Source organism: Scyliorhinus torazame, chromosome 20, assembly GCF_047496885.1.
Source record: "Scyliorhinus torazame isolate Kashiwa2021f chromosome 20, sScyTor2.1, whole genome shotgun sequence".
Classification (NCBI taxonomy): Eukaryota; Metazoa; Chordata; class Chondrichthyes; order Carcharhiniformes; family Scyliorhinidae; genus Scyliorhinus; species Scyliorhinus torazame.
This window is the reverse complement of record NC_092726.1, coordinates 123,753,541-123,825,629: the sequence shown is the minus strand read 5'-3', so window position 1 is coordinate 123,825,629 and position 72,089 is coordinate 123,753,541. Positions and strand designations below refer to the sequence as shown.

General features: G+C 51.0%; 2 non-coding genes and 2 pseudogenes across 2 annotated transcripts; all 4 read left to right on the top strand.

The window, feature by feature from the left end:
• Window positions 1-40,604: 40,604 nt before the first annotated feature.
• LOC140397399 (U2 spliceosomal RNA) lies at window positions 40,605-40,781 on the top strand (annotated as a pseudogene).
• Window positions 40,782-41,730: 949 nt separating this feature from the next.
• LOC140397320 (U2 spliceosomal RNA) lies at window positions 41,731-41,916 on the top strand. Its single transcript, XR_011936818.1, has one exon. It is a non-coding gene; the product is annotated as a U2 spliceosomal RNA (small nuclear RNA).
• A 6,136-nt stretch (window positions 41,917-48,052) lies between these two features.
• Window positions 48,053-48,240, top strand: LOC140397374 (U2 spliceosomal RNA). Its single transcript, XR_011936837.1, has one exon. It is a non-coding gene; the product is annotated as a U2 spliceosomal RNA (small nuclear RNA).
• A 1,446-nt stretch (window positions 48,241-49,686) lies between these two features.
• LOC140397360 (U2 spliceosomal RNA) lies at window positions 49,687-49,867 on the top strand (annotated as a pseudogene).
• Window positions 49,868-72,089: the final 22,222 nt, after the last annotated feature.

Below are 72,089 nucleotides of genomic sequence, written 5' to 3'. Positions count from 1 at the left end.
TCACCCAGCAAACCACACACCTTTCACATATGCAATGTACCAGAGTCGAATCAGTAACCCAGTAAACCACAGACCCCTCACATACGCATTGTACCATAGCCCAGTCAGTCACCCAGTAAACCACACACCCCTCACAGACGCAATGCACCATAGACCAGCAAGTCACACAGCAAACCACACACCCCTCATATACGCAGTGGACCATAGCGCAGTCAGTCACCCAGTAAACCATACACCCCTCAAATACGCAATTTACCAAAGCCCAGTTATCCACACAATACACCACACACCCCTCACAGACGCAATGCACCATAGTCCAGCAAGTCACACAGCAAACCACACACCCCTCACTTACGCAATGGACCATAGCCCAGTCAGTCACCCAGTAAACCACACACCTCTCACATACGCAATGTACCACAGCCCAGACAGTCACCCAGCAAACCACACACCCATCACATCTGCAATGTACCATAGTCGAGTCAGTAACCCAGTAAACCACACACCACTCACATACGCAATGTACCACAGTCCAGTCAGCCACCCAGTAAACCACACACCACTCACATACGCAATGTACCATAGCCCAGTCAGTCACCCAGCAAACCACACACCCCTCACATACGCAATGTGCCACAGCCCAGTCAGTCACCAAGCAAACCACACACCCCTCACATACTCAATGTACCATTCAACAGGCAGTCACCCAGCTAACCACACACCCCTCACATACGCATTGTACCATATCCCAGTCAGTCACCCAGTAATCCACACACCTCTCAGATACGCAAAGTACCATAGCCCAGTCAGTCACTCAATAAACCACACAACCCTCACATACGGACTGGACGATAGCCCAGCAAGTCACACAGCAAACCAAACACCCCTCACATACGCAGTGTACCATAGCCTAGGCAGTCACCCAGCAAACCCTTCACCTCTCACATACGCAATGTACCATAGCCCAGTGAGACACACAATACACCACACACCTGCCACAAACGCAATGTACCAAAGCCCAGACAGTCACCCAGCAAACCACCCCCCCCCTCATATATGCAGTGTACCACAGTCGAGTCAGTAACCCAGTACACCACACACCCCTCACATACGCAATGTACCACAGCCCAGTCAGTCACCCAGTATACCACACACCTTTCACATACGCAATGTACCATATCCCAGTCAGTCACTCAGTAAACTACACAACCCTCACATACGCAATGTACCATAGCCAAGTCAGTTACCCAGCAAACCACACATTCCTCACATACGCAATGTACCATAGCCCAGTCAGTCACACAGTAAACCACACACCCCTCACAGCCAAATGCACCATAGCCCAGTCAGTCACTTAGCAAACCACACACCCTTCACATACGCAATGTATCATAGTCGAATCAGTAACCCAGTAAACCACAGACCCCTCATAGACGCAATGTACCATAGCCCAGTCAGTCACCCAGTAAACCACACACCTCTCACAGACGCAATGCACCATAGTCCAGCAAGTCACCCAGCAAACAATACACCCATCACATCTGCAATGTACCATAGTCGAGTCAGTAACCCAGTAAACCACACACCACTCACATACGCATTATACCATCGCCCAGTCAGTCACCCAAGTAACAACACAACCCTCACATACGCAAAGTACCATAGCCCAGTCAGACACCCAGTACACCACACACCCCTCAGATACGAAATATGCCATTGCCCAGTCAGTCACCCAGTCAACCACACACTCTTCACAGACGCAAGTACCATGGGCCAATCAGTCACTCTGTAAACCACACACCCCTCACATACGCAATGTACCATAGCCCAGTCAGTCACCCAGCACACCACACACCCCTCACTTCCGCAATGTTTCTTAGCCCAGACAGTCACCCAGTAAACCGTACACCCCACACATGCGCAATGTACGACAGCCCAGTCAGTCACCCAGCAAACCACACACACCTCACTTCCGCAATGTACCACAGCCCCGTCAGTCTCCCAGAAAAGCACACACCCCTCACATACGCAATGTACCATAGCCCAGTCAGTCTCCCAGCAAACCTCTCACCCCTCACATACGCAATGTACCATAGACCAGTCAGTCACACAAGTAACCACACAACCCTCACATACGCAATGTACCATTGCCCAGTCAGACACCCAGTACACCACACAGCCCTCAGATACGAAATATGCCATTGCCCAGTCAGTCACCCAGTAAACCACACACTCTTCACAGACGCAATGTACCATGGGCCAGTCAGTCACTCTGTAAACCACACACCCCTCACATACGCAATGTACCATTACCCTGTCAGTCACTCAGTTAACCACACAACTCTCACATACGAAATATACTACAGCACAGTCAGTCACCCAGCAAACCACACACCCCTCACATACGCAATGGACCATAGCTAGGTCAGTTACCCAGCAAACCACTCAACCCTCACATTAGCAATGTACCATATCCCAGTCAGTCACCCATCAAACCACACACCCCTCACAGACGCAATGTACCATAGCCCAGTCAGTCACCCAACTATACAGCCCCCCTCACATACGAAATGTACCATAGCCCAGTCAGCCACACAATTCACAACATTCCCCTCATAAACGAAAAGCACCATAACCCAGTAGACACCCAGCAAAACACACACCCCTCCCTTACGAAATGGACGATAGCCCAGTCTGTCACACAGCAAACCACGCACCCGTCAGATACGCAATGTACCATAGCCCAGTTAGCCACACAATACACCACACCTCCCTCACATACGCAATGCACCAATATGCAGCCTTGCAGCGAATAAACCACACACACGTCACACACGCAATATACCACAGCCCAGTCAGTCACCAACAAACCACACACCTCTCACATACGAAACATACCATAGCCCAGTCAGTCACCCAGCAAAACACACACCCCTCACATACTCAATGTTTCATAGCCCAGCAAGTCACCCAGCCAACCACACACCCCTCACATACGCAATGTGCCATTGCCCAGTCTGTCATGCAGCAAACCACACACCCCTCACACACGAAATGTACCATAGACCAGTCAGTGACCCAGCAAACCACACACCCCTTACATACGCAATGTACCATAGCCCAGTCAGTGACCCAGCAGACCACACACCCCTCACATGCACAATGTACCATAGCCCAGTTAGCCAAACAATTCACCACACACCCATTACAGACGAAATGTAGCATCGCTCAGTTAGCCACACAATAGACCACGCACCCCTCACATACGCAATGTACCATAGCCTAGTCAGTCAACCAGTAAACCACACACCCCTTCCATTCGCAAGTTACCATAGCCCAGTCTGTCGCCCAGTAAACTACACACCCCTCACATACGCAATGTACCATAGCCCAGTCTGCCGCCCAGTAAACCACACACTCTACACAGACGCAATGTACCATAGCTCAGTCAGTCCCCCAGTAAAACACACACCCCTCACATATGCAATGAACCATCACTCAGTTAGCCACACAATACTCCACACACCTTACATACGCAATTTCCCAAATCCCAGTCAGCCACACAATACACCACACATCCCTCACATACTCAATGTACCATATTGCAGTCTTTTAGCGAGTAAACCACACATACCTCACACACGCAATGTACCATAGCCCAGTCAACCATCCAGTAAAACACACTCCCCTCACATACACAATGTACCACAGCCCAGTCAGTCACCCTGTACACCACCACCCCCCCTCACATACACTATGTACCCTATTCCTTAGCCACACAATTCAACACACACTCCTCGCAGAGGCAACGTTCCATAGCTCAGTAGACACCCAGTAAACCAAACACCCCTCACATACGCAATGTACCATAGCCCATTCAGTCACCCAGCAATCCCCACATACGCAATGTAGCATAGCCCAGTCAGTCACCCAGTAAACCACACACCCCTCACATACGCAATGAACCATAGCCCAGTCAGTCACCCAGTAAACCACACACCCCTCACATACGCAATGTAGCATAGCCCAGTCAGTCACCCAGTAAACCACACACCCCTCACATACGCAATGAACCACAGCCCAGTCAGTCACCCAGTAAACAACACACGCCTCACATACGCAATGTACCATAGCCCAGTCAGTCACCCAGTACACCACACACCCCTCACATACTCAGTGTACCATAACCCAGTTAGCCACATAATACACCACACGCCTCACAAATGGGTGTGTGAGGGGAATTTACTGTGCGTGTGTGAGTGGGTTGAGTGCGTGTGTGGGGTGGGGGATTCTGCGTTGGTAGTGGGGGGTGTATTGTGTGTGGGAGGTTAGTATGTGTGAGAGGGGGGTTAGTGAGTGTTGGGGTTGTTAGTGTGTGTGTGTGAGGGGTGAGTTTGTGCGTCAGACGTTACTTTATGTGTGAGGGGTTAGTTTGTGTTTGATGGGTTAGTTTGTATGTGAGGGGTTAGGTTGTGTGTGACGTGTTAGATTGTTTGTGGGGGGTTTGTTTGTGTGGGTGTGGTTAGTGTACGTGTGACTGTGAGTGTATTACTGTCTCTGTATGTGTGTGTGTGTTAGTGTCTGTCTGAGTTTATTACTCTGTGTGTATTACTATGTGTGTGTGTTAGTGTCTGTATGAGTGTATTACTATCTCTGTCTGTGTGTGTGTATTAATGTATGTGTGAGTGTATTATTGTCTGTGTGTGTCTGTCAGTGTGTTAGTGTCAGTGCATGTGTGAGTGTATTACTGTCTCTGTATGTGTGTGTGAGTGTGTGTCAGTGTCTGTGTGTGTGAGTGTATTATTGTCTCTGTATGTGTGTCAGTGTGTTACTGTCTGTGTGTGTGTGTTAAAGTATGTGTGAGTGTATTACTGTATGTGTGTGTTAATGTATGTGTGTGTGTTACTGTGTGTGTGTTATTGCATGAGTGTGTTACTGTGTGTGTGTTCATGTATGCGTGAGCTCTGTGTATGTGTCAGTGTCTGTGTGTGTGAGAGTGTGTTATTGTCTGTGTGTGTGTGAGAGAGTGTGTTCGTGTCTGTGTGTGTGAGAGTGTGGTACTGTGTGTGTGTGTGTGTGTTACTGTCTCTGTGTATGTGTGAGTGTGTTACTGTCTCGGTATGTGTGTGAGTGTGTGTGTGTTAGTGTGTGTGTGTGAGTGTGTTAATGTCTGTGTGTGAGTGAGCGTGTTAGTGCCTGTGTGTCTGAAAGTGTGTTACTGACAGTGTGTGTGTGTGTTACTGTCTCTGTGTATGTGTGAGTGTGTTACTGTCTCAGTATGTGTGTGTGTTAGTGTCTGTGTGTATGTGAGTGTATTAATGTCTGTGTGAGAGTGTGTTAGTTTCTGCGTGTCTGAGAGTGTGTTACTGTCTGTGTGTGTGTGTTACTGTCTCTGTGTATGTGTGAGTGTGTTACTGTCTCTGTATGTGTGTGAGTGTGTGTGTGTTAGCGTCTGTGTGTGTGTGTTACTGTCTGTGTGTGTGTGTGAGTGTGTGTTAGTGCCTGTGTGTGTGAGTGTATTACTGTCTGTGTGTGAGTGTGAGTGTATTTGTGTATATTAATTTGACTTCCTCAACACCACACCGACCATACTTGTGATGTCTTTCCCAGGCTGATGTATAATTTCATTGTGAATTTCCCTTCCTCACAGTGAACCTCATCACAATTGTGATCCTGAAGAGAAGAAACTGTGGGCTGTCCAAATGTGTGACTTGTTACCTGGTGGCCATGGCAGTGGGGGATCTACTGGTCGTTATTCTCGACCTGATATTGAGACACATTCCCATTGTTTTTAAGGAACAGTTTAATTTCCTGCGGTCGATCCCCGTGTGTAATATCCACGCCGCCCTGCTTTTTGCAGCCACTGACTGTTCTGTCTGGTTCACCGTCACTTTCACCTTTGATCGATTTGTGGCCATTTGTTGCCCGAAGCTGAAAAATAAACATTGCAGCGAGAAAACGGCGGCTGTGGTTCTGGGAACAGTGGCTGTGCTGAGCTGTTTGAAGGACATTTCCTGGGGGTTTATGATGACCGGTGGGTATTGGCTGTGGAACGACCCCTGGTTTTGTGCTGTCACAGAGGATGTTCTGTTCTCTCCGGTCTGGGGACCAATCGAGTTCCTCCACCACATTCTAACCCCGTGTGTTCCATTCGCCCTGATTCTGCTGCTCAATGTTCTCACCGTCAGACACATTGTCCTGAGCAGCAGGGCCCGCAGGAGACTCCGGGCTCACAGCAGTGGGGACAGTCCCAGAGACCCAGAGATGGAGAGTCGGAGGAAATCCATCATTTTACTGTTTATTATCTCCGCCAATTTCATCTTGTTATGGTCAACGTTAATGGTGTATTCTATATGGAACCGGATGTGGTATCTTGGGTATGAATCTGTATGGTTACATTATTATGTTCAGAAATTGGGCTTCATGCTGCAGCTCCTGAGTTGCTGCACAAACACTGCGATTTACGCCGTGACACAGACTCAGTTCAGGCAGCAGTTGAAGAATCTGCTGGAAGTTCCCTTTAGTTCACTTCTTCAATTCATTAAATCCTGAGAGGAACCCCCCCCCCCCCCCCACGCGGCATCTCTCTCCTCTTACTGCCGGTAAAACTGACCATCCCCAGCCAGCCTCAACCTGATTTACCATTCTGCATTGCCAGGAGGGACTATCGGTGGGTGGGTGTGACTCCCCCCATGGCCAATCAGCTGGGTGTGCGGCTTCACACCTTTGCCGATCAGCTGGGTGTGTGCCTCCCCCATTGCCAAACAGCTGGGTGTGTCCTTCCCCGCATTGCGGATCAGCTGGGTGTGTGCTTACCCGCATTGCCGAGCAGCTGAGTGTGTCCTTCCCGCATTGCCGATCAGCTGGAGGTGTGCCTCCCCCCCCCATGGCCAATCAGCTGTGTGTGCTCCCCTCCCATGGCTGATCAGCTGTATGCGTGTCTCCGCCCATTGCCAATCAGCTGGTTGTGTGCCTCTCCCCATTGCCGATCAGCTGGGTGCGTGCTTCCCCCCATTGCCGATCAGCTGGGTGTCTACCTTCCCCCATTGCCGATCACCTGGGTCTGTTCTTCCCCGCATTGCCGATTAGCTGGGTGTGTGCTTCCCCGCATTGCTGATCAGCTGGGTGCGTGATTCTCCGCAATACCGATCAGCTGGGAGTGCGATTCCCCCAATTGCCGATCAGCTGGTTGTGTGCCTCCGCCATGGCAGATCAGCTGGGTGCGTGTCTCACACTCAAACACAGTCTGTGCAGGAGAATGTGCCCCAGACAGAGACACAGACAGAGACACAGACAGAGATACAGACAGAGACATAGACAGAGACACGGACAGAGACACAGCGACACAGAGACACAGAGACGCATACAGCCACAGATAGAGATACAAACACCGAAGCAGACAGAGACACAGACAGAGATACAGAGAGAGACACAGACAGAGGCAGAGGCACAGAGACACAAACACAGAAACAGACAGAGCCACAGACACAGACAGAGACAGAGGCAGTGACACAGACAGAGACACAGACAGAGACGGAATCACAGATAGAGACACAGACACAGACAGAGGCACAGAAACAGTCAGAGACACAGACAGAGATACACACACAGACGGAGACACAGACACAGAAGGAGACACAAACAGAGACAGAATCACAGTTATAGACACAGACACAGACAGAGACACAGACAAAGACACATACACAAACAGAGACTCAGACAGAGACACAGACGGAGACACAGACGGAGACACAGACAGAGACACAGACACAGAAACATACAGATCATACAGACAGAGTCACAGACAGAGTCACAGACACAGACAGACACAGACAGATACACAGGCAGAGACACAGACATAGACAGAGACACAGGCATAGAAACAGACAGAGGCACAGAAATAGACACAGGCACAGGCAGAGACACAGACAGAAACGCAGTCAGATTCAGAGACACAGACGGAGACCCAGACTGAGACACAGACAGGGACACAAGCAGACACAGAGACACATACACCGACACAGACAAAGACACAGACAGAGACACAGATAGGCACACAGACAGAGACAGAGAAACAGACAGAAACACAGACAGAATCACAGACTAGAGAGACAGACAGAGACACAAGAAACACAAAGATAGACACAGACAGAGACACATACACAGACAGGGACACAGATACAGACACCGACACAGACACAGATACAGAGAGAGACACAGACGGAGACACACACAGAGACACACAGAGACCCAGACAGAGACACAGACACAGACAGAGAAAAATACACTGACACTGACGCAGATACGGACACAGAGCGAAACACAGACAAAGATAGAAACAGAGACACAGACCCAGACACAGATGGCGACACAGATAGAGACAGAGACAGAGACACAGACACAGACACAGACACAGATACAGACACAGACACAGACACAGACAGAGACACAAATACTGACAAAGACACAGAGCCACAGAGATACAGCCTGAGACAGAGACACAGACAGAGACAGAGACACAGAGACAGAAACACAGAGAGAGACACAGCCTGAGACACAGACACAGACCGAGACACAGACAGAGACAGACAGCCCCACCCGCACTCACTGCTCACCAGTAGCTGTCCCCCTGCCGCCAGAGGCCGCTGTCCCCCCTTGCCAGATGCCGCTGTCCCCCCGCCGCCAGAGGCCGCTGTCCCCCCGCCTCCAGAGGCCACTGTCCTACTGCCACAAGAGGCAGCTGTCCCCCCGCTGCCAGAGGCCGCTGACCCCCCGCCGCCAGAGGCCGCTGACCCCCCGCCGCCAGATGCCAGTGTCCCCCTGCCGCGAGAGGACGGTGTCCCCCCGTCGCCAGAGGCCGCTGTCCCCCCGCCGCCAGAGGCTGCTGTGCTCCCCGCCTCCAGAGGCAAATGTCCTACCTCCACCAGTGGCTGCTGTCCCCCCCGCCGCCAGAGGCCACTGTCGCACTGCCGCCAGAGGCGGCTATCCCCCTACCGCCAGAGTCCGCTGTCCCCCTCCCTGTCGCTAGAGGCCGCTGTCCGCCTGACGCCAGAGGCCGCTGTCCCCCCGCCGCCAGAGGCCGCTGTCCCCCGCCGCCAAAGGCCGCTGTCCACCCGGCGCCAGAGGACACTGTCCCCTAGCTCCCAGAGGCCGCCGACCCCCTGCCGCCAGAGGCCGCTTTCACCACGCCGCCAGAGGCCGCTGTCCCCCTGCCGCCAGAGGCCGCTGTCACCACGCCGCCAGAGGCCGGTGTCCCCCCGCCGCCAGAGGCCGCTGTCCCCCCGCCGCTAGAGACCGCTGTCCCCCTGCCGCCAGAGGCCGCTGTCCCCCCGCCGCCAGAGGCAGCTGCCCCCCTGCCGCCAGAGGCCGCTGTCCCCCGCCGCTAGAGGCCGCTGTCCCCCTGCCGCCAGAGGCCGCTGTCCCCCCGCCCCCAGAGGCAGCTGTCACCCCGCCGCCAGGGGCCGCTGACCCTCCAAGGAAAGGGGAATAGGTGTTTCAGAACCGAGAGTGAAGCCGGAGTCTGAAAGCAGAGACGAGTTTGTCGTATGAGGAACGGTTGTGGACTCAGGGTCTTATGGCAGTAATAATGCTTCAGACAATGGAGGCTTCACGCAAAGCTGTCCGTGCGCATGTGCGGGAGAGTTACTATCCAAGTAGGCAGTGCGAGGGCTACCCACTGACTGGCATCGTCTCCCCTGGCAACACAAGATAGCTGCCGGGAGACTCCCCTGGCAACACAAGATGATCACGGGGAGTCTCCCCTGGCAACACAAGATGGCCACCGGCGGTCTCCCCTGGCAACACGGTAGCACAAGTGATTAGCACTGTGGCTTCACAGCGCCAGGGTCCCAGGTTCGATTCCCTGCTGGGTCACTGTCTGTGCGGAGTTTGCACGTTCTCCCCGTGTCCGCGTGGGTTTCCTCCGGGTGCTCCGGTTTCCTCCCACAGTCCAAAGACGTGCAGGTTAGGTGGATTGGCCATGCTAAATTACCCGTAGTGTCCATAAGGGTTGGGAGGGGTTATTGGGTTGCGGGGATAAGGTGGAAGTGAGGGATTAATGTGGGTCGGTGCAGACTCGATGGGCCGAATGGCCTCCTTCTGCACTGTATGTTCTATGTAATCTATGTAAACACAAGGTGGTCGCGGGGAATCTCCCCTGGCAACACAAGATGGCCACCGGCAGTTTCCCCTGGCAACACCAGATAGCCGCCGCTGGCACGCAGGGGATGCTGAGATGGGTGTGGCGCAGGCGCAGTTGCGGCTTCTGCTGCCCATTGGTCCCATTGGGGCTCTTCGGGATTGTTGTGTCTCAATAGACATCGCAGCACTGCCCCTCCCCCACCCCGGATATCCCCTCCCCAATATCACCCCCTCCCCGATATCACCCCTCCCCGATACCTCCCCCTCCACGATATCAACCCCTCCCCAATACCACTCCCTCCCCAACACCACCCTCACCCCGATATCAGCCTCTCCCCGATATCACCCCCTCCCCGATATCATCCCCTCCCCGATATCACACCCAACCCGATATCACCCCCACCCCGATATCACCCCACCCCGATATCACGCCCACACCGATATCACACCCGCTCTGATATCACTCCCTACCCGATATCACCCCCTCCACGATGTCACACCCAACCCGATATCACCCCCACTCCGATATCAACCCACCCCGATATCACGCCCACACCGATATCACTCCCGCTCTGATATCACTCCCTGCCCGATATCACCCCCTCCCAGACATCACCCCCACCCAGATATCACCCACTTCCCGATATAACCCACCCCGCTCTCACCCCCTTCCCGATATCACCCCTTCCCCGACATCACCCCTTCCCCAAAACCACCCCTTCCCCGATATCACCCCCACCTCGATATCACCCCCTCACTGATATCACCCCCTCACAAATATTACCCCCTGCCTGATATCAACCCCTCCCCGACATCATCCAATCCCCGACATCAACGCCTCGATATCACCCCCACTTCGATATCACGCCCCCGGATATCACCCCCTCCCCGATATCACCCCCACCCCGATATCACCCCTTCCCCAAAACCACCCCTTCCCCGATATCACCCCCTCCCCGACATCATCAAATCCCCGACATCACCCCTCGACATCACCCCCACCTCGATATCACTCCCACCCTGATATCACCCCCACCCCGATATCACCCCCTCCCTGACATCAACCCCTCCCCGATATCACTCCCTCCCCGATATCACCCCACCCTGATATCACCTCCTCCCCGATATCACCCCAACCCGATATCACCCCCACCCCGATATCACCCCACCCCGATATCACCCCCAAACCGATATCACCCCCTCTCTGATATCACTCCCTCCCCGATATCACCCCCTCCCCGATATCACCCCCAACCCGATATCATCACCTCCCCGATATCACCCCCATCCCGATATCACCCCCTGCCCGATATCACTCCCACCCCGCTATCACACTTCCCGATATCACCCCCTCCCCGATATCACCTCCTCCCCGATATTACCGCTGCCCGATATCACCCTCTCCACGACATCATCCAATTCCCGACATCACCTCGATATCCCCCCCACCTCGATATCACCCCCCCGGATATCATCCCCTCCCCGATATCACACCCACCCCGATATCACCCCCTCCACGATATCACCCCCCCGATATCATCCCCTCCCCGATATCATCCCCTCCCCGACATCACCCCCTCCCCGATATCACTCTCTCCCCGATATCACTCCCACCCCGATATCACCCCCTCCCCGACATCACCCCCTTACCGATATCACTCTCTCCCCGATATCAGCACCACCCTGATATCACCCCCTCCACGATATCACTCCCACCCTGATATCCCCCCCGATATCACCCCCTCCCTGACATCACCCCCTCCCCGATATCACTCCCTCCCCGATATCACCCCCACCCTGATATCACCCCCTCCCCGATATCACACCCTATCCGATATCACACTCTTCCCGATATCACCCCTAACCGATATCACCCCCTCCCCGATATCACCCCCTCCCCAATATCACCACCTAACCGATATCCCCCCAACACCGATATCACCCCCTCCCCGATATAACCCCTCCCCAATATCACCACCTCACCGGGTTGTAATCTCAGGATTACTCCCTGTGCCCCGTGACAGCGAGGCAAGGAACAAGAGGATGGTACAGCTAAACACGTGGCTAAACTGGTGGTGTAGGAGGGAGGATTTCAGATTTCTGGGCCATTGGGCTATCTTGCGGGACAGGTGGGACCTGGACAAGAAGGGCGGGTAGCTTCTAAACTGGAGGGGCATCACTATCCTCGCTGGGAGGATTGTTTGTGTCACCCGGGAGAATTGAAGCTAATATGAAAGGGCGTGGGAACCAGAGCGGTAGCTCAGCAGGTGTAATAACTGAATGGGAAATATAGAACAAAAATACCTGAACAACATCACCCTCAGGCAGAGCAAAAAAGATGACAAGTGTGAGAAGGGAGGTGCTCAATGTAGGATTGAGGGTGGTGTACCTAAATGTGCACAGTATACAGAACAAGGTAAAGTTGCATGTTGCGCACATTAATATTGGCTGGGACGATGTGGTGGGAATCACAGAAACGTGGCTGCAAGGTGATCAGGGCTGGGATCAAAATATGCAAGGATATGTGTTCTATCGAATGGACAGGCAGATGGGCAAAGGGTGAGGGGTTGTATTGTTCGTAAGGAATGAAGTTAAATCGATAGCAAGGAGCAATATAGGATCAGAAGGCATAGAATCTCTGTGGGTAGAGTTGAGGAATCGAATAGAGAAAAACACTCTGATCCGAGTTATTTGCAGGACCCGGAGCAGTAACCAAGATGTGGAGCAGAAAATAAATCAGGAGATAGAAAAGGCTGTAAAAAAGGCAATATTACAATAATCATGGGGGACTTCAATATGCAGGTGGACTGGGAAAATCAGGTTGGTCGTGGATCCCAAGAAAAGGCATTTGTGGAAAGTCTGAGAGATGTTTTTTTTTAGTAGCTTGTGACAGAGCCGACTAGGGAACAGGCAATTCCGGACTTGGTGATGTGTAATGAAGCAGACTTGATTAGTGAACATAAGGTGAAGGAACCCTGAGGGGGCAGTGACCACAATATGATAGAATTTACCCTGCAGTTTGAGAGGGAGAAGCTGCAATCAGATGTAACAGTATTACAATTAAATAAGGGTAACTACAAAGACATGAGGGATGAGCTGGCCAGAGTTGATTGGAAATAGAGCCTAGCAGGGAAGACCTTGGAACAGCAATGGCAGGAGTTGTGGGGGCTTATTCATGAGGAACAACAGAATTTCATCCCAAGTAGGGCGGCATGTGGCGCAGTGGATTGCACTGGGACTGCAGCACGGAGTACCCAGGTTCGAATCCCGGCCCTGGGTCACTGTCCCTGTGGAATTTGCATATTCTCCCCATGTCTGCGTATGTTTCACCCCCACAACCCAAAGATGTGCAGGTTAGGTGGATTGGCCACGCTAAATTGACCCTTAATTGGAAAAATAAATGATTGGATACTCTAAATGTATTTATGTTCTATAGTAGGGAACTCGCCAACATTGAGGGCATTTAAATGTTTATTGGATAAACATATGGATGATAATGGCATAGTCTAGGTTAGATGGCTTTTGTTTCGGTGCAACATCGTGGGCCGAAGGGCCTGTACTGCGCTGTATTGTTCTATGTTCTAGGAGGGAACATGCCAAGGGGAGGACAAGGCATCCATGGTTGACGAGGGAAGTCAAGGACAGCAGTAAAGCAAAATAAAAAACATACAATGTGGCGAGGAGCAGTGGGATGCCCAGAAGATTGGGAAGCATTTAATAGCGAGCAGAGGACAACTGAAAAAAACAATAAAGGAGGAGGAGATGAAATATGAGTGCAAGCTAGTTAGTAACGTAAAAGACGATAAGAAGATGTTCTTTTCAATATATAAAAGGTAAGAGAGAGACAAGAAAAAGACATTGGAACACTGTAAAATGTGATTGGGGAAGTAATAATAGGCAACAAAGAAATGGCAGGCCAACTGTATAGTTACTTTGCATCAGCCTTCACGGTGGAAGACACCAGTGGGATGCCAGAGCTCCAGGAGAACCAGGGGGCAGAGGGGAGTGCCGTGGCCATCACTAAGGTGAATGTTCTGCGGAAACTAAAAGGTCTGAAGGTGGATGAATGACCTGGACGGATGGACTACATCCCAGGGTTCTAAAAGAGATAGCTGAGGAGATTGTGGAGGCAGTGGCGGGAATCTTTCAGGAATCACTGAAGGCAAAAAGGGCCCCAGAGGACTGGAAAGTGGCTAATGTAGCACCGCTGTTTAAAAAGGGAGGGAGGAAGAAGACGTGAAATTATCGGCCGGTTAGCCTGACTTCGGTAATTGGTAAGATTTTAGATCCATTATTAAAGATGAGATTGCGGAGTACTTGGAAATGCATGGTAAAATAGGACTGAGTCAGCACGGCTTCGTCAAGGGGAGGTCATGCCTGACAAATCTGTTAGAGTTCTTTGAGGAAGAAACAAGCACGATAGACAAGGGAGAATCAGTGGACGTGATGTATTTAGATGTCCAGAGGGCCTTTGACACGGTGCCGCATTACAGTCTGTTAAATTGGGAAAGAGCCCATGGTGTTCAGGGTAAGATCCTGGGATGGAAAAAGAATTGGCTGACTGGGAGAAGGCAGAGAGTGGGGATAAAGGGATCTTTATCGGGATGGCAGCCGGTGACTCGTCGTGTGCCTCGCGGGTCTGTGCTGGGACCACAAATTCCCACATTATACATTAATGATCTGGAAGAAGGAACTGAAGGCATTGTCGCTCAGTTTGCCGATGATACAAAGATCTGTAGAGGGACAGGTAGTATTGAGGAAGCGGGGGGTGGGGGGGTGGGGGGGAGGCTGCAGAAGGATTTCGAGGCTCGGATATTGTGCAAGGAAGTGGCAGATGGAATACAATGTGAAAAGTGTGAGGTTATGCACTTTGGAAGGAGGAATGGAGGAATTGACTACACCCTAAATGGGGAAATGCTTCGGAAATCAGAAGCACAAAGGGACTTGGGAGGCCTTGTTCACGATTCTGTTGCGGTTAACGTGCAGCTTCAGTCGGCAGTTAGGAAGGCAATTGCAATGTTAGCATTCATGTCGAGAGGGCGAGAGTGCAAAAGCAGGGATGTATTTCTGAAGGTGTATAAGTCTCTGGTTAGACCCCATTTGGAGAATTGTGAGCAGGTTTGGGCCCCGTATCTGAAGAAGGATATGCTTCCCTTGGAAAGGGTCCAGAGGAGGTTCACTAGAACTAGAAAAAAATAAATAAATAAATAATCCCCCCTGAGAATAAAAAGGATACCTTTAAAAAAATGTTTATCTCTCTTCAATCCTATTTGTGCAGGAATGTACCTTAGTATTCCGATATTAAAGTCCAGCATGCTGCCAGATTTTCTTAAAATCCGAACTTTTGGCTTTGAGTGACTGAACGCTTCATACTCCTTGTAATTAATTGCCTCCAAATTTATTTTTCAGTACCTAGTATAAAATAAGAGCGATACATAACATGTTATTTTCATTATTATCTTCTTGCAACATGAAATTTAATTTGGGATTGCTATATAAATGATAAAGGTGCTGTCTATAATTATGTCAAAGTCTAATTTTTGAGACCAACTTTTTCGGCCAAAAGTCATGGTGGACTTTTACATGGCTAATTCTTCCAAGGGGTTGCCATGTGCTTGATTTGGACATATATTAAATCCAAAATAGACCATTATAAAAAAACATTTTAAAAAAATGGGCAGCACGGTAACATTGTGGATAGCACAATTGCTTCACAGCTCCAGGGTCCCAGGTTCGATTCCAGCTTGGGTCACTGTCGGTGTGGAGTCTGCACATCCTCCCCATGTGTGCGTGGGTTTCCTCCGGGTGCTCCGGTTTCCTCCCACAGTCCAAAGATGTGCAGGTTAGGTGGATTGGCCATGATAAAATGCCCTTAGTGTCCAAAATTGCCCTCAGTGTTGGGTGGGGTTACTGGGATATGGGGATAGGGTGGAGGTGTTGCCCTTGGGTAGGGTCCTCTTTCCAAGAGCCGGTGCAGACTCGATGGGCCAAATGGCCTCCTTCTGCACTGTAAATTCTATGATAATCTATGATATCCCTGGAATGAAGAGCTTGTCTTATGAGGAGTGGTTGCGGACGCTGGGTCTGTACTTGTTGGAGTTTAGAAGGAGGAGGGGGGGATCTTATTGAAAGCGTGATTTCGGCGTGAGAACAGCTGGTGAGTCAGTTTCAGCGGGAGCATTGCGGAAGTGGCTGCTGGGAGGTAAGTCTTGCCTTTAAAAGCACTTGTCTTTGCAGGGGCAGGCCAGTCGATTTCGGCGGGAGAACAGCTGGTGAGTCAGTTTCAGAGGGAGCAGTGCGGAAGTGGCTGCTGGGAGGTAAGTCTGGCCTTTAAAAGCACTTGTCTTTGCAGGGGCAGGCCAGTCGATTTCGGCGGGAGTGGAGCTGGCTGGTTAGTCAATTTCAGCAGGAGCTGAGAATTTTTATTTTCTTTTTTTTAAATTAGTTTTTTAGGCGGTAACAGGAAGTCGACCCGCGGATGTCTGGGAAGACCCTCACCAATAAATTCTGGTGGAGGATCATTCGGGAGGCAGAAGGGGTCATAGATAGCAGCTTCAGGGAATTAGTTACACGAAAGATTGGAGATAGGTGGGTAACTGTAAGAGGGACTGGGAAAAAGCAGTCAGTGCAGGGATCCCCTGCGGTCGTTCCCCTGAGAAACAAGTATACCGCTTTGGATACTTGTGGGGGGGGGGGACTTATCAGGGGTAAGCCATGGAGTACGGGCCTCTGGCACGGAGTCTGTCCCTGTTGCTCAGAAGGGAAGGGGGAGAGGAGCAGAGCATTAGTAATTGGGGAGTCTATAGTCAGGGGCACAGATAGGAGATTTTGCGGGAGCGTGAGAGACTCACGTTTGGTATGTTGCCTCCCAGGTGCAAGGGTACGTGATGTCTCGGATCTTGTTTTCCGGGTCCTTAGGGGGAGGGGGAGCAGCCCCAAGTGGTGGTCCACATTGGCACTAATGACATAGGTAGGAAAGGGGACAAGGATGTCAGGCAGGCTTTCAGGGAGCTAGGATGGAAGCTCATGACTAGAACAAACAGAGTTGTTATCTATGTGTTGTTGCCCGTGCCACGTGATAGTGAGATGAGGAATAGGGAGAGAGAGCATTTAAACACGTGGCTACAGGGATGGTGCAGGCGGGAGGGATTCAGATTTCTGGATAACTGGGGCTCTTTCTGGGGAAGGTGGACCTCTACAGACAGGATGGTCTACATCTGAACCTGAGGGGCACAAATATCCTGGGGGGTAGATTTGTTAGTGCTCTTTGGGGGGGTTTAAACTAATGCAGCAGGGGCATGGGAATCTGGATTGTAGTTTTAGGGTAAGGGAGAATGAGAGTATAGAGGTCAGGAGCACAGATTTGACGTCGCAGGAGGGGGCCAGTGTTCAGGTAGGTGGTTTGAAGTGTGTCTACTTCAATGCCAGGAGTATACGAAACAAGGTAGGGGAACTGGCAGCATGGCTTGGTACCTGGGACTTCGATGTTGTGGCCATTTCGGAGACATGGATAGAGCAGGGACAGGAATGGATGTTGCAGGTTCCGGGGTTTAGGTGTTTTAGTAAGCTCAGAGAAGGAGGCAAAAGAGAGGGAGGTGTGGCGCTGCTAGTCAAGAGCAGTATTACGGTGGCGGAGAGGATGCTAGATGGGGACTCTTCTTCCGAGGTAGTATGGGCTGAAGTTAGAAACAGGAAAGGAGAGGTCACCCTGTTGGGAGTTTTTTATAGGCCTCCTAATAGTTCTAGGGATGTAGAGGAAAGGATGGCGAAGATGATTCTGGATATGAGCGAAAGTAACAGGGTAGTTATTATGGGAGACTTTAACTTTCCAAATATTGACTGGAAAAGATATAGTTCGAGTACAATAGATGGGTCGTTTTTTGTACAGTGTGCGCAGGAGGGTTTCCTGAAACAATATGTTGACAGGCCAACAAGAGGCGAGGCCACGTTGGATTTGGTTTTGGGTAATGAACCAGGCCAGGTGTTGGATTTGGAGGTAGGAGAGCACTTTGGGGACAGTGACCACAATTCGGTGACGTTTACGTTAATGATGGAAAGTGATAAGTATACACCGCAGGGCAAGAGTTATAGCTGGGGGAAGGGCAATTATGATGCCGTTAGACGTGACTTGGGGGGGGGGGGATAAGGTGGAGAAGTAGGCTGCAAGTGTTTAAGTGGGGCTTGTTCAAGGATCAGCTACTGCGTGTTCTTGATAAGTGTGTACCAGTCAGACAGGGAGGAAGGCGTCGAGCGAGGGAACCGTGGTTTACCAAGGAAGTGGAATCTCTTGTTAAGAGGAAGAAGGAGGCCTATGTGAAGATGAAGTGTGAAGTTTCGGTTGGGGCGATGGATAGTTACAAGGTAGCGAGGAAGGATCTAAAGAGAGAGCTTAAGACGAGCAAGGAGGGGACATGAGAAGTATTTGGCAGGAAGGATCAAGGAAAACCCAAAAGCTTTCAATAGGTATGTCAGGAATAAGCGAATGACTAGGGAAAGAGTAGGACCAGTCAAGGACAGGGATGGGAAATTGTGTGTGGAGTCTGAAGAGATAGGCGAGATACTAAATGAATATTTTTCGTCAGTATTCACTCAGGAAAAAGATAATGTTGTGGATGAGAATGCTGAGCCCCAGGCTAATAGAATAGATGGCATTGAGGTACGTAGGGAAGAGGTGTTGGCAATTCTGGACAGGCTGAAAATAGATAAGTCCCCGGGACCTGATGGGATTTATCCTAGGATTCTCTGGGAGGCCAGGGAAGAGATTGCTGGACCTTTGGCTTTGATTTTTATGTCATCATTGGCTACAGGAATAGTGCCAGAGGACTGGAGGACAGCAAATGTGGTCCCTTTGTTCAAAAGGGGAGCAGAGATAACCCCGGCAACTATAGACCGGTGAGCCTCACGTCTGTAGTGAGTAAAGTCTTGGAAGGGATTATAAGAGACAAGATTTATAATCATCTAGTTGGAATAATATGATCAGGGATAGTCAGCACGGCTTTGTGAAGGGTAGGTCATGCCTCACGAACCTTATTGAGTTCTTTGAGAAGGTGACTGAACAGGTAGACAAGGGTAGAGCAGTTGATGTGGTGTATATGGATTTCAGCAAAGCGTTTGATAAGGTTCCCCACGGTAGGCTATAGCAAAAAATACGGAGGCTGGGGATTGAGGGTGATTTAGAGATGTGGATCAGAAATTGGCTAGCTGAAAGAAGACAGAGAGTGGTGGTTGATGGGAAATGTTCAGAATGGAGTACAGTCACAAGTGGAGTACCACAAAGATCTGTTCTGGGGCCGTTGCTGTTTGTCATTTTTATCAATGACCTAGAGGAAGGCGCAGAAGGGTGGGTGAGTAAATTTGCAGATGATTCTAAAGTCGGTGGTGTTGTCGATAGTGTGGAAGGATGTAGCAGGTTACAGAGGGATATACATAAGCTGCAGAGCTGGGCTGAGAGGTGGCAAATGGAGTTTAATGTAGAGAAGTGTGAGGTGATTCACTTTGCAAGGAATAACAGGAATGCGGAATATTTGGCTAATGGTAAAGTTCTTGAAAGTGTGGATGAGCAGAGGGATCTAGGTGTCCATGTACATAGATCCCTGAAAGTTGCCACCCAGGTTGATAGGGTTGTGAAGAAGGCCTATGGAGTGTTGGCCTTTATTGGTAGAGGGATTGAGTTCCGGAGTCGGGAGGTCATGTTGCAGCTGTACAGAACTCTGGTACGGCCGCATTTGGAGTATTGCGTACAGTTCTGGTCACCGCATTATAGGAAGGACGTGGAGGCTTTGGAGCGGGTGCAGAGGAGATTTACCAGGATGTTGCCTGGTATGGAGGGAAAATGTTATGAGGAAAGGCTGATGGACTTGAGGTTGTTTTCGTTGGAGAGAAGAAGGTTAAGAGGAGACTTAATAGAGGCATACAAAATGATCAGGGGGTTGGATAGGGTGGACAGTGAGAGCCTTCTCCCGCGGATGGATATGGCTGGCATGAGGGGACATAACTTTAAACTGAGGGGTAATAGATATAGGACAGAGGTCAGAGGTAGGTTCTTTACGCAAAGAGTAGTGAGGCCGTGGAATGCCCTACCTGCTACAGTAGTGAACTTGCCAACATTGAGGGCATTTAAAAGTTTATTGGATAAACATATGGATGATAATGGCATAGTGTAGGTTAGATAGCTTTTGTTTCGGTGCAACATCGTGGGCCGAAGGGCCTGTACTGCGTTGTATTGTTCTATGTTCTATGAAACTTCCAGGATACTGCGAGGCCTGGATAGAGTGGTTGTGGAGAGGGTGTTTCCATTTGAGTGAAAAACTGGAACCAGAGGACACAATCTCAGACTAACGGGACGATGCTTTTAAACAGAGATGTGGGGAATGTATTCAGCCAGAACGTAGAGAATTTGTGGAACTCTTTGCTGCAGAAGGCTGTGGAGGCCAAATCACTGAGTGTCTTTAAGACAGAGACAGATAGATTCTTGGCGAATAAGGAGATCAGGGGTTATGGGGAGAAGGAGAGAAATTAGGAGAATGAGGATGAGAAACATATCAGCCATGATAGAATGGCGGAGCAGAGCCGATGGGCCGAGTGACCAAGTTCAGCTCATTTGTCTTACTGAAATGAAATAAAGGAATGTTCACATTTAGATGCAGCTACTTCCCAGAGTGCAGTGGACCCACCCAGCGAAACACACTGACAATTGGAACTGAATCACTGAATGGTCACAGTTATAGAGACAGCTACACCCCAGAGTGCAGTGGAACCACCCAGAGAACACACTGACAATTGGAACTGAATCACTGAATGGTCACAGTTTCAGAGGCAGCAACATCCCAGAGTGCAGTGGAACCAACTAGAGAAACATACTGGCAATTGGAACTGAATCACTGAATGATTTGTTACAGAGGCAGCTACATCTCAGAGTGCAGTGGAACCACCCAGAGAAATACACTGACACCTGGAACTGAATCACTGAATGATCACAGTGGAGTGACGGATATCACTGGAACAATCTGAGAAGTATTGATGGGACTGATGGTGTCTGAGTGGACAGCATCCTTTCTGTTAATGTTAGCTGAAAAATGTGATCAACACAGTCCAGTGTTTGGAAAGAGGTCACTCACTCACAAAAATAATATTTGCTTTCACTGAACCAAATATCGGAATCTGTTTGTTCACATCTTTGAAAAATAAGTTAAACGATGTCACAACCTCAATATCCCTGAGGTGGCTCCACATGGTATTAATTAAAAGCTTGTGGGATATATAACCTCAGAGCTTCAGACAGAGAGATTGCCACATTTCTTCACAGTGAAAATGCTTGTCCCAGTTGAGACTGCTGAGAAAATATTCTACCCAATCGTTGCAATTGTTGGTGTTCCTAAGTGACTTTCACCAATGAAGTTGTGGAATTCTGTGTGAGCGGCTCTCTGATTTTACACTCTGACTGAAAATATTTAACACTGGTCTCGTGCTCACTGTTACACAGACACCTGGTCAATGATATAATTTACTTAATTCAAATCTCGTTAATAATGTGCATGGTTTGAATTCATTTCATGAACTAAAAATAAACCTGTTTGTAACTCACGGAATCTCTGATCAATCAAGTTGTTATATTGAGTGGAATCTTGTATAATGTTAGATTGGATCTCAGTGAAGGCAATCTCTCTGAAGGAAGGTTTAGTGGGAGTAAGAATGAAATCCCTCTGAGGGTGGATCACTAATCAGATTGAAATATCTGACAGCAGTGAACAAGGATTACTGGAAGTATCTGTCAGTCTGGAATTGTATTGAGTGTGGGTCTCTCACCAGACTGGAAGACCTGATCCAATTATCTACCTATTACTGGGACTACCTGTCCGTGTGGAATTGTATTGTGTGTGGGTCAGTAACTGGACTGAAATTAGTTGGTTCTGTTTTGAAATGCTGTATTTTATTGGGCAGTGGCCGCTCCATTCTGTGGAGTTCTCTCTGTGTGTTTTAACTTTGGAATAGCTTGAAAACAGGAAGAGTTTGGCTGTGTTTTGAAGATGTTTGATATTTATTGTCTGAAGTGAAATGTCTCTATCTCTGTTTTCTATTGATCTGCTCCAACAGGAACAGATATCACCCACACTCTAATATTTCATAAAACCCACAGCAGTGCAGCATTCCAATAGGTTTTGTGATATTTTCTCATTTCTATTCATCCTGAAATGAACTCACATGTTGACGAATGTTTATGGGTGTTTATAAACTGTGTTTCTGCTTCACACGATTTGTGAATCTATTCTCCTGAACCCAGAAACCCCTCCAGTCCATCCACACACTTGTTTTCCAAGGAGTGATTGGGGGACTTATTGTTCTGATCAAAGTGCAGAAGCGGACACTGATCTGTCGGAACATTAATTTCCCATTGAAATTCCCACTTTGCAAATTCAGAATTAATGATGATGTGCGCCTGTAATTAGTTGTATTCTTCCTCTGTATTCACTATCACTCCCAATTTGATTCTGTCTGTAAATTGTGTAATTATCATTCTGCTTCCCGATCCCATACTGTTGATGGGAATGGTGAAGGAGAGCGATCCCAGTGCTGATCCTTGAGGAACACCACTTCCCACCTTCTACCAATCAGCCTAAATCCCTTCAACTCCTCTCCCTGTTTTCTGTGTGTGTCGCCAGCATGTGTCCATTCTGCTGCTGTGTCCACTAACTCCACTGGCTCTGAGATTACCCATCAGTCTGTTATGTCGGATCTTACTGACGGCCTTTAGAAAATCCAATTGTTTAACATCTATCATACTACTCAGATCTATTATTTCTGGTAGTCATTGAAATAATTGGATGAAATGTGTCAGGAATAATGCTGACTTTGGAATATGTGCCGACTATTTAGAATACTCTGTGTTACTGGATTTATTTTAATTCATGCTTCTCATTCCATTTTTCCTACTGTTGACATTGGGACTGGAAGATTTGATTATATTCTGTTCTAAATTCAAGAATAACAGAGACCGACTTCTGCTTTTCAATTCTTTGGTCATTATTCCGATGATGATCAGTGAGTAGATAATATTGTCTCTGCTGTTTCTCACCGTCTATTTTATGAATATTTGTTGTTGAAATCCATCCGCCTCCAGTAATCTCCCTTTACCTGGACCCCACCCTCTGGCCTCCTATCAGCTCTTGATCTTTTCATTGAGATCTGTCAGTGCGACATCGACCGTCTCAATTTCTCGGTGCCTCTCACTAACTCTATCCTGACTCACTCAAAACTTGCTCCAATCATCTCTCTAATATACAACCCTGGCCTGATGATCTAAGCTGCTCACACGGGTGGTGCCACTATTGTCTCAGACCCATCCTGCTACCTCCCCCTGTACCAGCAGCACACCACCAAACGTCATGATATTGTATCCAAGACTTTCATCGACTCTGGATATCTTCTGTCCACAGCGTCGGACATCATAGTCCCACAACCCCACACATCCTGCATCAATCCCGCTTCTACCTCCTTCCCAACATCCACAAACAGGAAAGTCCCAGTACACCCATTATTTCGGCTGTTCCAGCCCCACCAAGATCATTTCTTCCGATCTTGATTCCATCCGCTTAACCCTGTTCTGCCCCTTCCCAAAGACATTGGTGGCACAGTGACACAGTGGTTTGCACTGCTGCCTCACAGCACCAGGGTCCCCTGATCAATTCCCACCTTGGGTGACTGTCTGTGTGGAGACTGAACTTTTTCTCCGTGACTGTGTGGGTTTCCTCCGGGTCTTCGGTTACCTCCCACAGTCCAGGTTAGATGGATTGGTCACGCTAAATTACTCCGCAGTGTCCAAAAAGATGTGTAGGTTAGATTAAGGGGTTAATAAGATAGGCGGGGGAGTGAGCTTGGTTGAGGTACTCTTTCAGAGGTTTGGTACAGACTTAATGGGCCGAATGACCTCCTTCTGCACTGTGGGGATCCTATGATTCCTGATTCCTCTGGTGCCGTAAACAAGGTCCATTTCCCTGGCCCTAACAGCCTAATCTTCCCAATGGATGTCCAATCCCTCTACAACTCCGTTCCCCAACACGAGGGTTGTGTAGGGATCCTCATTCCCTGCTTCCTGTAAAGACTGCATCTCAATCTCCCACTTTCTCCACCTCCATCGCCTCTGTTCTGATGGTGACGTGTTCGAACATAGCCCGCCTGGCATGTCTGTCTTTACCTTAACCGGGCTGTCTCTTGGCTGCCTACCTTTTGTTAACAGGCCTCTCAATCGTGTTCAATTCATTTCTCACACCTCTGTCCTCACACATCCCCCTCCCTCTCGGAAACAAGATAGTGTCTCCCTCTCCTCCCTTTCCACACCATCAGCCTCCCCATTGAAAGGAAAATCCTCCTCCATTTCTGCCAACTCCAGCATGATGTCACCACCAAACACATTTTCACCTCTCTCCAACCACCCCCTCAATTTCTGCATTCCTCAGGTACCGCTCCCTCCCCCTTGTCCACTTCCCCCTCACACCCCACACCCCTTTCCCTTCCCCCAGCACCTTCCCCTGCAATCACAGACAGTGCAACAACTGTCCCTTTACCTCCTCCCGCCTCATGCTTCTCAGCAGCAAACTCTCCTTTCTGGAGAAGCAGCGTTTCACTTCTGTGCCTTCAATTTGTTCTCCTGTAGACGCTGCTGCCAATACCGTCTCCTCTACATTGGGGAGACTAAACACAGACTGGGAGACTGCTTTGTGGAACACCTTCACTCAGCCCACAGCATGGCCCCCGCCTTCCTGTTGTGGCCATGTTAACTCAGCACCTTGCTCTCAGGCCCACATGTCTGTCCTTGGCCTACTGCAAGAATGCAGTGAAGCCCAACGCAAGCTGGAGGAGCAACATCTCACCGTCCAATTCGGATGTTGCATCGCGCAGGACGTAACTTTAATTTCAACAACTTTATTCTGGGAACTTTCTCCTCCATCTTAACGCTCTTGTTTTGAAATTTTCCTACTTTTGTGTCGAATGCAATGAGTCCGAATCTGGAAAGAGTCTATTCCGGCCAAGTGAACCCTGGGGAATGTCCAATGCCGGAGCGGGAATATTCCTGAGAAAAGCTTGGCAGGAATTGTTTTCAAACAGGGAGAGGATGGTTTCCTGGGAACAGTGATGTTGGGATATTCGAGACATGGCAATGGGGGATTCCTGGGAGAGGGTGCTTAACGAATGACTAAACCTGGGAGGGGTGCGTCCTCGGAATGTTCTGAAGACTGGACAGACCCTATTCTGGACAGGCTGGGCTGCACGGTAGCACAGTGGTTAGCACAGTTGATTCACAGCTCCAGGGTCCCAGGTTCGATTCCCGGTTTGGGTCACTGTCTGTGCGGAGTCTGCACTTTCTCCCCCGTGTGTGCGTGGGTTCCCTCCGTGTGCCCGGGTTTCCTCCCACAGTCCAAAGATGAACAGGTTAGGTGGATTGGCCAAGATATATTGTGTTTAGTTTCCAAACAATTTATATGGGGTCACTGGGTTATGGGGATGGGTGGGCTGAACTGGTTTTCGCTTTCCAAGGGCCGGCGCAGACTTGATGGGCCGAATGTCATCCTTTTGGACTGTACATTCTGTATTTCTATTCCTCCCATGATTATGAAGTGGGAAGGTCCTGCGTTTGTTTCATTTTTTTCCATTGATCGTGGAGTATTCAAATAAACCAGGAATGGTGTCCACCCCCTTCAGAAATCCAGTCCAGAGAACGGTCCAATCCGGGGAGTGGTCCAATAATTGAGCTGGAATGACAATCTCTGGTATGTTTGTATCCGGTTTGGGAAACCTGGCCGTCCTGAGTGAATCCTGTAAATCAGACTAAATGAGAAATGTAACCTCCCCCAAAGGTCTTTGAATTATAAACATTTTCCTACCACTGCCATCAAACTGACAGGGCTGCAATTCACACTTTCCCCCCATTCCCCACCTTTAACACTGGAGTTACATTTCCTACTTCCCTCTCTGCAATGTTAATCTCTGTGCCCACTGCTCTCCCAACACTGCCACTCACCCACTGCCCATTATATTGATGCTGAAATTATGTTCTGGTTCAGACAGCGAGATTCATTACCCATTAATTTCCCGCGTCACTCCTTTCTCTCCCTGACAGTTAATATACTGGGAATTGTGATTCTGTGTCGGGGAAGTGTGGCCTCTCTACCTGCACCACTCGCTACCTGGTAGCCATGGCAACGACGGGTCTGCTGTTTATTATCACTAAACCCATACTGAACAGGATCAATGGTTATTATTTCCCCTGGAATTTCCTGTCCATCACCCCTGTGTGTAGTCTTAAGGGTGCCCTGATCGCTGCAGCCAGGGACTGTTCTGTCTGGTTCACCCTCACTTTCTACTTTGATCGATTTGTGGCCATTCGCTGCCAGAAACTGAAAACTAAATATTGCACCGGGAAAACTGCGGCTGTGGTTCTGTCCACAAGCGGCCTCCTGCTCTGTGTGAAAAAAATCCCCCGGTACTTTACATATGAAACTTGGGAGATAATGGACAATGTCCAGTGGAGCTGCGTCACAAAGAGCAGCTTTGTCCCTGACCCGGGATGGGTTGGATATAAGTTGTTTGATCAGGTTTTAAGCCCATTGATGCCGTTCTTCTCAATCCTGTTGACCAACGCCATGACAGTCAGACACATTTTACTCAGCAGTCGGGTCCGGAAGGCACTGAGGGCTCAGAGTCAGGGAGACAATCGCACAGACCCAGAGATGGAGAGCAGAAGGAAGTCAATGATTTTACTCTTCAGCATCTACGGAACTTTCAAAATCCTCTGGACCGTGTCTATTATTAAATTTTTCTATATCGATGTGAGAGGATTACTTTATATCACCCTTCCTCAATATACTTTACAACAAGTCGGATTTATGCTGCAGGATTTAAATTGCTGCACAAACACACTTATTTATGTGGCGACTCAGTCCAGGTTCAGGGAGCAGATCAAGATCGCGGTGAAATATCCGGTTACATCAATTTTTAAATTAATGAGAAAAATAAACTGACTGACAGCCTCTCAGCCAATCAGGAGCTCCAGCCGCTGACTGACAGCCTCTCAGCCAATCAGGATCTTCAGCCGCTAACTCACAGACTCTCAGCCAATCAGGAGCTCCAGCCGCTGACTGACAGCCTTTCAGCCAATCATCAGCTCCAGCCGCTGCTGACAGTTGTGGGGTGTGGTGGGAGCACAGGCAGTGCTGGCTGTGTGGGGGAGCACTGACAGTGCTGGCTGTGTGGGGGGAAGCACTGACAGTGCTGGCTGTGTGGTGGGAGCACTGGCAGTGCTGGCTGTGTGGTGGGAGCACTGACAGTGCTGGCTGTGTGGGGGAGCACTGACAGTGCTGGCTGTGTGTGGGGGGGGGGGAGCACTGACAGTGCTGGCTGACTAGTTGGAGCACTGGTAGTGCTGGCTGTGTGTGGGAGCACTGAAAGTGCTGGCTGTGTGTTGGGAGCACTGACAGTGCTGTCTGTGGGGTGGGAGCACTGGCAGTGCTGGCTGTGTGGTGGGAGCACTGACAGTGCTGGCTGTGTGTGGGAGTACTGACAGTGCTGGCTGTGTGTTGGGAGCACTGACAGTGCTGGCTGTGGGGTGGGAGCACGGACAGTACCGGCTGTGTGGGGGAGCACTGACAGTGCTGGCTGTGTGGTGGGAGCACTGACAGTGCTGGCTGTTTGGGGGAGCACTGACAGTGCTGGCTGTGTGGGGGGAGCACTGACAGTGCTGGCTGTGTGGGGGAGCACTGACAGTGATGGTTGTGTGGTGAGAGCACTGACAGTGCTGGCGGTGTGTGGGGAGCACTGGCAGTGCTGGCTGTGTGGGGAGCACAGACAGTGCTGGCTGTGTGGTGGGGGCAGTGACAGTGCTGGCTGTGTGGTAGGAGCACTGACAGTGCTGGCTGTGTGGTGGAGCAGTGACAGTGCTAGCTGTGTGGGGGAGCACTGACAGTGCTGGCGGTGTGGGGGAGCGCTGGCAGTGCTGGCTGTGTGGGGGGAGCATTGACAGTGCTGGATGTGTGGTGGGAGCACTGACAGTGCTGGCTGAGTGGTGGGAGCACTGACAGTGCTGGCTGTGTGTGGGGAGCACTGATAGTGCTGGCTGTGTGGTGGGACCACTGCCAGTACTGGCTGTGTGGTGGCAGCACTAAAAGTGCTGGCTGTGTGGGGGAGCACTGACAGTGCTGGCTGTGTGGTGGGAGCACTGACTGTGCTGGCTGTGTGGTGGGAGCACTGACAGTGCTGGCTGTGTGAACATAAGAAATAAGAACTAGGAGCAGGAGTAGGCCATCTGGCCCCTCGAGCCTGCTCCACCATTCAATGAGATCATGGCTGATCTTTTGTGGACTCAGCTCCACTTTCCGGCCCGAACACCATCACCCTTAATCCCTTTATACTTCAAAAAACTATCTATCTTTATCTTAAAAACATTTAATGAAGGAGCTTCTACTGCTTCACTGGGCAAGGAATTCCATAGATTCGCAACCCTTTGGGTGAAGAAGTTCCTCCTAAACTCAGTCCTAAATCTACTTCCACTTATTTTAAGGCTATGCCCCGTAGTTCTGCTTTCACCCGCCAGTGGAAACAACCTGCCCGCATCTATCCTATCTATCCCCTTCATAATCTTATATGTTTCTATAAGATCCCCCCCCCCCTCATCCTTGTAAATTCCAACGAGTACAGTCCCAGTCTACTCAACCTCTCCTCGTAATCCAACCCCTTCAGCTCTGGGATTAACCGAGTGAATCTCCTCTGCACACCCTCTAGTGCCAGTAAGTCCTTGTCAAGTAAGGAGACCAAAACTGAACACAATACTCCAGGTGTGGCCTCACTAACACCTGATACAATTGCAGCAGCAGCTCCCTAGTCTTAAACTCCATCCCTCTAGCAATGAAGGACAAAATTCCATTTGCCTTCTTAATCACCTGTTGCACCTGAAAACCAACTTTGTGCGAATCATGCACTAGCACACCATGTCTCTCTGTACACGAGCATGTTTTAATATTTTATCATTTAAATAATAATCCCTTTTGCTGTTTTTCCTACCAAAAGGGATTACCTCACATTTGTCAACATTGTATTCCACCTGCAGGACCCTAGCCCATTCACTTAGCCCATCCAAATCCCGCTGCAGACTTCCAGTATCCTCTGCACGTTTTGCTTTACCACTTATCTTATTTTCGTCTGCAAACTTGGACACATTGCCCTTGGTCCCCAACTCCAAATCATCTATGTAAATTGTGAACAGTTGTGGGCCCAACACTGATCCCGGAGGGACACCACTAGCTACTGATTGCCAACCAGAGAAACACACATTAATCCCCACGTTTTGCTTTCTATTAATTAACCAATCCTCTATCTATGCTACTACTTTCCCCTTAATGCCATGCATCTTTATCTTATGCAACAGCCTTTTGTGTGGCACCTCGTCAAAGGCTTTCTGGAAATCCAGGTATACTACATCCAGTGGCTCCCCGTTATCTCCCACACTGTTTCTGTCCTCAAAGAATTCCACTAAATTAGTTAGACACGACCTGCCCTTTATGAACACATGCTGCGTCTGCCCAATGGGACAATTTCCATCCATATGCCTCGCTATTTCTTCCTTGATGATAGATTCCAGCATCTTCCCTCCTACCGAAGTTAAGCTCACTGGCCTATAATTACCCGCTTTCTGCCTACCTCCTTTTTTAAACAGTGGAGTCACGTTTGCTAATTTCCAATCCGCCGGGACCACCCCAGAGTCTAGTGAATTCTTGTAAATTATCACTAGTGCATTTGCAATTTCCCTAGCCATCTCTTTTAGCGCTCTGGGATGCATTCCATCAGGTCCAGGAGACTTGTCTACCTTTAGCCCCATTAGCTTGCCCATCACTAACTCCTTGGTGATAACAATACTCTCAAGGTCCTCACCTGTCATAGCCTCATTTCCATCAGTCACTGGCATGTTATTTGTGTCTTCCACTGTGAAGACCGACCCAAAAAACCTGTTCAGTTCCTCAGCCATGTCCTCATCTCCCATTATTAAATCTCCCTTCTCATCCTCTAAAGGACCAATATTTACCTTAGCCACTCTTTTTTGTTGTATGTATTTTATGTATTTGTGGAAACTTTTACTATCTGTTTTTATATTCTGAGCAAGTTTACTCTCATAATCTATCTTACTCATCTTTATAGCTTTTTTAGAAGCTTTCTGTTGCCCCTAAAGCTTTCCCAGTCCTCTAGTCTCCCACTGATCTTTACTTTGTATGTTTTTTCCTTCAATTTGATACTCTCCCTTATTTCCTTAGGTCGATTTTCCCTCTTTTTACCGTCCTTCCTTTTTGTTGGTATGGACCTTTGCTGAGCACTGTGAAAAATCACTTGGAAGGTTATCCACTGTTCCTCAACTGTTTCACTATAAAGTCTTTGCTCCCAGTCTACCTTAGCTAGTTCTTCTCTCATCCCATTGTAATCTCCTTTGTTTAAGCACAAGAACTAGTGCTTGATTTTACCTTCTCAACCGCCATCTGTATTTTAAATTCCAACATATTGTGATCGCTCCTTCCGAGAGGATCCCTAACTATGAGATCCTGAAACAATCCTGTCTCATTACACAGGACCAGGTCTAGGACCGCTTGTTCCCTCGTAGGTTCCATTACATACTGTTCTAGGAAAGTATTGAGGATACATTCTATAAACCCCTCCTCAAGGCTGCCTTGACCGACCTGGTTAAACCAATCAACATGTAGATTAAAATCCGCCATGATAACTGCTGTACCATTTCTTCATGCATCTGTTATTTCTTTGTTTATTGCCTGCTCCACCATAATGTTATTATTTGGTGGCCTATAGATTACTCCTATCAGTGACTTTTTCGCCTTACTATATCTGATTTCCACCCAAATGGATTCAATCTATTCCTCCATTGCACCAATGTCATCCCTTCCTGTTGCCCGGATGTCATCCTTAAATATCAGAGCTACACCACCTCCCTTACCATCCACTCTGTCCTTCCGAAAAGTTTGATTCTCTCGGATATTTAACTCCCAGTAGCAATCCTGAGATTATTACCTTTGAGGTCCTACTTTTTAGTTTAATTCCTCGCTCCCTAAATTCAGCTTGTAGGACCTCGTCCCGTTTTTCCCTCTATCGTTGGTGCCTATGTGCACCACGACAGTTGGCTGTTCACCCCTACGCCCCCAGAATGCCCTGCAGACGCTCCGAGACATCCTTGACCCTTGCACCAGGGAGGCAACACACCAAGTGACACAACATACTGAGGTTCTACCTGTCCCCCGTGTGATGAAGGATGGGCCTGGCCTCGTTGCCGCGGAACGCTCCAAGTACTTGGACCGTGCCGTACCACCTGTCCTTCGTGGAAACGTTTTTGAAGAAAAACACGTTTGACCACTAGGCAATGAAGCAGTGGTCAGCGCGTAATTTCCTCGCGGCCCTCAGGGAAAAGGAGACTGTGGAGGACGTTGGATGGTTCCCTGAGCAGACTGTCAGAGTCATCTGGCAGAACGCCTCCTCACCAGAACTTTCAAACAAGCACCAAGACCTAGCTTGGCTGGCGGTGAGATGGGCCCTCCCCGCTAGATACTTCATGTACACCCGAAGGCTCTGCGCCAATGCACGCTGCCCTCGCAGTGGCTGTGGGGGAAATGAGCCGGGCACCCACCTCCTTGTGGAATGTGCCTTTGCAAAGAAGGTCTGGAGAGAGATGCAGTGGTACTTGTCAAGTTTCATACCGAGCAGTTCTGTCACACAGGACTCTGTGCTCTACGGACTGTTTCCAGGGACACACACCGAGACAAACATAAACTGCTGTTGGAAGGTCATCAACTCGGTGAAAGTTCACTTTGGTCTGCCCGAAACATGCTGATCTTCCAGTGCAAATAATTGTCGGCGACCGAGTGTTGCAGACTGGCACATTCCAAGGTCCATAACTTCGAGATGAGGGACGCACTCTCGCTTGGGGCAGCTGGGGCCAAGGCGCAATGGGGAAAGACCACTGTGTAAAGTCTTACCAGCAAATGTAGACCGAGGGGCGGGTAACAGTGTAAACCCCCCTCGGTCTGGGCCACCAACACTCCAATGTAGAAGACAAACACGACAATGTAAATATTTAAGAAGGAATCGTAATGTAAAGAGTGATATGTGTATAATAATATCAAAATTGAATGGAAGAAAGTCAAGGCAATGTGTAACTCTGCCGGAAATATACAGTCAAGACAATTTGAAATGTTCTGTAATGCTTATGATAAATTTTATGAATAAAGTATATTTTTTGGGAAAAAAAAAATCTGTTCTTATCAGTTGAACTAGACGCTACGTCCAGACTCCTGATGGAAACGGTAAATGACGCCTAGATGCTCGACGTCTGCAGCGACCCTGCAGACGGAGCGCAGCGCAGATACACATGGTCACGGCCAGACGGGTCCGTCCGCTCCAGGATAGACTTCTTCTTTGTGTCCCGAGCTTTCACGGTCAGGTCCACCGACGTTAGGCCGGTGTTCTTTTCTGACCACTGCCTCCTACTGGCCGACTGCCACCTGCAAGAAGACCAGGAGGTAGGCAGGGGGACATGGAAGCTAAATGTAAAACTGCTGACCCCTGAGAACCTCGAGGAACTCAGGAGGGATTACAAAGGTTGGAGAACAGTGAAACCCCTCTTTCAGGCCCCACACCTCTGGTGGGAAGCAATCAAGGGGAATATCAAGAGGTTTTTCATCCTCAAGGGCGTTCAAAAGGTGAGAGAGGGACGAGGGGTCATGTCCAGGCTCCAGAAAAGTATGCAGAGTTTGCGCCAGCTGCAGTCGATGGGGGTGGATGTCAAGGACGATCTCCAAGAGGTGAAGAGCCAGCAAGCCTCGCTCTACACCTCGGAGGCCTCCAAGGTTATCTTCCGTTCCAGAGTCCGCTCCGTGGAGCAGGACGAAAAGTGCTCACGCTTCTTCTTCCAAAAGGTGCACAGAGAGACCTCTGTGATCAGCAGCCTGAAGGAAGAAGATGGCTCTGTAAAGTCATCGCAGTCTGACATCCTGAGGATCTGCCAATACTTTTATGCCAGACTGTATGACCTGAAGCCAACAGATAGCACTGTTTCCCAGACCTTCCTGTCGACTATCACGAAGGTCATAGGCGACAGCGAGCTGGAAAACCTGGACAAACCATTAACTCTGAATGAGCTGACAAAGGCTGTCAAGTCCTTCGAGACGAGTAAGACTCCCAGAAGCGACGGCTTACCGGTTGAGTTGTATTCGGCTCTGTGGGAGTGGATGGGCCCAGACCTGCTGGAAGTGTACGAGAGTATGCTCCTGGAAGGGAGCATGTCAGAGTCCATGAGGAAAGGCATCATCACCCTCATCTACAAGCAGAAGGGGGAAAGGGAATAAAGTCGAAATTGGCGACGCATTTAACTGTTGAATGTGGATTACAAAATTGTAGCCAAGGTCATCGCCAATCGGGTGAGGTCTGCTCTGGAGTCGGTGATCCACCCTGACCAGACCTGTGCTGTACCCGGCAGGAAGATCTCTGATAGCCTCGCGCTACTGAGGGATACGATCGTCTCCGTGCAGGACAGGAGGGTGGACACCTGCCTCATCAGCCTTGACCAGGAGATGGCTTTTGACAGAATATCGCGCACCTACATAGAACATAGAACAATACAGCGCAGTACAGGCCCTTTGCCCACGATGTTGCACCGAAAGAAAAGCCATCTAACCGACACTATGCCATTATCATCCATATGTTTATCCAATAAACTTTTAAATGCCCTCAATGTTGGCGAGTTCACTACTGTAGCAGGTAGGGCATTCCACGGCCTCACTACTCTTTGCGTAAAGAACCTACCTCTGACCTCTGTCATATATCTATTACCCCTCAGTTTTAAGCTATGTCCCCTCGTGCCAGCCATATCCATCCGCGGGAGAAGGCTCTCACTATCCACCCTATCCAACCCCCTGATCATTTTGTATGCCTCTATTAAGTCTCCTCTTAACCTTCTTCTCTCCAACGAAAACAACCTCAAGTTCATCAGCCTTTCCTCATAAGATTTTCCCTCCATACCAGGCAACATCCTGGTAAATCTCCTCTGCACCCGCTCCAAAGCCTCCACGTCCTTCTTATAATGCTGTGACCATAACTGTACGCAATACTCCAAATGCGGCCGTACCAGAGTTCTGTACAGCTGCAACATGACCTCCTGACTCCGGAACTCAATCCCTCTACCAATAAAGGCCAACACTCCATAGGCCTTCTTCACAACCCGATCAACCTGGGTCGCAACTTTTAGGGATCTACGTACATGGACACCCAGATCCCTCTGCTCATCCACACTTTCAAGAACTTTACCATTAGCCAAATATTCCGCATTCGTGTTATTCCTCCCAAAGTGAATCACCTCACTCTTCTCTACATTAAACTCCATTTGCCACCTCTCAGCCCAGCTCTGCAGCTTATCTATATCCCTCTGTAACCTGCTACATCCTTCCACACTATCGCCAACACCATTGACTTCAGTATCGTCTGCAAATTTACTCACCCACCCTTCTGCGCCTTCCTCTAGGTCATTGATAAAAATGACAAACAACAACGGCCCCATAACAGATCCTTGTGGTACTCCACTTTTGACTGAACTCCATTCTGAACATTTCCCATCAACCACCTTGTCTTCTTTCAGCTAGCCAATTTCTGGTCCACATCTCTAAATCACCCTCAATCCCCAGCCTCCGTATTTTCTGCAATAGCCTACCGTGGGGATCCTTATCAAACGCTTTGCTGAAATCCATATACACCATAGCAACTGCTCTACCCTCGTCTACCTGTTCAGTCGCCTTCTCAAATAACTCGATAAGGTTTGTGAGGCATGACCTACCCTTCACAAAGCCATGCTGACTATCCCTGATCATATTATTCCTATCTAGATGATTATAAATCTTGCCCCTTGTAATCCCCTCCAAGACTTTTCCCACTACAGACGTGAGGCTCACCGGTCTATAGTTGCCGGGGTTGTCTCTGCTCCCCGTTTTGAACAAAGGGACCACATTTGCTATCCTCCAGTCCTCTGGCACTATTCCTGTAGCCAATGATGACATAAAAATCAACGCCAAAGGTCCAGCAATCTCTTCCCTGGCCTCCCAGAGAATCCTAGGATAAATCCCATCAGGTCCCGGGGACTTATCTATTTTCAGCCTGTCCAGAATTGCCAACACCTCTTCCTTACGTACCTCAATGCCATCTAATCTATTAGCCTGGGTCTCAGCATTCTCCTCCACAACATTCTCTTTTTCCTGAGTGAATACAGACGAAAAATATTCATTTAGTATCTCGCTTATCTCTACAGACTCCACGCACAACTTCCCATCCCTGTCCTTGACTGGTCCTACTCTTTCCCGAGTCATTCGCTTATTCCTGACATACCTATAGAAAGCTTTTGGGTTTTCCTTGATTCTTCCAGCCAAATACTTCTCATGTCCCCTCCTTGCTCGTCTTAGCTCTCTCTTTAGATCCTTCCTCGCTACCTTGTAACTATCCATCGCCCCAACTGAAACTTCACACCTCATCTTCACATAGGCCTCCTTCTTCCTCTTAACAAGAGATTCCACTTCCTTGGTAAACCACGGTTCCCTCGCTCGACGCGTTCCTCCCTGCCTGACGGGTACATACTTATCAAGAACACGCAGTAGCTGATCCTTGAACAAGCTCCACTTATCCAGTGTGCCCAACACTTGCAGCCTACTTCTCCACCTTCTCCCCCCCCCCAAGTCACGTCTAATGGCATCATAATTGCCCTTCCCCCAGCTATAACTCTTGCCCTGCGGTGTATACTTATCCCTTTCCATCATTAACGTAAACGTCACCGAATTGTGGTCACTGTCCCCAAAGTGCTCTCCTACTTCCAAATCCAACACCTGGCCTGGTTCATTACCCAAAACCAAATCCAACGTGGCCTCAGCTCTTGTTGGCCTGTCAACAACCTGTGTCAGGAAACCCTCCTGCACACACTGTACAAAAAACGACCCATCTAATGGACTCGAACTATATCTTTTCCAGTCAATATTTGGAAAGTTAAAGTCTCCCATAATAACTACCCTGTTACTTTCGCTCTTATCCAGGATCATCCTCGCCATCCTTTCCTCTACATCCCTAGAACTATCTGGAGGCCTATAAAAAAACCCCAACAGGGTGACCTCACCTTTCCTGTTTCTAACTTCAGCCCATACTACCTCGGAAGAAGAGTCCCCATCTAGCATCCTCTCCGCCACCGTAATACTGCTCTTGACTAGCAGCGCCACACCACCCCCTCTTTTGCCTCCTTCTCTGAGCTTACTAAATCACCTAAACCCTGGAACCTGCAACATCCATTCCTGTCCCTGCTCTATCCATGTCTCCGAAATGGCCACAACATCGAAGTCCCAGGTACCAACCCATGCTGTCAGTTCCCCTACCTTGTTTCGTATACTCCTGGCATTGACGTAGACACACTTCAAACCACCTACCTGAACACTGGCCCCCTCCTGCGACGTCAAATCTGAGCTCCTGACCTCTATACGCTCATTCTCCCTTACCCTAAAACTAGAATCCAGGTTCCCATGCCCCTGCTGCATTAGTTTAACCCCCCCCCCCAAAGAGCACTAACACTTCTCCCCCTCCCCAGGATATTTGTGCCACTCAGGTTCAGATGTAGACCATCCTGTCTGTAGAGGTCCCACCTTCCCCAGAAAGTGCCCCAGTTATCCAGAAATCTGAATCCCTCCCGCCTGCACCATCCCTGTAGCCACGTGTTTAATTGCTCTCTCTCCCTATTCCTCATCTCACTATCACGTGGCACGGGCAACAACCCAGAGATAACAACTCTGTTTGTTCTAGTTCTGAGCTTCCATCCTAGCTCCCTAAAAGCCTGCCTGACATCCTTATCCCCTTTCATACCAATGTCGTTAGTGCCAATGTGGACCACGACTTGTGGCTGCTCCCCCTCCCCCTTAAGGAGCCTGAATACACGATTCGAGACATCACGTACCCTTGCACCTGGGAGGCAACATACCAAACGTGAGTCTCTCACGCTCCCACAAAATCTCCTATCTGTGCCCCTGACTACCGAGTCCCCAATTACTAATGCTCTGCTCCTCTCTCCCCTTCCCTTCTGAGCAACAGGGACAGACTCCGTGCCAGAGGCCCGTGCCCCATGGCTTACCCCTGGTAAGTCGTCCCCCCCACAAGTATCCAAAGCGGTATACTTGTTTCTCAGGGGAACGACCGCAGGGGATCCCTGCACTGATTGTTTTTTCCCAGTCCCCCTTACAGTTACCCATCTATCTCCAATCTTTGGTGTAACTAATTCCCTGAAGCTGCTATCTATGACCCCCTCTGCCTCCCGAATGATCCGAAGTTCTTCCAACTCCAGCTCCAGTTCCCTAACTCGGTCTTGGAGGAGCTGGAGATGGCAGCACTTCCTGCAGGTAAAATCAGCAGGGACACTAACGGCATCCCTCACTTCAAACATCCTGCAGGAGGAACATTGCACTCCCTTCCCTGCCATCCCTCTAACTTTCTACCAAGATCTGGCTAACAACTAAATTACAACTTTTTATTTAAAAAAAAATAATAATAATAAAATATGGTACTTACCTCACACCAATGGGTTTTTATTATTAGGTTAGAGGAGGAGGGCGGGTGGGAGACACTACACGTGTAGTGTCTCGGGTTTCCTCTCCACCAGATTTTATTGGTGAGGGTCTTCCCAGATGTCCGCGGGTCGACTTCCTGTTCCCGCCTTAAACACTCAACAATTTTTTTAAAAACAGCAAAGAGGGACCGAAAACGGGACCAGGTAAGTGTCTTTAAAGGAGAGACTTACCTCCCAGAAATCACTTCCGCACTGCCCCCGCTGAAATGGACTAGCCTGCTCCGCTCCTGCTGAAATCGACTGGGCCTGCAAGGTAAGTAAGTTGTTAATCTGTACTTACCTCACCCAGGCAGCGACCTTTTAAACTGTCCCCTCTGCCTCGCAGCTCCCGCGCTTTTTCAAACTCCCGCGCTGTTTTTAAGGTCCTGGCTCTCTCTCTCTCTCCCGAACTAACAGCTGACCTGCAAGGTAAGGAAGTTGTTAAGCAGTACTTACCTCACCCACGCAGCGACCTTTTAAACTGTCCCCTCTGCCTCGCAGCTCCCGCGCTTTTTCAAACTCCCGCGCTGTTTCCAAAGTCCCGGCTCTCTCTCTCTCCCGAACTACATGATGGCTGTGCTCTCCAAAATGGGGTTTGGGGAGGGAATTCGCAATTGGATCAAACTGCTCAACACAAACATCTACAGCGCAGTCTCAATCAATGGGTGGGAATCAGAAAAGTTCCAGATCAAATCTGGAGTCAGGCAGGGCTGCCCTCTCTCCTCTGCCCTTTTTGTGTGCTACATAGAACCTTTTGCCGAGTCCATCAGGAGGGATCCGGGTATAAGTGGAGTGACGATCCCAGGCAGTGGAGGCGTGCAAGTCAAGGCCTCCCTGTACATGGACGACGTTGCCGTCTTCTGCTCGGATCCTGCGTCTGTACGCAGGCTCTTGACCACCTGCGACCAGTTTGAACTGGCCTCGGGAGCCAAGGTAAACCGGGGCAAGAGCGAGGCCATGGTCTTTGGGAACTGGGCCGACCGGTCCTTTGTCCCCTTCACTGTCAGGTCAGATTACCTGAAGGTGCTGGGGATATGGTTCGGAGCTGCTGGGGCGTGCACCAATACCTGCGAGGAGCGCTTAGCAAAGGCAAGGCAGAAACTGGGCTTGTGGGAGAAACGCTCCCTCTCCATTGCGGGCAAACCCCTGGTCATCAGGTGTGAGGTACTCTCGGTGCTACTGTACGTGGCGCAGGTCTGGCCCATAACCCGACCCTACACCGCAGCAGTCACCCGGGCCATCTTCAAATTTATCTGGCGATCCAAGATGGACCGTGTCCGAAGGGACACCATGTACAAACCTCTGGAGAAGGGAGGGCGGAACGTACCCAACGCCTCCCTCATTCTGTTGGCCACATTTGTGTCCAGCTCCATCAAGCTGTGCGTGAACCCCCAGTATGCAAACACCAAGTGTCACTACATACTGAGGTTCTACCTGTCCCCGGTGTTACGAAGGATGGGCCTGGCCTCATTGCCGCGGAACGCTCCAAGTAGTTGGACCGTACCGTACCACCTGTCCTTCGTGGAAAAGTTTTTGAAGAAAAACACCTTTGACGACAAGGCAATGAAGCAGTGGTCAGCACGTAATTTCCTCGAGGCCCTCAGGGAAAAGGAGACCGTGGAGGACGTTGGATGGTTCCCTGTGCAGACTGCCAGAGTCATCTGGCAGAACGCCTCATCACCAGAACTTTCAAACAAGCACCAAGACCTAGCTTGGCTGGTGGTGAGAAGGGCCCTCCCTGTCAGATTCTTCATGCACACCCGAGGGCTCTGCGCCAATGCACGCTGCCCTCGGAGTGGCTGTGGGGGAAATGAGACGGTCACACACCTCCTTGTGGAATGTGCCTTTGCAAAGAAGGTCTGGAGAGAGATGCAGTGGTATTTGTCAAGGTTTATCCCGAACAGATCTGTGACACAGGACTCTGTGCTCTATGGACTGTTTCCAGGGACACACACCGAGACAAATATCAACTGCTGCTGGAAGGTCATAAACTCGGTGAAAGACGCTCTTTGGTCTGCCCGAAACTTGCTGATCTTCCAGTGCAAAGAATTGTCCTCGACCGAGTGTTGCAGACTGGCACATTCCAAGGTCCAGGACTACGTGCTGAGGGACGCACTCAAGCTTGGGGCAGCTGCCGCCAAGGCGCAATGGGGAAACACCACTGTGTAAAGTCTTTCCAGCAAATGTACACCGAGGGGCGGGTAACAGTGCAAAGCCCCCTCGGTCTGGGCCACCAACACGCCAATGGAGAAAAGCAAACATGACAATGTAAATATTTAAGAAGGAATTGTAATGTAAAGAGTGATATGTGTATAATAATATCAAAATTGAATTGAGTGGAAGAAAGTCAAGGCAACGTGTAACTCTGCCGGAAATATACAGTCAAGACAATTTGAAATGTTTCTGTAATGCTTATGATAAATTTTATGAATAAAGTATATTTTTTGTAAAAAATAAAAATTAAAAAAATAATAATCTGTTCGGACGCACTCAAGCTTGAGGCAGCTGCCGCCAAGGTGCAATGGGGAAAGACCATTGTGTAAAGACTTTCCAGCAAATGTACACCGAGGGGCGGGTAACAATTTAAACCCCCCTCGGTCTGGGCCACCAACACTCCAACGTATGAAACAAACATGACAATGTAAATATTTAAGAAGTAATTGTAATGTAAAGAGGGATATGTGTATAATATTATCAAAATTGAATTGAATGGAAGAAAGTCAAGGCAACGTGTAACTCTGACGGAAATGTACAGTCAAGTCAATTCGAAATGTTCTGTAATGTTTATTATAGATTTTATGAATAAAGTATATTTTTTTGAATAAAAAAAAAATCTGTTCTTATCGGTTTAATATCTGATATGTCCTCTGTCTGGGTGCCGATAATTAAATTGATTTTTGGGACTCGGAGATGGTTCAGGGGCTTGCTTCTTTCGCTCCACGCATCAACCTCGTCTTGCAATGCTTCCAGGAATGGTGCCTTCACCCCGCTTTGGGGAGCAAAATGTACAAAAGCAGAAAATGGCGCAAAACCTGGCTTCCCTTTTTCTCTCTTGTCCAGTTGTCTCATCCTGACCAATTTAAGGCCTTTCAGGCTCCAAAGCATTGCTAGCTTTTCTGCTGGCGGGCACTTTAAGCACTAATGTTGTGAGACAATGGACTTGCGGACTTGCGGTAGCCAGGCTCCGTTTACAGCTGATATGCGCACAGATTTCCTGCTGCTTTTTACAGGCCACTCGCTCTCACCCCAGGATGCCGGCTTGCCTTCTCCTCACTTCAGTTACCATCGCCCATCATCCTGCACAACAGGGAAGCGTGGCGACAGACGGAACGGCATCCTGATTTGGATGTAGGTATACCTTCACGGCGTCTCTTTTCGTTCTCCTGACTCCACGACCAACACGCCAGGGTGGAGCTCAGTGCGACTAGACATTGCCCCCTGTTGGATTCCGCCAGTACTTGCTGCTTGCACGGATTGCCCTTTGTTCGGCAAAGCTGGAGGTTTCTTCGACTCCCTGCGTTGGGTGTCACTGGTCCTTCACAGCGTCTCCATTTCTTCTGGTGATGACAGTGGAAGGCCTGCCAGACGATGTCTTCCTGTTGTGTTTTACTGGTTCTGCATCACAGACTCACCGTGCTCGGCCAAGCTGGAGGTCTCTTGACCAACAGTGACCGTGGACCAAAAGTTCCAAAGCACAGTCGAGCGCAGCAAGGTTCACCTGAATGTCGGTGGACGAGGGGGACAAGAGCCATAGCCGGAAAATATGAGCTATCGCTTCTCGGCCTTTTGGCTAAGATCAAGCGTCTGTAGATAGAGCCTTTGGGTTCAGATCTGGTATGTCTCTCTTGTGGGGACTATAAATTCATTCAATTAGAATTCGTTTTTTGGAGCAGGCAAGGAGCTGCATTAGGGGTTCGCCCCTGACAGTCACTCTGAGCCCTGGCTTGGTAACTAAGAAAATAAAAAAATCTGTTCTTATCAGTTTAATATCTGATATGTCCTCTATCTGGGGACGGAATATTAAATTGATTTTTGGGACTCGGAGATGGTTCTGGGGCTTGCTTCTTCCGCTCTACGCATCAACCTGGTCTTGCAATGCTTCCAGGAATGGTGCCTTCACCCCGCATTGGGGAGGAAAAATGTACAAAAGCAGAAAATGGTGCAAAACCTGGTTTCCCCTTTTCTCTCTTGTCCAGTTGTCTCTTCCTGACCACTTTCAGGCTCCAAAGCATTGCTAGCTTTTCTGCTGGCGGGCGCTTCGTTCACTAATGTTGCAAGCCAAATGACTCGCGGACTTGTGGCAGCCAGGCTCAGTTTTCAGCTGATCTGCCACACAGATTTCCCGCTGCTTCTTACAGGCCACTCACCCTCACCCCAGGATGCCGACTTGCCTTCTCCTCACTTCAGTTACCACAGCCCTTCATCCTGCACAACAGGGAAGTGTGGCGACAGACTGAACGGCATCCTGATTTGGATGTAGGTGTACCTTCACGGCGTCTCTTTTCGCTCTCCTGACTCCACGACCAACACGCCAGTGTGGAGCTCAGTGGGACTAGACATTGCCCCCTGTTGGATTTCGGCAGTACTTGCTGCTTGCACGGATTGCCCTTTGTTCGGCAAAGCTGGAGGTTTCTTCGACTCCCTGCGTTGGGTGTCACTAAGCCTTCACAGCGTCTCCATTTCATCTGGTGAAGACAGGGGACGGCCTGCCAGGCGATGTCTTCCTGTTGTGTTTTACTGGTTCTGCATGCACAGACTCCACCGTGCTCGGCCAAGCTGGAGGTCTCTTGACCAACAGTGACCGTAGACTAAAAGTTCCAAACACAGTCGAGCGCAGCAAGGTGCACTTGAATGTCGGTGGACGAGGAGGACAAGAGCCATAGGCTGAAAATGTGGGCTATCGCTTCTCGGCTTTTTGGCTAAGATCAAGTGTAGTCTCATTTGATCGAGAGAAGCTGAGGATTTCGATGTCGATCGTGGATTGGAGAACTCGGAGGGATTGAAGTCGTCAAAGAAGAAACGTTTTGGAGCTTGGCTGTTATTGGTGGATCTACATGCTGGCCTAAACCTCTGGTTTAGGCCTAACGCTGATACAGTTTCAGACCCAACGTACGAGCTATGGATGCAGCTGCATCCCGGCCACCAGGCTGGGGAGTGCGAAACACTATCCGAGTCACAGTGAAGAAAACGGAAGGAGAGTCACCTTTGGACCGGAAACTCTTCGTGAAGCGGGTGCTGCTCGAGTGCTGTGGGTTCAAAGCAACAGAGATCTTCTGCTTGCAAAACTTCCCCAAGAATGGTTTCTTTGATGTCACCTTCAAGAGTGTCACGGTGTGCATCAAATTCTTGAACGTCTTCAAGGAAAAAGGTAACCAGAGTCCCCTGTCGATCCTGACTGCGGAGCCTCTGTTTACGCTACCGGCGCAGCGAAATCGGGTTGTTACACTGCACACGTACAACCCCCATGTCCCTGTGTCTGATGTGCTCACGTTCCTCGCCAGGTATGCTGAGATGAAAAGTGACAGCATGCAAGTGAAAGACACCTTCGGCATCTGGACAAGTGAGCACCAGGTCAAGGTGACCTTAAGAACGGAAAGCAATGGAACCATCCTGCATTCCCCCCTCCAGTTTCGCTATTGGAGTAAATCGTGGCTACCTCTACTACGTGGGGCAGCCACGAGTATGCCACACCTGTGGCAAAACGGGGCATGTTGCCGCAAACTGCAGTGTGACCTTCTGCAAAAATTGCAGGCAGGAGGGACACATGACTAAGGACTCCAAGGAAGACAAGTGCTGCAACCTGTGTGGGGAGGCCGGCCATCTTTACAGGGCCTGCCCGAAACGCAGGGCGACATATGCTCAAATCATCAGCAGCGGAGTTAAAAAGGCGACCAGAGAGGAGGTGCATACACCCTCCACCGAAAAAGACACCACGGTTCAGAATGTGGAAAAGCAACAGAAGGGCCCCCAACAAAAAGAGGAGGCCCCAGCACCTCCTGACAACCCAACCCCAGCCCCATCTGATGAGGAACACTCAATGGAAGAGGAAGAGGATGGGACAAAGAATAAAGAGCCCTGGGAAACAGTGAACAGGGACAAACGAAAGAGAAAACAAAAAAACAAACTGAAGAACCCCCTGAGGGGTAGTGGCAAAAAGCGACCCCTCTCAGCCGGCGCACTTAGTGCCGACACCTCATCCGATGAGGGAAAACAGGACAAGAATCGGCCTCAGATAAAGAGGCAAAGCACCAACGTGGAACGGAAGGCACAGACCCCCCAGACCACCGACCGGGAAGAAAACAAGGTCACAGACCAACCCCGATAGTAACGAGCAGCAACAACCCAGGTGAAGACCGGCCTGCAACCCCAACACCTACTGACTGCCACGACGAACCCCAGGGCTACACCACCCCCCCCAATGCATCTGCATCAAAATCACGGGGCCAGTACGGACCAGAACAGTTTTCTCAGCCCTGCAACTGTGCTAAAGTTTGCGAGCACCACCGGCATGCTGGGGAATATTCAACAGCTGGAACAGCCAACTGTATAGACTCTGGACTCTTTAGACTGGTAAATCTACCATTTTATAATGGGTTTAAAAATTGCATCCATAAATGTGCGAAGCATCAAAGATACTTCGCGGTGTGTAGCTACACTCAACTATTTGGGAAATGTGAAAGCTGACCTACTGTTCCTGCAGGAGTGCGGAATTCCGCACCTCAGCAACTACAGGCGCTGGTCGAGCTGGCGGTCCCACGGGTCATCCATCTGGTCAGGAGGAAACGACTGCCGCTCCTCCGGCCTGGGTATTCTGCTGCGGGGAGGCAACTTCACCATCTCCGACGTTAAGGAGGTGGTGGGCGGGCGCCTCCTCGTAGCAGACGTGAAATACAAAAACACCCCTCTCAGACTTATTAACGTGTACGCCCCGGCCGTAAAGAGTGAGCGGCTGGCAGTCCTTCAGCAACTCCCACTGCTGTTGGCCACCTCCAAGCCGGTCATCCCGGGTGGTGACTTCAACTGCATCATCGATGCGGCTGGACGATCCAGCAGAGCCGACAGCAAACTAGACGCTACGTCCAGACTCCTGATGGAAACGGTAAAAGACGCCAAGCTGCTCGACGTCTGCAGCAACCCTGCAGACGGAGCGCAGCGCAGATACACATGGTCACGGCCAGACGGGTCCGTCCGCTCCAGGATAGACTTCTTTTTTGTGTCACGAGCTTTCACGGTCAGGTCCACCGACGTAACGCCGGTGTTTTTCTCTGACCACTGCCTCCTACTGGCCGACTGCCACCTGCAGGAAGACGAGGGGGTAGGCAGGGGGACATGGAAGCTAAATGTAAGACTGCTGACCCCTGAGAACCTCGAGGAACTCAGGAGGGATTACAAAGGTTGGAGAACCGTGAAACCCCGCTTTGAGGCCCCACATCTCTGGTTGGAAGCAATCAAGGGGAATATCAAGAGGTTTTTCATCCTCAAGGGCGTGCAAAAGGTGAGAGAGAGACGAGGGGTCATGTCCAGGCTCCAGAAAAGTATGCAGAATTTGCTCCAGCTGCAGTCGATGGGGGTGGATGTCAAGGATCTCCAAGAGGTGAAGAGCCAGCAAGCCTCGCTCTACACCTCGGAGGCCTCCACGATTATCTTCCGTTCCAGAGACCGCTCCGTGGAGTAGGACGAAAAGTGCTCACGCTTCTTCTTCCAAAAGGTGCACAGAGAGACCTCTGTGATCAGCAGCCTGAAGGAAAAAGATGGCTCTGTAAAGTCATCGCAGTCTGACATCCTGAGGATCAGCCAATCCTTTTATGCCGGACTGTATGACCTGAAGCCAACAGATAGCACTGTTTCCCAGACCATGCAGTTGACTATCACGGAGTTTATAGGTGACAGCGAGCTGGAAAACCTGGACAAACCACTAACTCTGGACGAGTTGACAAAGACCGCCAAGTCCTTCGAGATGAGTAAAACTCCCGGAAGCGACGGCTTACCGGTTGAGTTGTATTCGGCTCTGTGGGACTGGATGGGCCCAGACCTGATGGAAGTGTACGAGAGTATGATTCTGGAAGGCAGCATGTCAGAGTCCATGAGGAAAGGCATCATCACCCTCATCTACAAGCAGAAGGGGGAAAGGGAAGAAATTCAGAATTGGCGACCCATTTCACTGTTGAATGTGGATTACAAAATTCTAGCTAAGGACATCGCCAATCGGGTCAGGTCTGCTCTGGAGTCGGTGATCCACCCTGACCAAACCTGTGCTGTACCCGGCAGGAAGATCTCTGATAGCCTCGCGCTACTCGGGGATACGATCGCCTACGTGCAGTACAGGAGGGTGGACACTTGCCTCATCAGCCTTGACCAGGAGAAGGCTTTTGACAGAATATCGCACACCTACATGATGGGCGTGCTCTCCAAAATGGGGTTTGGGGAGGGAATTCGCAATTGGATCAAACTGCTCTACACAAACATGTATAGCGCAGTCTCAATCAATGGGTGGGAATCAGAAAAGTTCCAGATCAAATCCGGAGTCAGGCAGGGCTGCCCTCTCTCCTCTGCCCTTTTTGTGTGCTGCATAGAACCTTTTGCCGAGTCCATCAGGAAGGATCCGGGTATAAGGGGAGTGACGATCCCAGGCAGTGGAGGCATGCAAGTCAAGGCCTCCCAGTACATGGACGACGTTGCCGTCTTCTGCTCGGATCGTGCGTCTGTGCGCAGGCTCTTGACCACCTGCGACCAGTTTGAACTGGCCTCGGGAGCCAAGGTAAACCGTGGCAAGAGCGAGGCCATGTTCTTTGGGAACTGGGCCGACCGGTCCTTTGTCCCCTTCACTGTCAGGTCAGATTACCTGAAGGTGCTGGGGATATGGTTCGGAGCTGCTGGGGCGTGCACCATAACCTGCGAGGAGCGCTTAGCAAAGGCAAGGCAGAAACTGGGCTGGTGGGAGCAACGCTCCCTCTCCATTGCGGGCAAAACCCTGGTCATCAGGTGTGAGGTACTCTCGGTGCTACTGTACGTGGCGCAGGTCTGGCCCATAACCCGACCCTACGCCACAGCAGTCACCCGGGCCATCTTCAAATTTATCTAGCGATCCAAGATGGACCGTGTCCGAAGGGACATCATGTACAAACCTCTGGAGAAGGGAGGGCGGAATGTACCCAACGCCTCCCTCATCCTGTTGGCCACCTTTGTGTCCAGCTGCATCAAGCTGTGCGTGGACCCCCAGTATGCAAACACCAAGTGTCACTACATACTGAGGTTCTACCTGTACCTGGTGTTGTGAAGGATGGGCCTGGCCTCATTGCCGCGGAACGCTCCAAGTAGTTGGGCCGTACCGTACCACCTGTCCTTCGTGGAAACGTTTTTGAAGAAAAACACCTTTGACCACAAGGCAATGAAGCAGTGGTCAGCACGTAATGTCCTCGAGGCCCTCAGGGAGAAGGAGACGGTCGAGGACGTGGGATGGTTCCCTGTGCAGACTGCCAGAGTCATCTGGCAGAACGCCTCATCACCAGAACTTTCAAACAAGCACCAAGACCTAGCTTGGCTGGTGTTGAGAAGGGCCCACCCTGTCAGATTCTTCACGCACACCCGAAAGCTCTGCGCCAATGCGCGCTGCCCTCGGAGTGGCTGTGGGGGAAATGAGACGGTCACACACCTCCTTGTGGAATGTGCCTTTGCAAAGAATGTCTGGAGAGAGATGCAGTGGTATTTGTCAAGGTTTATCCCAAACAGATCTGTGACACAGGACTCTGTGCTCTACGGACTGTTTCCAGGGACACACACCGAGACAAATATCAACTGCTGCTGGAAGGTCATCAACTCGGTAAAAGACGCTCTTTGGTCTGCCCGAAACTTGCTGATCTTCCAGTGCAAAGAATTGTCCTCGACCGAGTGTTGCAGACTGGCACATTCCAAGGTCCAGGACTACGTGCTGAGGGACGCACTCAAGCTTGGGGCAGCTGCCGCCAAGGCGCAATGGGGAAAGACCACTGTGTAAGGTTTTTCCAGCAAATGTTCACCGAAGACCAGGTAACAGTGTAAAGCCCCTCGGTCTGGGCAACCAACACTCCAATGTACAAAGACAAACATGACACTGTAAATATTTAAGAAGGAATTGTAATGTAAAGAGTGATATGTGTATGATAATATCAAAATTGAATGAAAGAAAGTCAAGGCAACATGTAACCCTGCCGGAAATGTAGTGTCAAAACAATTTGAAATGTTTCTGTAATGCTTATGATAAATTTTTATGAATAAAGTATATTTTTTTGAAAAAATGAATAAATAAAAAATAATCTGTTCTGATCAGTTTAATACCTGTTATGTCCTCAATCTGGGGACCAAAAATTAAATTGATTTTTGGGACTCGGAGATGGTTCAGGAACTTGCTCCTTCCGCTCCACGCATCAACCTGATCTTGCAATGCTTCCAGGAATGGTGCCTTCACCCCGCTTAGGGGAGCAAAATGTACAAAAGCAGAAAATGGCGCAAAACCTGGTTTCCCCTTTTCTCTCTTGTCCAGTTGTCTCATCCTGACCAATTTAAGGCCTTTCAGGCTCCAAAGCATTGCTAGCTTTTCTGCTGGCGAGCACTTCGAGCACTAATGTTGTGAGACAATGGACTCGCCGACTTGCGGCAGCCAGGGTCCGTTTTTAGCTGATATGCGCACAGATTTCCTGCTGCTTTTTACAGTCCACTCCCTCTCACCCCAGGATGCCGACTTGCCTTCTCCTCACTTCAGTTACCACATCCCTTCATCCTGCACAACATTGAAGTGTGGCGACAGACTGACCGGCATCCTGATTTGGATGTAGGTGTACCTTCACGGCGTCTCTTTTCGTTCTCCTGACTCCACGACCAACACGCCAGGGTGGAGCACAGGGAGACTAGACATTGCCGCCTGTTTAATTCCGCCAGTACTTGCTGCTTGAACGGAGTGTCCTTTGTTCGGCAAAGCTGGAGGTTCCTTCGACTCCCTGCGTTGGGTGTCACTGGGCCTTCACAGCGTCTCCATTTCTTCTGGTGATGACAGTGGAAGGCGTGCCAGACGATGTCTACCCTGTTGTGTTTTACTGGTTCTTCATGCACAGATTCCACCGTGCTCGGCCAAGCTGGAGGTCTCTTGACCAACAGTGACCGTAGACTAAAAGTTCCAAAGCACAGTCGAGCGCAGCAAGGTGCACCTGAATGTCGGTGGACGAGGAGGACAAGAGCCATAGCCGGGAAATATGGGCTATCGCTACTCGGCGTTTTGGCTCAGATCAAGTGTAGTATCTGTTCTCATCACACCTCCTTGTGGAATGTGCCTTTGCAAAGAAGGTCTGGACAGAGATGCAGTGGTATTTGTCAAGGTTTATCCCAAACAGATCTGTGACACAGGACTCTGTGCTCAACGGACTGTTTCCAGGGACACACACCGAGACAAATATCAACTGCTGCTGGAAGGTCATCAACTCGGTAAAAGACGCTCTTTGGTCTGCCCGAAACTTGCTGATCTTCCAGTGCAAAGAATTGTCCTCGACCGAGTGTTGCAGACTGGCACATTCCAAGGTCCAGGACTACATGCTGAGGGACGCACTCAAGCGTGGGGCAGCTGCCGCCAAGGCGCAATGGGGAAAGACCACTGTGTAAAGTCTTTCCAGCAAATGTACACCGAGGGGCGCGTAACAGTGTAAAGCCCGTCGGTCTGGGCAACCAACACTCCAATGTATAAAAACAAACATGCCACTGTAAATATTTCAGAAGGAATTGTAATGTAAAGAGTGATATGTGTACGACAAAATCAAAATTGAATGAAAGAAAGTCAAGGCAACATGTAACCCTGCCGGAAATGTACAGTCAAGACAACTTGAAATGTTTCTGTAATGCTCATGATAAATTTTTATGAATAAAGTATATTTTTTTGGAAAAAAAAAATAAAAAAATCTGTTCTTATCAGTTTAATATCTGATATGTCCTCGAGCTGAGGACTGAATATAAAATTGATTTTTGGGATCGGAGATGGTTCAGGGGCTTGCTCCTTCCGCTCCACGCATCGACTGGTCTTGCAATGCTTCCAGGAATGGTGCCTTCACCCCGCTGAGGTGAGCAAAAAGTAGAAAAGCTGAATATTGCGCAAAACCTGGCTTCCCGTTTTCTCTCTTGTCCAGTTATCTCATCCTGACCAATTTAAGGCCTTTCAGGCTCCAAAGCATTGCTACCGTTTCTGCTGGCGGGCGCTTCGTGCACTAATGTTGTGAGCCGAATGTTCACGGACTTACGGCAGCCAGACTCCGTTTTCAGCTAATATGCCACACAGATTTCCTGCTGCTTTTTACAGGCCACTCCCTCTCACCCCATGATGCCGACTTGCCTTCTCCTCACTTCAGTTACCACAGCCCTTCATCCTGCACAACAGGGAAGTGTGGCGACAGACTGAACTGCAACCTGATTTGGATGTAGGTATACCTTCACGGCGTCTCTTTTCGCTCTCCTGACTCCACGACCAACACGCCAGGGTGGAGCTCAGGGAGACTAGACATTGCCCCCTGTTGGATTCCGCCAGTACTTGCTACTTGCACGGATTGCCCTTTGTTCGGCAAAGCTGGAGGTTTCTTCGACTCCCTCCGTTGGGTGTCACTGGGCCTTCACAGCGTCTCCATTTCTTCTGGTGATGACAGTGGAAAGCGTGCCAGACGATGTCTCCCTGTTGTGTTTTACTGGTCCTGCATACACAGACTCCACAGTGCTCGGCCAAGCTGGAGGTCTCTTGACCAAAAGTGACCGTAAACTAAAAGTTCCAAAGCACAGTCGAGCGCAGCAAGGTGCACCTGAATGTCGGTGGACGAGGAGGACAAGAGTCATAGTCCGGAAAATCTGGGCTGTTGCTGCTCGGCATTTTGGCTAAGATCAAGTGTAGTCTCATTTGATCGAGGGAACCTGAGGATTTCGATGTCGATCGTGGACTGGAGAACTCGGAGGGATTGAAGTCGTCAAAGAGGAAACGTTTGGAGCTCGGCTGCTATTGGTGGATCTACATGCTGCCCTAAGCCAACTACGATACAGTTAAGACCCAACGTTCGAGCTATGGATGCAGCTGCACCCCGACCATCAGGCTGGGGAGTGCGAAACACTGTCCGAGTCACAGTGAAGAGAACGGAAGGGGAGTCACCTGTGGACCGGAAACTCTTCGTGAAGCGGGTGCTGCTCGAGTGTTGTGGGTTCAAAGCAACAGAGATCTTCTGCTTGCAAAACTTCCCCAACAATGGATGTTTTCATGTCACCTTCATGAGCGTCGCAGCGTGCATCAAATTCTTGAACGTCTTCAAGGAAAAAGGTAACCAGAGTCCCCTGTCGATCCTGACTGCGGAGCCTCTGTTTACGCTACCGTCGCAGCAAAATCGGGTTGTGACACTGCACACGTACATCCCCCACGTCCCCGTGTCTGATGTGCTCACGTTCCTCGCCAGGTACGCTAAGCTGAAAAGTGACAGCGTGCAAGTGAAAGACACCTTCGGCATCTGGACAAGTGAGCACCAGATCAAGGTGACTCTGAGAATAGACGGCAACGGAACCATCCTGAATCCCCCCTCCAGTTTCGCTATTGGAGGGAATCGTGGCTACCTCTACTACGTGGGACAGCCACGAGTATGCCACACCTGTGGCAAAACGGGGCATGTTGCCGCAAACTGCAGCGTGACCTTCTGCAAAAACTGCAGGCAGGAGGGACACACGACAAAGGACTGCAAAGAAGACAAGTGCTGCAACCTGTGTGGGGAGGCCGGCCATCTTTACAGGGCCTGCCCGAAACGCGGGGCGACATATGCTCAAATCATCAACAGCGGAGTTAAAAAGGCGACCAGAGAGGAGGTTCATACACCCTCCACCGGAAAAGACACCACGGTACAGAATGCGGAAAAGTAACAGAAGGGCCCCCAATAAAAAGAAGAGGCCCCAGCACGACCGGACAACTCAACCCCAGCCTCATCTGACGAGGAACACTCAATGGAAGAGGATGGGACGAAGTATAAAGGCCCCTGGGAAGCAGTGAACAGGCACAAACGGAAGAGGAAACAAAAAAACAAACTGAAGAACCCCCCGAGGGGGAGTGGCAAAAAGCGACACCTTTCAGCCAGCGTACTTAGTGCCGGCACCTCCTCCGATGAGGGAAAACAAGACAAGAATCGGCCTCAAATAAAGAGGCAAAGCACCAATGTGGAACGGGATGCACAGACCCCCCAGACCACAGACAGGGAAGAAAATAAAACACGCCGAGACAACCAACCTCTGGCTCATGGGAACAGCAATATGACCAACGGCCACCAAACGCCGGACATCGAAAACAAGGTCAAAGACCAACCCCCGAAAGTAACAAGCAGCAACAACCCAGGCGAAGACCGGCCTGCAACCCCAACACCACCCCCGCAATGCATCTGCATCAGGTTCACGGGACCAGTGCGGACCAGGACAGTTTTCTCAGCCCTGCAACTGTGCAACAGTTTGCGAGCACCCCCGGCAAGCTGGGGAACATCCAACAGCTGGAACAGCCAACTGTATAGACTATGGACTCTGAGACTGGTAAATCTCCCTTTCTATAATGGGTTTTCAAATTGCATCCATAAATGTGCGAAGCATCAAAGATACTTCGCGGTGTGTAGCCACACTCAACTATTTAGCAAATGTGAAAGCTGACCTACTGTTCCTGCAGGAGTGCGGAATTCCGCACCTCAGCAACTACAGGCGCTGGTCGAGCTGGTGGTCCCACGGGCCATCCATCTGGTCAGGAGGAAACGACTGCCGCTCCTCCGGCCTGGGTATTCTGCTGCGGGGAGGCAACTTCACCATCTCCGACGTTAAGGAGGTGGTGGCCGGGCGCCTCCTCGTAGCAGACGTCAAATACAAAAGCAACCCTCTCAGACGTATTAATGTGTACGCCCCGGCCGTAAAGAGTGAGCGGCTGGCAGGCCTTCAGCAACTCCCACTGCTGTTGGCCACCTCCAAGCCGGTCATTCTGGGTGGTGACTTCAACTGCATCATCGATCCGGCTGGACGATCCAGCAGAGCCGACAGCAAACTAGACGCTACGTCCAGACTCCTGATGGAAACGGTAAAAGACGCCAAGCTGCTCGACGTCTGCAGCAAGCCTGCAGACGGAGCGCAGCGTAGATACTCATGGTCACGGCCAGACGGGTCCGTCCGCTCCAGGATAGGCTTCTTCTTTGTGTCCCGAGCTTTCACTGTCAGGACCACCGATGTAAGGCCGGTGTTCTTTTCTGATCACTGCCTCCTACTGGCCGACTGCCACCTGCAGGAAAACCAGGGGGTAGGCAGGGGGACATGGAAGCTGAATGTAAAACTGCTGACCCCTGAGAACCTCGAGGAACTCAGGAGGGATTACAAAGGTTGGAGAACAACGAAACCCCTCTTTGAGTCTCCACATCTATGGTGGGAAGCAATCAAGGGGTACGTCAAAATGTTTTTAATCCTCAAGGGCGTTCAAAAGGCGAGAGAGGGACGAGTCGTCATGTCCAGGCTCCAGAAATGTATGCAGAATTTGCTCCAGCTGCAGTCGATGGGGGTCGATGTGAAGGAGGATCTGCAAGAGGTGAAGAGCCAGCAAGCCTCGCTCTACACCTCGGAGGCCTCCAAGATTATCTTCCGTTCCAGAGTCCGCTCCGTGGAGCAGGATGAAAAGTGCTCACGCTTCTTCTTCCAAAAGGTGCACAGAGAGACCTCTGTGATCAGCAGCCTGAAGGAAGAAGATGGCTCTGTAAAGTCATCGCAGTCTGACATCCTGAGGATCAGCCAATCCTTTTATGCCGGACTGTATGACCAGAAGCCAACAGATAGCACTGTTTCCCAGACCTTCCTGTCGACTATCACGGAGGTCCTAGGCGACAGCGAGCTGGAAAACCAGGACAAACCGCTAACTCTGGATGAGCTGACAAAGGCCGTCAAGTCCTTCGAGACGAGTAAAACTCCCGGAAGCTTACAGGTTGAGTTGTATTCGGCGCTGCAGGACTGCATGGGCCCAGACCTGCTGGAAGTGTACGAGAGTATGCTTCTGGGAGACAGCATGTCAGAGTCCATGAGGAAAGGCATCATCACCCTCATCTTCCAGCACACCTAAGAAGGTTGTGCAGTGCTAGTCCGAGGAGACCGAAGAGCTCTTACGTGACTGCTTAGATGCATGGATGGTCCATATTTAAGAACACAGCGACCAACTGAAATGAGTATGCCACCACCGTCACAGACTTCAGCAGAAAATGTGTGGACGACTGCATGCCAAAGAAAGCAGTACGTGCGTTCCCCAACCGGAAACCATGGCTCAATCGCGAGATTGACTCCCTACTGAAGGACAGATCTGAGGTGTTCAAGGCAGAGGACCCTGACCTATACAAGAAATCCAGGTACGACCTCCGCAAAGCCATCCGGAATGCCAAGAGAGAATATCAAAACAAGCTAGAGTCACAGACAGACTCTCGGCGGTTGTGGCAAGGGCTAAACAACATAACGGGCTACAAAGCGAAGCCGAACAGTATCTCTGGCAGCAGCACACCCCTCCCCGGTGAACTCAATGCATTCTATGCTCGGTTCGAGCAGGTAACCAACAACCCGCTGGCGAGTGCCACAGCAGCCCATAATTCACCCATACCCACCAACACAGCTTCCGAAGTCAGATTGGCCTTCCTGAAAGTGAACCCTCGGAAGGCGACAGGCCCAGACGGGATCCTTGGTTGTGCACTCAGAGCCTGCACGGACCAGCTGGCAGAGGTATTCGCGGACATCTTTAAGCTGTCCCTACTCCACTCCGAGGTCCCCACCTGCTTCAAGAAGACCACCATCATACCGGTACCAAAGAAGAACCAGGCAACGTGCCTCAATGACTGACGACCAGTGGCCCTGACTTCTGTCATAATGAAGTGCTTCGAGAGGTTGATCATGATGCGCATCACGTCCATACTCCCACAATGCCTTGATCCACTGCAATTCGCATACCGCTGCAACCGGTCCACATCAGACACCATTTCCCTGGCCCTACACTCATCCCTAGAGCATTTTGAAAACAAGGACTCCTACATTAGACTCGTATTGATTGACTACAGCTCCGCCTTCAACACCATAATCCCAGCCAAGCTCATATCAAAGCTCCAAAACAGAGGGCTTGGCTCCCCACTCTGCAACTGGATCCTCGATTTTCTGACCAACAGACCACAATCAGTAAGAATGAACAACAACACCCTCCACAATAGTCCTCAACACCGGCTGCGTACTTCGCCCCCTACTCTACTCCCTGTACACACACGACTGCGTGGCAAAACTTGGTTCCAACTCCATCTACAGGTTTGCTGACGATACAACCATAGTGGGCCGGATCTCAAATAACGATGAGTCCGAATACAGGAGGGAGATAGAGAACCTAGTGGAGTGGTGTAGCGACAGCAATCTCCCCCTCAATGCCAGCAAAACTAAAGAGTTGGTAATTGACTTCAGGAAGCAACGTACTGTACACACACCTGTCAGCATCAACGGGGCCGAGGTGGAGATGGTTAGCAGTTTCAAATTCCAAGGGGTGCACATCTCCAAAAATCTGTCCTGGTCCACCCACGTCGACGCTACCACCAAGAAACACCAAGAAAGCACAACCGCGCCTATACTTCCTCAGGAAACTAAGGAAATTCGGCATGTCCACATTGACTCTTACCAACTTTTACAGATGCACCATAGAAAGCATCCTATCAGGCTGCATCACAGCCTGGTATGGCAACTGCTCGGCCCAGGACCGCAAGACACATCAGAGAGTCGTGAACACCGCCCAGTCCATCACACGAACCTGCCTGCCATCCATTGACTCCATCTACACCTCCCGCTGCCTGGGGAAAGCGGGCAGTATAATCAAAGATCCCTCGCACCCGGCTTACTCACTCTTCCAACTTCTTCCATCGGTTCCCAGGTTCGATTCCGGCTTGGGTCACTGTCTGTGCGGAGTCTGCACGTTGTCGCCGTGTGTGCGTTGGTTTCCTCCGGGTGCTCCGGTTTCCTCCCACAATCCAAAGATGTGCAGGTTAGCTGGATTGGCCATGATAAATTGCCCTTAGTGTCCAAAATTGCCCATAGTTTTGGGTGGGGTTGTTGGGTTGCGGGGATAGGGTGGAGGTGTGGACCTTGGGTAGGGTGCTCTTTCCAAGAGCCGGTGCAATCTCGATGGGCCGAATGGCCTCCTTCTGCACGTTAAATTCTATGAAATCTATGAATTTGTTTCGTAGTGATTGAAGATCATGAGATAAAAAGTTTGATAGAACGTTTGGCAGCATTGTAGGTGTAAACAATAATGACAGAGACGGTGTAAACCCTGAAGAGAGCGCCTACACGGGGTAGGGGAGCGCCCACTCGCTGTCACCCCACCGAACCTGAACATCTTTAGATACTGTGGGCAATTTTGATAAATCTTGGCCAACTAACCTAACCTGCAAGCCTTTGGACGGTGGGAGCAAACCGGAGCACCCGGAGGAAACCCACACAGACACGGGGAGAACGTGCAGACTCCGCACAGACAGTGGCCCAGCCGGGAATCGTATCTGGGACCCTGTAGCTTTGAGGAAGCAGTACTAACCACTGTTCAATCCCGGCTCTGGGTCACTCTCCGTCTGGGGTTTGCACATTCTCCCCCTGTATTCTCCCCCATAGCCAGCACTGCCAGTGCTCCCCACACGCATACTGCACTGCAAGTGCTCCCCCACACAGACAGCACCGGCAATGTTCCCCTCCACAGCCAGTGCTCCCCTCCAGAGCTAGCACTGCCAGTGCTACCCCCACAGCCAGTACGGCCAGTGCACCACCACAGCCAGCACTTCCAGTGCACCCCCCATAGCCAGCATTGCCAGAGCTCCCCACAGCCAGCACTGCCAGTGCATCCCCCATAGCCAGCACCGCCATTTCTCCTCCACAGCCAGCACTGCCAGTGGGCCCCTCATAGCCAGCACTGCCAGTGCTCCCCTCCATAGCCAGCACTGCCTGTGCTCCCCCCAAGGCCAGCACTGGCAATGCTCCCCTCCAGAGTCAGTGCTCCCCTCCACAACTAGCACCTCCAGTGCTCCACGCACAGCCAGCACTGTCAGTGCTCCCACACACGGCCATCACTGCCAGTGCCTCCTCACAACAGCCAGCACTGCCAGTGCTCCCCCTCACAGCCAGCACTGTCAGTGCTTCCCCACAGTCAACACTGCCAGTGCACCCTCACAGCCTGATGTGCCTGTGCTCCCCCAAAATGCCAGCACTGCCATTGTACCCCAGAAAAGCAGCACTGCCAGTGCTCCCACACAGCCAGCACTTCCAGAGCTTCCCCTCACAGCCTGCACTGCCAGTGCTCCCACCCTCCCACATCCAGCACTGCCTGTGCTCCCTCCACAGCCAACACTGCCAGTGCTCCCCACACAGCCAGCACTGTCAGTGCTCCCTCCACAGCCAACACTGCCAGTGCTCCCAGCACGCAGCAGGCACTGTCAATGCTCCCCACAGCCAACACTGCCAGTGCTCCACACGCAGCCAGCACTGTCAGTGCTCCCCCACATAGCCAGCACTGTCAGTGCTCCCTCACACAGCCAGCACTGTCAGTGCTCCAACCACACAGCCAGCACTGTCAGTGCTCCTCCACACAGCCAACACTGTCAGTGCTCCCACCACACAGGCAGCACTGTCATTGCTCCCCCACACATCCAGCACTGTCAGTGCTCCCACCACACAGCCAGCACTGTCAGTGCTCTCCCACACAGCCAGCACTGCCAGTGCTCCCCCACACAGCCAGTACTGTCCGTGCTCCCCACAGACAGCGCTGTCAGTGCTCCCCCACACAGCCAGCACTGTCAGTGCTCCCACCACACAGCCAGCACTGTCAGTGCTCCCACCACACAGGCAGCACTGCCAGTGCTCCCACTACACAGCCAGCACTGTCAGTTATTCCCCCATATACCCAGCACTGTCAGTGCTTCCTCCACACAGCCAGCGCTGTCAGTACTCCCCCCACACAGCCAGCACTATCAGTGCTCCCAACACACAGCCAGCACTGTCAGTACTCCCACCACACAGCCAGCACAGTCAGTGCTCCCCACACAACCAGCGCTGTCAGTGCTCCCCACACAGCCAGCACTGCCAGTGCTCCCCACCACACAGCCAGAACTGTCAGTGCACTCCCCACACAGCCAGCACTGCCAGTGCTCCCAACACAACCAGCAATGTCAGTGCTCCCCCACACTGCCAACACTGTCAGTGCTAAAACCACATAGCAAGCACAGTCAGTGCTCATCGCTACAGCCAGCACTGCCAGTGCTCCCCACAGAGCCAGCACTGTCAGTGCCCCCCACAACAAGCACAGCCAGTGGTCCCCAAAGCAGCACTGCCAGTGCACCCCCAGAACCAGCACTGCCAGTGTTCCCCCTCTCGGCCATCACTGCCAGTGCTCCCCTCCACACAGCCAGCACTGCCAAAGCTTCCCCACATCCAGCACTGCCAAAGTTCCCTCACATCCAGCTCTGCCAGTCCGCCCCCACAGCCTGCACTGCCAGTGCTCCTCTCCACAGCCAGAAATGTCAGTGCTCCCCACACATGGCCAGCACTGTCAGTGCTCGCTACAGCAAGCACTGTCAGTACTCCACCCTCACAGCCTGAACTGCCAGTGCTCCCAACAGCCAGCACTGCCAGTGCTCCCCTCACAGCCTGAACTGCCAGTGCTCCCCTACATCCAGCACTGCCATTGCTCCCCCCACACAACCATCACTGCCAGTGCTCCCCCACAGCCAGAGCTCACTCTACCACAGCCAGCACTGCCAGTGCACCCCACAAACATACAGCACCGCCAGTGCTCCCCACAGCCTACTTTGCAGTGCTCCCAACCAAGGCTAGCACTGGCAGTGCTCCGTCCACATTCAGCACTGTCAGTGCCCCTCGGACAGCCAGAACTGCCAGTGCTCCCCACAGCCAGCACTGCCAGAGCTCCTCCCCACTACAAGCACTGCCAGTGTACCCCTGCATAGCCAGCACTGCCAGTGCTCCCACAGCCTGTATTGCCAGTGCTGCCCCCACACAGACAGCACTGCTACTGCTCCCCACCCAGCACTGCCAGTGCCCCCACGGACAGCATTGCCAGTGCTCCCATTCACATAGCCAGCACTGCCAGTGCTCCCTCCACTGCCAAGACTGCCGGTGCTCCCGTCCTCCCTCTCCCAGCATTGCCAGTGCTCCCATTCACACATCCAGCATTGCCAGTGCTCCCTCCACAGCCGACACTGCCAGTGCTCCCCACAGCCGACACTGCCAGTGCTCCTCAATCAGCCATCAATGACATTGCTCCCCCACATCCAGCACTTCCAGTGCTCCCCCACCACAGCCAGCACCTCCAGCGCTCCCCACATAGCCAGCCCTGCCAGTGATCCCCACAGCCAGTACTGCCAGAGTTCCACCCACTACCAGCATAGCCAGTGCACCCCTTCACATCCATCACTGCCAGTGCTCCCCACAGCCAGCACTGCCAGAGCTCCTCCCCACTACAAGCACTGCCAGTGCACCCCTGCATAGCCAGCACTGCCAGTGCTCCCACAGCCTGCATGGCCAGTGCTGCCCGCACACAGACAGCACTGCCACGTCTTCCCACCCAGCACTGCCAGTGCTCCCCACGGACAGCATTGCCAGTGCTCCCATTCACACAGCCAGCACTGCCAGTGCTCCCTCCACAGCCAACTCTGCCAGTGCTGCCCAGAGCCAGGATTGACAGTGCTACCCCACAGCCAGGATTGACAGTGCTCCCCAATCAGCCATCTATGGCAGTGCTCCCCCACATCCAGCACTTCCAGTGCTCCCCACCACAGCCAGCACTGCCAGCGCTCCCCACACAGCCAGCACTGGCTGTGCTCCCCACTCAATGCAAGCACTGGCAGTGCTCTCCTCAACACATCCAGCACTGCCAGAGCTCCTCCCACTACCAACACTGCCAGTGCACCGCTTCACAGTCATCACTGCCAGTGCTCCCCAAAGCCAGCACTGCTAGAGCCCCTCCCCACTACCAGCACTGCCAGTACACCCCTTCACAGCCAGCACAGCCAGTGCTCCCACAGCCTGCATTGCCACTGCTCCCCACACAGCCAGCACTGGCTGTGCTCCCCACTCAATGCCAGTACTCGCAGTGCTCTCCACAGCTAGTACTGCCAGTGCTCCCCTCACAGCCAGAAATGCCAGTACTCCCCCCACAGCCAGTATTGCCAGTGCTCCCACCACAGCCAGTGCTCCCCCACACATCCAGCACTGCCAGTGCTCCCCACATGCAGCCGGCTCTGTCAGTGCTCCCACAGCCAGCACTCCCCCCATTTCAACGCTCCCCCAGAGCAGGTACTGCCAGTGCTCCCGCCCACAACCAGCACTGCCAGTGCTCCCTCCACACACAGCCAACAATGCCAGTTCTCCCCTCCCCAAATGCCTGCAGTGCCATCACTCCCCCACAAAGCCAACACTGCCAGTGCGCACCCCCCACCACAGCCAGCACTTCTAATGCTACCACCCAAGGCCAGTACTGGCAGCGTTTCCCTCCACAGCCAGCACCGCCAGTGCTACCTTCCACACAGCCAGCACTGTCAGTGCTCCCCCACACAGCCAGAACTGCCACTGCTCCCCCACATCCAGATCTGCCAGTGCGCCCCCACAGCCTGCACGGCCAGTGCTCCCCTCCACACAGCCAGCACTGCCAGTTCCCCACCACAGCCAGCACTGCCTGTGCTCCGCCCCCCAAGGCCAGCACTGGCAATGCTCACACCACAGCAAGAAATGTCAGTGCTCCCCACACATGGCCATCACTGCCAGTGCTCCCCTCCACACAGCCAGCTCTGCAAGTTCTCCCACCACAGCCAGCACTGCCACTGCTCCCCACATCCAGCTCTGCCACTGCTCCCCCCACAGCCAGCAGTGCCACTGCTCCCCACATCCAGCTCTGCCAGTGCTCCCCCACAGCCTGCACTGCCAGTGCTCCTCTCCACACAGCCAGCGCTGCCTGTGCTTCCACCCCAAACCAGCACTGTCTGTGCACTCACCCCACAAACATCCAGCACTGCAGTGCTCCCCACAGCCTACTCTGCCAGTGCTACCACCCAGGACCATCACTGCCAGTGCTTCCTCACAACAGCTAGCACTGCCAGTGCTCCATCCTCCCACATACAACACTGGCAGCGCTCCCCCACAGCCAACCCTGCCACTGCTCCACAACAGCCAGCATTGCCAGTGCTGCCCCCACACAGCCAGCACTGCCAGTGGTCTCCGCACATCCAACCGTGCCAGTGCGCCCCATAGACAGCATTGCCAGTGCTGCCCCCCACACAGCCAGCACTACAAGTGGTCTCCCTACATCCAGCACTGCCAGTGCTCCACACACCCACAGCCAGCACTGGCAGGGCTCCCCACACATCCAGCACTGTCAGTGCTCCCCACACAGCAGCACTGTCCGTGCTCCACCCACACAGTCAGCAATGTCAGTGCTCCCTCACACAGCGAGCACTGTCCGTGCTCCCCCCACACAGTCAGCACTGTCAGTGCTCCCTCACACAGCCAGCACTGTCAGTGCTCCCCCACACAGCCAGCATTGTTAGTGATCTCCCCACATCCAGCACTGCCAGTGCTCCACACACCCACAGCCAGCACTGGCAGTGCTCCCCAAACAGCCAACTGTCAGTGCTTCCCCCACAGAGCTAGCACTGTCAGTGCTCTCCACACACAGCCAGCACTTTCAGTGCTCCCCACACAGCCAGCGCTGCCAGTGATCCCCAAAGCCAGCAGTGCCAGTGTTCCCATACAGACAACACTGGAAATACTCCCCTCCACAGTCAGCGCTCCCCCACACAGCCAGCACAGCTTGTGCTCCCCCCAAGACCAGCACTGGCAGTGCTCCCCTCCACAGCTAGCACTGCCAGTGCTCCCCTCACAGCCAGAACTGCCAGTACTACCCCCACAGCCAGTACTGCCAGTGCTCCCATCACACAACCAGCACAGTCAGTGCTCCCCCACACAACCAGCGCTGTCAGTGCTCCCCCCACACTGCCAGCACTTTCAGTGCTCCCACCACACAGCCAGCACTGTCAGTGCTCCCACCACACAGCCAGCGCTGTCAGTACTCCCCCCACACAGCCAGCACTGTCAGTGCTCCCACCACACAGCCAGCACTTCCAGTGATCCCATCACACAGCCAGCACAGTCAGTGCTCCCCCACACAACCAGCGCTGTCAGTGCTTCCCCCACACTTCCAGCACTGTCAGTGCTCCCACCACACAGCCAGCACTGTCAGTGCTCCCCCACACAGCCAGCACTGCCAGTGCTCTCCAGCACACAGCCAGAACTCTCAGTGCAACCCCCCACACAGTCAGAACTGCCAGTGCTCCCACACAACCAGCAATGTTAGTGCTCCCCCACAGCCAGGACTGTCAGTGCTAACCCCACATAGCCAGCACAGTCAGTGCTCATCGCCACAGCCAGCACTGCCAGTGCTCCCCACAGAGCCAGCACTGTCAGTGCTTCCCACAACAAGCACAGCCAGTGGTACCCAAACCAGCACTGCCAGTGCTCCCCTCTCGGCCAACACTGCCAGTGCTCCCCTCCCACAGCCAGCACTGCCACTGCTTCCCCATATCCAGCACTGCCACTGCTCCCCCACATCCAGGTCTGCCAGTGCGCCCCCACAGCCTACACGGCCAGTGTTCCCCTCCACACAGCCAGTACTGCCAGTTCTCCCACCACAGCCAGCACTGCCTGTGCTCCGCCCCCCAAGGCCAGCACTGGCAATGCTCCCACCACAGTCAGAAATGTCAGTGCTCCCCACACATGGCCAGCACTGCCAGTGCTCCCCTCCACACAGCCAGCTCTGCAAGTTCTCCCACCACAGCCAGCACTGCCACTGCTCCCCACATCCAGCTCTGCCACTGCTCCCCCACAGCCAGCACTGCCACTGCACCCCCACATCCAGCTCTGCCAGTGCTCCCCACAACCTGCACTGCCAGTGCTCCTCTCCACACAGCCAGCGCTGCCTGTGCTTCCACCCCAAACCAGCACTGCCTGTGCACTCACCACACAAACATCCAGCACTTCCAGTGCTCCACTCCACAGCCAGCACTGCTCGCGCTCCCCACACAGCCAACACTGGCTGTGCTCCCCACTCAATGCCAGCACTGGTAGTGCTCTCCACAGCTAGTACTGCCAGTGCTCCCAAAGCCAGCAGTGCCAGTGTTCCCATACAGTCAGCACTGGAAATGCTCCCCTCCACAGTCAGCGCTCCCCCAAACAGCCAGCACAGCTTGTGCTCCCCCCCCAAGACCAGCACTGGCAGTGCTCCCCTCCACAGCTAGCACTGCCAGTGCTCCCCTCACAGCCAGAACTGCCAGTACTCCCCCCACAGCCAGTACTGCCAGTTCGCCCACCACAGCCAGTGCTCCCCCACATATCCAGCACTGCTAGTGCTCCCCACGGCAAGCCCTGCCAGTGCTCCCCACAGCCAGCACTTCCTGTTCTCTCCCCATTTCAACGCTCCCCCAGAGCAATTACTGCCAGTGCTCCCGCCCACAACCAGCACTGCTAGTGCTCCCTCCACGCAGCCAACAATGACAGTGATCCCCTCCCCAAATGCCTACACTGCCATCACTCCCCCTCCCAAAGCCAACACCGCCAGTGCGCCTCCCCCACCACAGCCAGCACTTCTAATGCGACCACCAAAGGCCAGTACTGGCAGCGTTCCCCTCCACAGCCAGCACCGCCAGTGCTACTTCCACACAGCCAGCACTGTCAGTGCTCCCCCCACACAGCCAGCATGTCAGTGCTCCCCACACAGCCAGCACTGTCAGTTCTACCCCACACTGCCAGCACTGTCAGTGCTCCCCACAGAGCCAGCACTGCCAGTGCTCGCTCACAGAGCCAGCACTGCCAGTGCCACCTCTCACTGCCAGCACTGCCAGTGAACCCCCAAACAACCAGCACTGACAGTGCTCCCCTCACACAGCCAGCACTTCCAGTGCTCCGCCCACACAACCAGCACTGACAGTGCTCCCACCCACACAGCCAGCACTGTCAGTGCTCCCACCGCACAGCCAGCACTGGCAGTGCTCCCCCACGCAGCCAGCACTGTCAGTGCTCCCACCCACACTGCTAGGACTGTCAGTGCTCCCAGCGCACAGCCAGAACTGTCTGTGCCCCCCCACACACAGCCAGCACTGTCAGTGCCCCCCCATACAGCCAGCACTGTCAGTGCTCCCCCACACAGCCAGATCTGTCAGTGCTCCCCCACACAGCCAGCACTGTCAGTGCTCCCACCACACAGCCAGCACTGTCAGTGTTCCCCCCACACAGCCAGCACTGCCAGTGCTCCCACACAACCAGCAATGTTAGTGCTCCCCCCACACAGCCAGCACTGTCGGTGTTCCCCCCACACAGCCAGCACTGCCAGTGCTCCTCACACAACTAGCAATGTTAGTGCTCCCCCCACACAGCCAGCACTGTCAGTGCTAACCCCACACATCCAGCACTGTCAATGCTCCCACCACGTAGCCAGCACTGTCAGTGCTCCCCCACACAGCCAACACTGTCAGTGCTCCCACCACACAGCCAGCACTGTCAGCGCTCCCCCACACAGCCAGCACTGTTAGTGCTCCCACCACACAGCCAGCACTGTCAGTGCTCCCACCACTAAGCCAGCACTGCCAGTGCTCCCCCACACCCCACAACTGTCAGCAGCGGCTGAAGCTGATATTTGGCTGAGAGACTGTCAATCAGCGGCTGGAGCTCCTGATTGGCTGAGAAGCTGCCAGTCGGAGACTGGAGCTGCTGATTGGCTGACAGGCCGGTAGTCAGCGGAAGGAACTCCTGATTGGCTGAGAGGCTGCCAGTCGGACACTGGAGCTGTTGATTGGCTGAGAGGCTGTGAGTCAACGACTGGAACTCCTGATTGGCTGAGAGGCTGTCAGTCAGTTTTATTTTCTCATCAATTTAATAATTGATGTAACCGGATATTTCACCGCGATCTTGATCTGCTCCCTGAACCTGGACTGAGTCACCACATAAATAAATGTGTTTGTGCAGCAATTTAAATCCTGCAGCATCCATCCGACTTGTTGTAAATTATATTGAGGATCAGTGAGGTAATAAAAATCTGACAAATCGATATAGAAAAATTTAATAACAGACGCGGTCCAGAGAAGGATGAAAGTTCCAGAGATGCTGAAGAGTAAAATCATTGACTTCCTTCTGCTCTCCATCTCTGGGTCGGTGCGATTGTCTCCCTGACTCTGAGCCCTCAGTGTCTTCCGGACCCGACTGCTGAGTAAAATGTGTCTGACTGTCAGAGCGTTGATCAATAGGATTGAGAAGAACGGTGTCAATGGGGTTAAAACCTGATCAAACCAGTTATACCCAACCCATCCCGGGTCAGTCCAATAGCTGCTCTTTGTGACGCAGCCCCACTGGACATTGTCAATTATCGCCCCAGGTTCCTCTGCAAAGTACAGGGGGATGTTTTTCACACAGAGCAGGAGGCCGCTTGTGGACAGAACCACAGCCGCAGTTTTCCCGGTGCAATATTTGGTTTTCAGTTTCTGGCAGCGAATGGCCACACATCGATCAAATGAGAAAGTGAGGGTGAACCAGACAGAACAGTCCCTGGCTGCAGAGAGTAGGACAGAGTAAACACGACACACAGGGGTGAGGTACAGGAAACTCCGGGGGAAATAATAACCATTGATCATGGTCAGTATGGGACGAGTGATAATAAACAGCAGATCCGCCGTTGCCATGGCCACCAGGTAGCGAGTGGTGCAGGTAGAGAGGCCACACTTCCCCCGACACAGAATCACAATTCCCAGTAAATTAACTGTCAGAGAGAGAAAGGAGAGACGCGGGAAATTACTGGATAATGAATCTCCCTGTCTGGACCAGGACATAATTGCAGCAGCAATATAATGGATAGGGGGTTGGTGGCAGTGTTGGGAGAGGAGTGGGCACAGAGATTAGCATTGCAGAGAGGGAAGTAGGAAATGTAACTCCAGTGTTACAGATGGGGAATGGGCGGGGAAAGTGTGCATTGCAGCACTGTCAGTTTGATGGCAGTGGTAGGAAAATGTTTATAATCCAGATACCTTTGGGAGAGGTTACATTTCTCCTTGAGTCTGATTTACAGGATTCACTCAGGCCGGCCAGGTTTCCCAAACCGGATACAAACATACCCGAGATTATCATGCCAGCTGAATTATTGGACCATTCCCCGGATTGGACCGTTCCCTGGACTGGATTTCTGATAGGGTTGGACCCCACTCCTGATTTATTTGAATACTCCACGATCAATGGAAAAAAAATAAAACAAACGTAGGACCTTCCCACTTCATAACCATGGGAGAAATAGAAATATAGAATGTACAGGGCACAAGGATACCATTCTGCCCATCGAGCCTGCACCGGTCCTTGGAAAGAGAAAACCAGTTCAAACCACCCCATCATCCAGTGACCCCATCTAAATTGTTTGGAAACTAAACACAATTTATCTTGACCAATCCACTTAACCTGCTCATCTTTGGACTGTGGGAGGAAACCGGTGCACCCGGAGGGAACCCACGCAGACAAGGGGGGGGGGGAGGGGGGAGTGCAGACTCCGCACATACAGTGACCCAAGCCGAGAATCGAACCTGGGAACCTGGAGCTGTGAATCAACTGTGCCAACCAGCCTTTCCAGAATAGAGTCTGTCCAGTCTCCAAAACATCCCGAGGGTTCACCCCTCCCAGGTCTAGTCATTCGTAAAGTACCCGCTCCCAGGAATCCCCCATTGCCATGTCGGGAACATCCCAACATCACTGTTCCCAGGAATCCATCCTCTCCCTGTTTGAAAACAATCCCTGCCAAGCTTTTCTCAGGAATATTCCCGCTCCGGCATTGGATATTCCCCAGTGTTCACTTGGCCGTAACAGACTCTCTCCAGATTCGGACTCATTGCATTCGACAAAAAATTAGAAATATTCCAAAACAAGAGCATTAAGATGGAGGAGAAAGTTCCCAGACTAAAGTTGTTTAAATTAAAGTTATGTCCTGTGGGATGTAACATCTGAATTGGACGATGAGATGTTACTCCTCCAGCTTGCGTTGGGCTTCACTGCATTCTTGCAGCGAATGGGCAGCACGGTAGCATTGTGGGTAGCACAATTGCTTCACAGCTCCAGGGTCCCAGGTTCGATTTCGGCTTGGGTCACTGTCTGTGCGGAGTCTGCACATCCTCCCCGTGTGTGCGTGGGTTTCCTCCGGGTGCTCCGGTTTCCTCCCACGTTCCAAATATGTGCAGGTTAGGTGGATTGGCCAAGATAAATTGCCCTTAGTGTCCAAAATTGCTCTTAGTGTTGGGTGGTATTGTTGGGTTGTGGGGATAGGGTGGAGGTGTGGACCTTGGGTAGGGTGTCTTTCCAAGAGCCGGTGCAGACTCGATGGGCCGAATGGCCTCCTTCTTCACTGTAAATTCTATGAAATTCTTGCAGCAGGCCAAGGACAGACATGTGGGCCTGAGAGCAAGGTGCTGAGTTAACATGGCCACAACAGGAAGGCTGGGGCCACACTGTGGGCTGAGTGAAGGTGTTCCACAAAACAGTCTCCCAGTCTGCGTTTAGCCTCCCCAATGTAGAGGAGACGGTATTGGCAGCAGCGAATACAGTAGAACAAATTGAAGGCACAGAACTGAAACGCTGCTTCCCCAGAAAGGACAGTTTGCGGCTGAGAACCATGAGACGGGAGGAGGTAAAGGGACAGTTGTTGCACCGTCTCTGATTGCAGGGGAAGGTGCTGGGGGAAGGGAAAGGGGTGCGGGGTCTGAGGGGGAAGTGGACAAGGGGGAGGGAGCGGTACCTGAGGAATGCAGAAATTGAGGGGGGTGGTTGGAGAGAGGTGAAGATGTGTTCGGTGGTGACATCATGCTGGAGTTGGCAGAAATGGAGGAGGATTTTCCTATCAATGGAAAGGCTGATGGTGTGGAAAGGGAGGAGAGGGACACACTATCATGTTTCTGGGAGGGAGGGGGATGTGTGAGGACAGAGGTGTGAGAAGTGAATTGAACACGATTGAGAGCCCTGTTAACAAAGGAAGGTGGTGGGGACAGCCCGGTAAAGGAAAAGACAGACATGCCAGACGGGCTATTTTCGAAGTCGCCATCATCAGTACAGACGCGATGGAGATGGAGAAAGTGGGAGAATGAACATAGTACATAGAACATTACAGCACAGTGCAGGCCCTTCGGCCCTCGATGTTTCGCCGACCTGTGAAACCATTCTGAAGCCCACTACACTATTCCCTTATCGCCCATGTGACTATTCAATGACCATTTGAATGCCCTTAGTCTTGGCGATTCCCCTACTGTTGCAGGCAAGGCATTCCAGGCCCTTTGTACTCTCTGAGTAAAGAACCTACCACTGAAATCGTTCCTATATCTATCTCCCCTCAATTTAAAGCTATGGCCCCTCGTGCGAGACATCACCATCCGTGGAAAAAGGCTTCCTACAATGCGGCGACCAGAATTGCACGCAATACTCCAAATGCGGCCGCACCAAAGTTTTGTACAGCTGCAACAAGACCTCATGGCTCCGAAACGCAATCCCTCTACCAAAGAAAGCTAACACACCGTACGCATTCTTAACAACCCTCTCAACCTGGGTGACAACTTTCAGGGATCTGTGTACATGGACACCGAGATCTCTCTGCTCATCCATGCTGCCAAGAATCTTACCATTAGCCCAGTACTCTGTCTTCCTGTTATTCCTTCCAAAATGAACCACCTCACACTTTCCTGCATTAAACTCCATTTGCCACCTCTCAGCCCAGTGCTGCAGCTTATCTCTGTCCCTCTGTAACTTGTAACATCCTTCCACACTGTCCACAACTCCACCCACTTTAGTGTCGACTTTAATGAGATGCAGTCTTTACAGGAAGCAGGGTATGAGGATCTGTACACAACCCTTGTGTTGGGGAACGGAGGCGCAGAGGGATTGGACGCCCATTGTGAAGATTCGGCGGTTAGGGCCAGGGAAATGGAACTTGTTTACGGCCCCAGAGAAATCAGGAATCATAGAATCCCCACAGTGCAGAAGGAGGCCATTCGGCTCATTACGTCTGTAGCAAACCTCTGAAAGAGTATCTCAACCAAGCTCACTCCCCCGCCTATCTCATTAACACCTTAATCTAACCTACATATCTTTTTGGACACTGCGGAGTAATTTAGCATGGTCAATCCACCTAACCTGGACTGTGGGAGGTAAGCGGAACACCCGGTGGAAACCCACACAGACAGGGAGAAAAAGTGCAGTCTCCACACAGACAGTCACCAAAGGTGGCAATTGATCCGGGGAACCTGGTGCTGTGAGGCAGCAGTGCAAAACACTGTGTCACTGTGCCACCAATCTCGTTAGCAAGGGGTAGATCCGGGTAAAGCGGATGGAATCAAGACAGGAAGAAATTATCTTGCTGGGGCAGGAACAGGCCGAAATAATGGGTGTCCTGGGACTTTTCTGTTTGTGGATTTGGCGAATGAGGTAGAAGCGGGAGGTTGATGCAGGATGTGTGGGGTTGTGGGACTATGATGTCCGAGGCTGTGGACAGAAGATATCCAGAGTCAACGAGGTCACTGAAAGTCCTGGAAACAACGTCATGATGTTTGGTGGTGTGCTGTTGGTCCAGGGGGAGGTAGCAGGATGGGCCTGAGAGTTGACGGTCAGCCTCTGTGAGGAAGAAGAGTCAGGACACCAGACAATAATGGCACCAACTTGTGAGCAGCTTCGATCATCAAGCCAGTGTTGGATATTCGAGAGAGGATTGGAGCAAGTTTTGAGTGAGTCAGGACAGAGTTGGTGAGAGGCACCGAGAAATTGAGACGGTCGATGTCGCACTGACAGATCTCAATGAAAAGATCAAGAGCTAATAGGAGGCCAGAGGGTGGGGTCCAGGTAGAGGGAGATTACTGGAGGCGGATGGATTTCAACAACAAATGTTCATAAAATAGACAGTGAGAAACAGCAGAGACAATATTATCTATTCACTGATCACCATCAGAATAATTACCAAAGAATTGAGAAGCAGTAGTCGGTCTCTGTTATTCTTGAATTTAAAACAGAATGTAATAAAATCTTCCAGTCACAATGTCAACAATTGGAAAAATGGAATTAGAAGTCTGAGTTAAAAGAAATCCAGTAACAGAGAGTATTCTTAATAATCGGCACATATTCCAAAGTCAACATTATTCCTGACATATTTCATCCAATTATTTCAATAACTATCAGAAATAATAGATCTGAGTAGTCTAATAGATGTTAAACAATTTGATTTTCTAAAGGCCGTCAGTAAGATCCGACATAACAGACTGATGAGTAATCTCAGAGCCAGTGGAGTTAGGGGACACAGCAGCAGAATGGACACATGCTGGCGACACACACAGTAAGCAGGGAGAGGAGTTAAAGGGATTTAGGCTGATTGGTGGAAGGTGGGAAGTGGTGTTCCACAAGGATCAGCAGTGGGATCACTCTCCTTCACCATTCCCATCAACAGTCTGGGATCGGGAAGCAGAATGATGATTACACAATTTACAGACAAAATCACATTGAGAATGATAGTGAATACAGAGGAAGAATACAACTAATTACATTCACACATCGTCATTAATTATGAATTTGCAAAGTGGGTATTTCAATGGGACATTAATGTCCCGACAGATCAGTGTCCGCTGCTGCATTTTGATCAGAACAATAAATCCCCCAATCACTCCTTGGAAAACAAGTGTGTGAATGGACTGGAGGGGTTTCTGGGTTCAGGTGAATAGATTCACAAATCGTATGAAGCAGAAACACAGTTTATAAACACCCATAAAAATTGATCAAACATGTATGTTCATTTCAGGATGAATAGAAATGAGAAAATATCAAAAAAACTGTTGTAATACTGCACTGCTGTGGGTTTTATGAAATATTAGAGTGTGGGTGATATGTGTTCCTGTTGGAGTAGGTCAACAGAGAACAGAAATAGAGCTATTTCACTTCATACAATAAATATCAAACATCATCAAAACACAGCCAAACTCTTTCTGTTTTCAACCTATTCCAAAATTAAAACACACAGAGAGAACTCCACTTTATTTCAAAATAGATCCAACTAATTTCAGTCCAGTTACTGACCCACACACAATACAATTCCACACGGACAGATAGTCCCAGTAATAGATAGATAATTGTTCAGATATTCCACTCTGGTAAGAGACAAACATTCAGTTCTATTCCACACTGACAGATACTTCCAGTAATCCTTGTTCACCGCTGTCAAATATTCCACTCTGGATAGTGACCCACAGTCAGGACAATTCCACACTGACAGATACCCACACTCAATGTGATTTAATTCTTTCTCCTCCTAAATCTTCCTTCAGAGAGATTGCCTTCACTGACATCCAATCTTACATTATACAAGATTCCACTCAATATAATAACTTCGCCGGTCAGAGATCCAGTGAGTTACAAACAGTGGTTTATTGTGAGTTTATGAAAGAGATTCAAATCATTGACATGCTTAAAGACATTTGGCAATTATATCGTTGGCCAGGTGTCTATAACAGTGAGCATTAGATCAGGATCAGATATTTTCAGTCACAGTTTAAAATCAGAGAGCCGCTCCCACACAGATTTACATAACTTCAATGGTGACAGTCACTTACCAGGAACACCAACAATAGCCAGGATTGGGTAGAATATTTTCTCAGCAGTCTGAATTGGATAAAGCATTTTCACTGTGAGGTGATGTGTCCCTTCCTGCGATTGGCAATCTCTCTGTCTGAAACTCTGAGGTTATATGTTCTGCAAGATTTTAATTAATACCCTGTGGAACCACCTCAGGGATATTGACGTTGAAAAATGAAATGAATTGAAAAATGAGGTTATGACATCGTTTAACTTATTTTTCAATGATGTGAACAAACAGATTCCGATATTTGGTTCAGTGAAAGAAAATATTATTTTTGTGAGTGAGTGTCCTCTTTCCAAACACTGGACTGTGTTGATCACATTGTTCAGCTAACATTAACAGAAAGGATGCTGTCCACTCAGACACCATCAGTCCTATCTCTATATCTCAGATTGTTTTCAGTGATATCCCTCGCTCCACTGTGACCATTCAGTGATTCAGTTCCAATTGTCAGTGTGTTTCTCTGGGTGGTTCCACTGCACTCTGGGGCGTAGCTGCCTCTGTAACTGTGACCATTCAGTGATTCATCTCCAGTTGTCAGTGTGTTTCTCTGGGTGGTTC